The sequence below is a fragment of the Momordica charantia genome (assembly GCF_013281855.1).
Source record: "Momordica charantia cultivar OHB3-1 chromosome 2 unlocalized genomic scaffold, Mcharantia_2.0 BLBB01000002.1, whole genome shotgun sequence".
Classification (NCBI taxonomy): domain Eukaryota; kingdom Viridiplantae; phylum Streptophyta; class Magnoliopsida; order Cucurbitales; family Cucurbitaceae; genus Momordica; species Momordica charantia.
This window is the reverse complement of record NW_028275160.1, coordinates 18,911,846-18,983,934: the sequence shown is the minus strand read 5'-3', so window position 1 is coordinate 18,983,934 and position 72,089 is coordinate 18,911,846. Positions and strand designations below refer to the sequence as shown.

Below are 72,089 nucleotides of genomic sequence, written 5' to 3'. Positions count from 1 at the left end.
GCTCGCCAAGGTGTGGGTATCCTAAATCGAGCTTCGAACGAATGTCGGTCACCGCCAAACGTCCTAAACACTGTTGTAACGTACAAATCCCGTCGCTGGAGTTGTTGTTCGTCGGATCGTAGCAGCAAGTCGCCGCCGTTTTGCCGCTGTACCACCCATTCGCCGTGCGCCGCCGTAAGGAGGAGGCCGCGCTGGTTCATTGCAGACCGCCGGGACGCGCCGCCGTTGCTGCAGACCGTCAGAATGTCGGGGAGTCGCGTTGCCGGTCCGCCGCTGTAACAGTCAGCCGTGCGCCGCTGCGAGGAGGAGGTCGCGCCGCCGCTGGATCGGGACGTCGCTGCTGCTGTTCGAAGGAGCGTCGCAGCGCCGCTGCTCGATCCGAAGGGTACCGCCGCTGCTGCTGTTTGATCAGAAGAAGCGCCGCCGGAACGCCGCTGCACCTCGCCGGAAAACGCCCTTATGGCTGCCGAAGGTCTTTCAACAAGCAGGATGGGGTGGCTAGGGTAATAAGAAAGAAGAAGGAGAAAGAAGAGAACTTGGGCTAGGGTTTCCTTTTGTTTTCTTTTCTTTTTCTTTCCTTTCATTTTAAAACCAAATTAACCCAAATGGAGGCCCAACAGGTCCAAGCCCAAAAGATAAGAAATCCATCCCCTCTTAAACAAGACCCACCACACGGAGTCCGGTAAATATTTATTTAATTGGAGTTTAGAGCCCGATAAATATAGACAAATTTAATTAACAATCAATTTAAAATTAAATGAAAAAAAAATCTCCTGATTCGAGACTAACTAACCTGAGGGACTCGGGGCGTTACAATATATAACATATATACAGTATATATTTAATATACAACATATATATTTGATATACAGTGTATATATATACAGTATATATTCGATATACAAGTGGATAATGTTCTGTTAGTAACCTAAAAGATCTATAGTATATGGATAAGGTTGGTAACACTATGGATACGGCCCACTTTGTAATAGTTAGAAATGACTTGATCTATGTCATTTATGTGGAGACATGCAAGTGGGGGTATCCTATACAATGAGTTTGTATAAGACCGGACTGCGAAATAATTAATCTTTAGCTGTAACACCATGAGCTAATAAATAAATATTTCAATAGGATGACCAGGTACCTCGATCTCAATACTCAATGAGTTATGGGCTCCCGTCTGTTAGGTCTTATCCTTTGATTTGTATAGGTAAGAGTGGCTCGAGTCGCTAACTCAATATTTCTACCATTTTGAGGATAAGACCGAGTAGGGAGTTGAGAACATAACTTTACAAGATGGAATTCACTCCTCCCCGACTTTAGGGAAGTAGATGAGTGTTCTCTTACATGTTGACTCCGAGATTTGAACAAGGGGCCCCACCCTGTCACTGGCCCGAGAACGACTTTCAGTTATTAGTCCAACCATAACCAGGTTGTTCATTAGAGGATCAGCGGTATTTAAGGAGCAAGATGTAACTCAAGGGTGAAACGGTAATTTGACCCAGCTAGAGTTACGAGCACTCGTGAAGGATTGACTTGCCGTTAACGGTCGTACATCCGTGGACATGAAAATATTCTTTAGTGAGAAGAGTGCACTTGCGGGTCTTTAGTGGAGTGACCCGCAATTAACGAATTTTGATTTTCTCGGTTAATGAGTTTGATTGATTAATCTTGTATCGTTGGAGCTTCTGATATTTAGGTCCATTAGGTCCCCTTACTAGCTCACAATATGTAAAATGAAGATCAATATTTTGAGAGAATTTGAAATGTTCAAATTATATGTCAGGGAATGTATATAATGTATATTATGATACATTATATATATAATTTATTTTTTAATAAAGATTCAAATTAAACTATATGTTATGAAAGAAATATTTGAATAAGATTAAACTAATTAATATCAATTGGTTCATATCAAAACGATAGGTTATACAAGAGAGATGCATTTGAATATGATTCAAATATAAAGTTAAATAATTAATTGCAAATTATTTATTTAATTAATATTTGGATTTAAATTAATTAACTATTCATTAGATCAATAATTAATAATTAATTAAATTAATTAATGGTTAATTGATTTAATTAATTTGTTTATTATTAATTAAAAAGAAGAAAATATCCTGATGGTATTGGAATTTTTGCTAGATACAATGGAAGATATCTCATATCCAAAAGGATAAGACATCCTAATGGTCTTAGAATTTTCCCTCTCTTTAAATATAACAGTAAGCTGAACTCTAAGGAATGTCAAAAATCTTTAAATCTTTCAACTCTCTTACTTTCTCAATCCTTTGCAATTGGATGCCACAATCCGAATTCTCGATCTAGAGATATAGCAAGGAAGATCAAGTGGTGTTGTCTCATTGGAATCAAGCGAAGAAGAATCTTCAAAGGTAAAATCCAACATTCTTCCTTCTCTTATATTTCTCTGTGTTTTAAATTTCAAAAGAAATTCAAGAATGTGTTCTATTGCTTTCGCTCCAAGATTTACGTCCCCTTTAACCTAGTTGATGGCCAAACTCACAGCTCATATCAACCGGCATATAACGGAGAATAATTTCTCGAGGCCCAGTTCTTGATTAAAAAGTCAAATGACTCGACTTGGTGGGACAAAAGAAAGTCGATGGAGTAAACCACCTTTAAAAAGGAGTCTGACGGGACTCACCATGACTCTAAAGTAGATCTACCTCAAGGTACGGGAAATATACCATACGCGTATCCCAGTGCACCAGATACTAGCTCAGATCGATAGAACACTCGTTGGAAACCTACTTTAATGCTCGAAACGGTCTAGGAGTGACTCTACAAAAAAGATAAGAGCAAATATTGTAAATTCTACCGGGACCATGGATATGATACTACCGATTGCCGCGACCTCAAGGACCAAGTTGAGTCCCTGGTCCATAAGGCGTAGCTGACGGAGTTTGTGGGCGGGGGTTTAGAACTTAGTCGCCGCACTCTCAAGTACAACAACAACCGGTGCCAACAGAAACCAAAGTACACTAAAAATAACGAGCGGCCCCAAGCCATCCTCACAATCTACGGGGGCCCAACGGGGGGTTATTCCGGGAATAAACTAAAGGCTCTAGACCGAGAGGCCAGAAACGGCCAAGGAGTGCAAGAAGTTCTAACCGCTTGAACAACCGAGTCGGGTCCAGCCGCATAGCGATGCTTTCATAATCGTTGCAGACATCGATGCCGTGCCTACCACCGAATACTGGTAGATGGAGGAAGCTCAGCAAACATCCTCCCTATGAGGTGTTGTGAACACTCATATGGGACTCCACCAAGCTCAAAAGGTGTCCTTCTCCCCTAGTCGGTTTCTTGAGTGATAAAGTCTATCCCGAAGGCAGTATTGAGTTGTCGCTAACCTTGGACGAGGGGAAGAACACCGTCACGAAAGACCCTAGCTAGGTGTGATTAATGAGAGTTCGAAAGCATGTGCTATCAAGCGAAAGAAAGACATTCCATCAACAAAAGAGTTGGAGACTGTCGTAGTCCTAGGGCACGAGAAGGATATTAACATGGGCACAGGACAACGACAAGGAACTATTGGTCGGGTTCCTCATAAGGCATGCATATGAACTCTTAATTTAAAGGGAAACGAGGTGACCCTTGGCCTTCAGATCAAACATCCAGGTGTCGCTTCAGCAGGAGCACGTCGCCTCACATTCCAATGTAGATGAAACGACGTCCCGCACGGCCCAACGAAGGTACCTCGAGACGCACGCCGCGTAATGACAAAAATAATACTAAAGTAGTGGCGGTTATTGGAACACGACTCGAGGAAGATTTTCAGCGCCTCCGGAGAAATCAATTAGTACCCTAACATGTACGAAATTGTTACGGGGCGCCACGTCACTACCCGTCTGGTGAGAACACTCAAAGTTTCAAGGTTACTCCCGGGTCCGGATAACCCACGTGGCAACCACTCAGCCGCGTGCGAGCCTCTAGAGAACTGATGTTCCAAGGCATCTTCCCGAGTAACGAACCCGTCTAGCTCCTGAGTTCGGATAACCCACGTGGCAACCACTCAGCCGCGTGCGAGCCTCTAAAGAACTGATGTTCAACGCATCTTCTAGAGTAACGAACTCGTCTAGCTCGCCTACCCGGACGTTCCTTTGCCTTGCAAAAACACTTAAAGTTCCAAGGCAACCCCAAGTCCGGATAGCCCGCGAGGTAACCACCCAACCGCGTTCTAGCCACTGGAGAACTAATGTCCCAAGGCACCTTCCCGAATAGCAAACCTGGGTAAGGCTCATACCCTGACATTCCCCTGCTTTGGAGGGACACTCAAAGTTCCAAGGCTGCCACTGATTCCGAGTAGCCCATGTGCCAACCACTCGGCTACGTGCAAGCCTCTCGAGAACTGATGTTCCAAGGCATCCTCACGAGTAGCGGACATGGCTAAAGCTCATACTCTTACGTTTCCCAGCCTTGCAGGAACACTAAAAGTTCCGAGGCTACCCCGAAGTTTAGATAACCCCCGTGGCAACCATTCGGTGGCGTGCAAGTCTTTGGAGAACTGATGCTCCAGGGCATCCTCCTGAGTTGCAGACCCGGCTAGGGCTCTTACTCATGGGAGGCGCCTGGCGCCTGGGAGGCTACAGAAAAACTGTTTTTCTTCCAACTTTGCCCTTAATGAAACGCGTCTTCCAATGTGTTTTGGTGGTTCCAACCGATGCATACGTGTAGGAGAAGTGTTCCACTATCAGTTTGAGCACGATTTAGTCAGTCAAAGAAGTTGGAAATGGGTGATCCACCATCGTTTTAGGACCTACCTAACCTATTCTGCACAGCTATGAATTGCAGCAGCTTCCCCACCAAATTCATCAAGCCTTGCTTCCTTCTCTTGATCATTCTTAGTGTTTCTTTGTTGCTTTCTAAGTACTTTTGAGTTGCTTTCATTAGTTGCTTTTAGTTTTTAAATCCCGAGCACTTTACATTCCTTTATTGAGCTTTGTTTTGTTTCCGTTTGTACTTAGTTATTTTCTACTTATTCAAATATATAAAAATCCAGCACTTAGCTTATCTTTACTTTGCCTTTACTTTATTTTTAGTTAAGAGAATTGTGTTTTTGGAGGAAAGAGCACGTGACACTCCCCCTTGCTTGAAAGAGAAGGGCGAAGCTCTCAATCCCGAGCAAAACTCTCCGTTAGTTAACTTTTGTTTTTCACACATGCATTTCAATTTCAACCATTTTACTTGCTGTATTTTCTTCAATATGTCTTTCTAAATTCCCGTCTCTAGCCCGGTTATGGATAGTTAGCCTTTTATTTCTAAAAAAGGTTGCTAAGAAGTAGTGTTTTTGCTTTCCACTCATTGCTCAACATGTTTTCCCAAAAAGTTAGGATTTAGAGAAGGCCACTGTAAGTCTTAACAAGTCAATACTGAAAAGGTTGCTTATTTGCATTGTTGAGTGGATAAACGGAGGAGAGGAGCGCCTTAGACATAAGGGTTCCGGTTAAGTAGCCTAGACATAGGACCTTAACCCGAGGTTGCGACTATTTCCATCTTAAAACTAAGATATCTCTCATAATAGACATATTAGGGAATGTCTTAGGACTTTGAACATGCTTAGACATAAGTTAAGTGAAAAGCGTAGTCGTTGGTTCCTAAAGTAAAATGCATATCGTCCTTAGCGTATCCTTGATTCTTTGTTGGCTAACTTGAGGTAATTCGGGCTAGGTTTTACCATTATAAGACCAAATCTCAATCCAAAACCATTATTTGTGACCACTTCTCATTTTACAAGAATCACTCATTTCAACGTTCACTATTCATTAAAACTTTAGAGTTTGGAAATTATTTAGAAGTCCTTGAGGATCGATACTTGGAGACTCCATCCATTTTATATTACTCTGACAGTTGTGCGCTTGCATCTATAGAATTGTTACCACGCTTAGTGCGTGCGTTCAGCATAACGCCAGTCAGACACCTTTTCGAGTAGTGAACCCGGCTAGGGCTCTTACTCGGACATTTCCCTACCCTGCAATAACACTCAAACTCCAAGGCCGCCCTTGAAAATCTGGATAGCACAGAATAGTGGTTGATTTGGACTTATTCAAACACAAGTACCTCCTAAAGACAGATAAAATCTTGAGTAACGCCTCAAGGGAGTTAAGCAAGCTACAAGAATCTCTGAGGTTTAGCAGCAACTTCCCCATCGCAAAAACCAGCGGATAAGCCACTTGGGGGGGGGGGGGGGGGGGGGAAGTAACCAGATACAAAAAAGAAAGCAAAAGTTGGCCAAGCAAAATAGCAGCTGAAATCAGTTTGTGTGTATTGAAATAAGGGCGTCAAACATAAAGACCACATAAAAAGCCATACAAAAAACCGGTTAGGGCTCGGAGGTTGGGGGGTGAGGGAGGAGAAAAATGAGTAGTCATCTCATCTAAGGCATCATGGTAGCTACAGCCTTCAACGATGATAGGTTGAAGATGCTCCTTGGAGTCGCAACTGCCAAGAATAGACCAAAAGCATTCAAAGGCATCAATAACACACATCAATTATTTATCCGGGCACCGACCCTGCAGACGGATCCTCATGAAATTCATGCCTACTTGTTCAGGATCTTTCTCCAATGTGCGGAAGCCAACCGAGCTCCAGAAGTGGGACTCCAGGAGCTCAGGATCAGCCAAGATAGCCCTCGCCAACTACAACTCTTCTTGGGCATGAGCAAGAGAACACTCAGCAGTAGCCAAAGCAACCTCAGCTGACCGAGCGAACTCTCATGCCAGAGAGTCCAAAGTAATCTCCTCGACCTCTTTGAATTTCAACAAATCAAATTCGACCACAGTCCGCCCCTCTTCTGCCTTGATCAGCCTATCGCAAGAAGCGATCTTGCTATCACGAGAAGCGGCCTCTGCTTGAACCATCTTTAGGTCATCTACAACCTTCTTAGTGTCAGCTCTCCACCACCCATAGGCCCTATGGCCTAAGCGAGCTACCCCATGGCACATGCGCGTGTCATGGCATAGGCGAGTGTTGCAAGACCAAAGTCTTGGGCGTCTTCCTTCGAGAATGGAAATCTCAAGGACAGTGTCGAGCGGCACGGGTGTGCCTGCATTGCACCTCCTCCCATCGTGCCATGGGGTAGCTCCTTGGATTCCAACTCAATGATCGCACTATCACGAGAAGCGGCCTCTGCTCGAACCATCTATAGGTCATCTGCAACCTTCTTGGCACGACACTCCGATTTAGCCATTTGAGCCCAACGAGATCGTACCTCCCCCTCGAGCTCACTGACGCACACCTCAAGTGTAGTTGCTCGACGTTGAATGCAATCCAGTTCAATGCAGAGAAGGGCTACCCTTCCCTTCGCTTGTGAAGTATCCTCGTGGGTAAATCACCTCTCGGAATGAAACTGCTCGGCTTGATCATGAGTAATGGTTGATTGGCCAGCGGAGTTCCGCAATGCATGAAGACGTTGGAACTCGGCCTCATAATCCTATTCCTAGACCCTCGTGGCCGTCAACTCATCCTGCAAGGTCAGGGATAGTGCATGGAAGCAACAAGCCAGTTGGTAGAAATAACCCGAAGGAGGCATCAGACGAGGAACAGGGACAATAAAAAAGAAAGGAAAAGGATAAGTAGCTCACATTAACCGCCTTGAAGGCCCCATCACGACATTCCTCTCGAATACGGAAAGGAGGAAGGACCTGTCCGTGGTCGAATAGACAATGAACCATCTCCCAAGTTGACTCCTAGATATCCCCCAAGCGACGATAAGGATTCAAGGGAGAGGACCTATCAGAAAGGTCGCAGAAGGTGTGTGTGACGTCTTCTTTGGCCTGCGAAGAGGATGCGTCGGACTGGTGATTCTCGACGGCACGACCTTTAGGAACTGCAACCCTAGTAGGAACTTTATCTGCGACCCCGTCCTCCCCTTCTCCCAAATTTGACATAAAGGCCAAGGCAAGCACCACCCCTCGATAGTTGGCAGCAGGATGCGAAGAGACAACATCGCTCGAACTAGGCTCGACGATCTCAGTAATCTTGAAGACTGGTTCCTCAATAGGTGCCTTAGTTGAAGGGCGAGTCGCACCCTGCCTGGTACTCCCTTCACTGGTACTCGTCCCTAGGGCCAGGGAAATGATGGTCGCCGCATTGGTCGATTCGACACGCCCACTACTGTTGAAACCATTGGGAGAAGTTTACTTGATTCGTAAGAGAGGATGGACAACGAGCTCGCGCCCCGCTAGAGAAGCAGGCAGTGGTTTCACCAGGTCCGCACGAATGTTCAAATGTAAGGAGACAAACAACAAACTCGAATCCAACAACTGAAACACATTCTTACTTGGTGATGCGCCATCGGGGTTCACAGGATCATCATTACCCTTAGTAGGCCCATTGAAATCCCAAACAAGACGATAACGCGCTAGCCTCTCGTCTGTGGCAATGAACGTAAGGACCCTTTTGACCCAAGGGATCGCCATAATCTTCTGTAACACGTTCCCCGACTCCAATGAAGGGGGTAGCATCCTACTCAGAAACATTGCATAAAGATAAATTAAGACCTCAGAATCACAAAAGAGTGGGGGGGGGGATGGGCAAAATGGAATGCATGAGCACCTACCGTTATCCCAAAAGCGACTGGTCATGAACCCAATGAATGACCAACCACTGACCAACCACTGGCCACTTAAGAAAAACCAATGGTCCTTCTAGTGTTCGTTTGAAGTAAGGACATTGAGGGGCATTCCACGACGATAACCCAGGTTGTAGAATCCAAGGAACCCCGAGATTAACTTCATTCAGGCCAGGGTGGACAGTAGGGTCAGAGTCATCTTCTTGCAGCCGCTTAATTCCGACGAAAGGATGACCAATGCCATAAAAATCACCCATGCATTAGGGGCGAGTTGTGTCGGTGCCACACCGACAAGAGTCAATAAAAACTAGGCGAAAAAAGAGAGAAGAAGTCTAACTTCATTCCAGAACATCTGCGCTAGAAACTCACCCACTTGGGAGGGGGATTGTCAATCCTTTTATCCTCCGTCGGAAGACGCATCAAAACATAGTCCGAGATCCGGTACTCATAACGAAGTTTCGAGAGATCTTGCTCCGTCCCAAATGCACCGCCAGACGGTTAGCCATGGGAATACAAGAGGCGAGAGGCAATGAGAGACGCTGGTGGTACAAAGAGCGAAAAAGGTAATCAACCACCCGCTTGGGGCGAATTTAAAAGTCACTAAGGCGCTTCTCCGGATCCCAATGGCACTAAAAGTCGTGACCACTGACTCCGTCGCTTCACAAATCGGATGGACGCGACTGATTGCGAAACAGAGATGGACACGTGTCCTCCCATAAATACAATCGTATACACTGGCACCAGATTGTCATGATTGCTGCAATTCGTCGGCCCCGCTCTCCAATTCGAAACCTCCAAAGCTATGCATATGGGTCAGACACGTCGTGCCCCTACATCTGATTAGAACTACCCGACCCCGAAAGAGGGCTGACTGTTTAGGTTAAAATCGAGCAGGACACGTGTCTACCTTCGATGGAGGCGTAGCACCACGTACGTCTCCATACCATATGAGAATATAGCTGAGTAAGATGCGTGTCTTCCTTTAGAGGGATATGGGACCACATATGGTTACATACTATAGGAAGTGGTAGTAGGAGGCACACGTTTCTAGTACGGGTGGCGATCCACCCAACTGCATGTGGCAGCACCACTCGCAAGTTGTTGGGAACGTACACCCGCGATAGTCGTAGTACTGCGCGATGTGTCATAATCGCACTTTAACGGGACTCAGAAAGCGATTGTGCGGCACTTGCTTTCACCCTCTAGCAAGTCAGCCAATACGAAGTCGAATAGTCGGTGGCACAATGGCTACATGTCGCAACCTCCACCCCCGTTCTCGAGAAAACGGTTTTGGAAAAGGGTTAGAGAAAAAAGTTTTCGAAAATGTTTGAAAGCATTTTGGAAAGTTGTTGTAAGCTTGAATGCAGGAGAATAGATTAGCGGCAAGACAAGAATACAACGCAATGAAAGGAGGATGACTAGGTGTACCCCCTATAGTACATTCTAAGGCATATTTGCTATGGCTGGCATGGACATGCAAAGTGGCGAGGAGTCACTCGCCACCAAAAGTACAAGGAAAGAAAATAACAAGCAAAACTAAATACATGGCATAAAAGTATGTGGACAGAGGTTGTTATGGGCATGCGGCCACAGGCAACAGGCCCTGGACGAGCATGACCATGACATTCTCCCCCACTTAAATGGTTGACGTCCCCGTCAACCGTCGCTGCTTGAACTCTTCAATCACTGTTGCAGCTGTCTTCAGGTCTTCAGTACGCTCCCAACTGATCTCTTCATCTTGGAGCCCTTTCCACTTGACTAGGAACTGTTGTACGTCCCTTCGTGGTCTTTCTACTCGGTGTGTCCTTTCGGCGAAGATTGACTCAACTTCTTTGTCAACCTTGTTTGTCAACTTGACTGCTGGATGGGTTATCTCATTTCGTGTATGGTCGACGGTGTCTGGGTGATAAGACTTCACGTTGCTCACGTAGATCACTGAATGAATTTTCATCCACGAGGGTAGTTGTACCCTGTAGGATGTCTTGCCCACCTTCTGAAGGACGTTGACGTGTCTTTCATATTTCCGCACAAAATGCTGGTCTCAGCTTCACAAGGACTTGATCTCCTGCCTGAAATTCTAAAGGTCTTCGCTTTTTTTCTGCCCACTTTTCATGTGTTTAGACGCCTTCTCGCGATATGCCCAGGCCACTTTGGTGGACTGCCGCTATTCGTTGGTAAAGTTGTAAGCTTGAGGGCTCTTCCCCACATAAGGATGGTCGACCACATGAGGTAACACAGGTTGTCGCCAACACACGAATTCAGAAGGGGTACTTCCGGTGGTGGTGATCTTTTGACAATTGAAACAAAACTGAGCCACGTCGAGCGTCTGGATCCAGTTCTTTTGTCGGGCATCAATAAAATGGCAGAGCTACTGTTCTAGCATACTGTTGAAGCGTTCTGTCTGTCCGTTTGTCTGTGGGTAATAGCTCAAAGAGATGTTCAAATTTGACCCCAGCAGGTGAAAAAGTTATGTCCAGAATGTCCCTATGAAGCGTCCGTCTCTGTCACTCACAATGCTCTCAGGGACACCCTTACAACATTCTTGAAAAATAAGTGTTGAATTAGTTAGAAGTTAAGATTATGTGGACTTAGTTAGAAGTTCTTTTAAAGTTGTTAAGATTTTGTGTTTAAATTTAGCAAATAAATCTCCTTTTTTGTCAGTGAAGTTAGGAGGTTATTCCTAGATTTTGTTTCCTCTTGTAACTTATAAATAGTACCTCTATTCCTCATCTTTGATCAATCAATTTGAGAATTTATTTCTTCTCTCTTTTCTCGTGTATGTCTCTCTGGTGTCTCTATCCTTAGTTTTTATGGTATCAGAGCTAGGTTTAGATTGACACCAGAATGGTTAAAACAACCATGATGACTGATGTGCGCAAGGATGAGAGTTCCAACGGATCGAATACGACCTCAATTTCCCTCCCTAAAAGCACATCCACGACACCTCACATCTCTATCCCTGAAAAAACACTTCGCTCCAAATTACCTTTCCAAAACTCAACGGAAAAATTTTCTGCAATGGTCTCGATCGGCCCTCCTAGTTATTCGTGGCCGCAGTCGACTCGGGTACATCAATGGCACGATAGCAGAACCAGATGAAGCTGACCCTTCTTTTTCCGTGTGGGATGCACAAAACTCAATGGTCATGGCATGGCTCATTAACTCGATGGAGGAGGACATTAAAGAATCTTTCATCTTCTACTCAACAGCAAAGGATCTTTGGAATGCGCTCACTATGGCTTTTTCTGATTTTGATAACTCGGCTCAATTGTTTGAATTACACAATAAGGCACGTTCCTTACGACAAGGTGAATCCGATGTCACCCAATACTACAGCTCATTACGTAGGTTGTGGGCTGAACTTGATTTATGTCTCAATCTCGAATGGGAGAACTCGAAGGATGCTGAACGCTTCCGCAAACACGTCGAGAAGGAACGAATTTATGATTTTCTTGCAGGTCTTCGTCCGGAATTAGATGATGTGCGTGGCCGCTTACTTGCCACAAAGAAAATCCCAGCCATTGACGAAATCTTCGCAGAAGTTCGCTGGAAGTCAAGCCGTAAACGTGTGATGATGGGTGATACACACACAAAACCTCTGTCCCTCTCACTGGAATCATCAGCTCTGGCGGCACGAGGTCCACCACCACCTTCATGCCGATCTACTCGTCGGAACAACCTATGGTGTGATCATTGTAAGCGCACAAACCATACAAAAGATCGGTGTTGGGAACTCCATGGTCGTCCTCAACGGAAGAATTTATCAGGGGATTATCGGCCACCTCCACCTACAAATACTCCATCTTCTTGAACCAACTCCTCCGGCTATCAAGTGGGCCCTAGTGTGTCAAACTCCCAAGATTTGGCCATCTCTCTCCCTCCATTTTCGAAGGCACAACTTGAACAGCTCTACCGCCTCTTAACACCGCCGGTTGAGTCTACTCCTTCGTCAAGTTTTGTGGCACAACGAGGTATTTTTAGTGCAGCTTTAACAACTCAGCAGCATTCCGATCAGTGGATCTTAGATTCGGGTGCAACTGATCATATGACCGCTTTTCATGATATGTTTACCATGTACTCACCCAACCCGATTCAGACACATGTCAAGCTTGCAGATGGGTCATCGGCCATTATTAAGGGCTTTGGTTCTGTTATTCTTAGCCCAAACATTACATTGCACTCAGTGCTCCATGTGCCTAAATTATGTTGCAATCTAATTTCTGTTCAGAAGTTGACTCATGATTTAAAGTGTCAAGCCCTGTTCACTGACTCTAAGTGTTTGTTTCAGGACTTGATAACGGGAACGACGATTGGCAATGCTGATGGCTTTGAAGGGCTCTACTACTTCAGAGGACCAAGTCTAAGAAATAAACAAGTTCTCCAGGTTGGTAGTGAGTCGAATTCTAAGGAACAACAAATTCTACTTTTACATCGCCGTTTAGGGCACCCGAGTTTTCAGTATCTTAAACATTTGTACCCTTCACTTTCTCATAAAGATGACCTTTTTACTTGCGAAGTGTGTCAACTTGCAAAACACTCTCGTACATCTTATCCTTCTGTTGAGTATATACCATCCAGTCCATTCACAATGATTCATAGTGATTTATGGGGGCCGTCTCGCATCAAAACTATGTCCGGTAAACGTTGGTTCCTTACCTTCACTGATGACCACACTAGGGTTTGTTGGGTCTATTTACTTAAAGAAAAATCAGAAACTGCATCAATCTTTCAACAGTTTCATTCTCTCATTCATAATCAATTTAATACGAGAATCAAAATTCTTCGCACAGATAAGGGGACAGAATATTTTAATCAAATATTGGGAACTTTCCTGTCTCAAAATGGAATCATTCACCAAAGTTCCTGTGTCATTACCCCCCAACAAAATGGTATAGCTGAAAGGAAAAATAGGCATCTTTTAGAAACTGCTCGTGCTCTCATGCTCACCAATTCTGTTCCTAACTGTTTTTGGGGTGATGTTGTCCTTACTGCTTGTTATCTCACTAATCGGATGCCCTCTCGTGTTCTGAAATTTAACACTCCACTAGAAATCTTACTCACTATCTATCTGCAAATCTGATCTGTCCTCACAATTCCCCTAAAAATATTTGGATGTACTGCATTCACTCATGTTTATGATCATGAACGTCACAAATTGGAGCCAAAAGCCAGAAAGTGTGTCTTCCTTGGTTACTCTCCTACTAAAAAAGGCTATAAATGCTATTGTCCATTCACCAATAAATTTTACACTACCATGGATGTCACATTTTTTGAGTCTCAATCTTTTTTCTCCCTAAATTCCCCTCAGGGGGAGACTGAGCCTATTACAAGTAGTCTTGATGGAAATTTTTGGGAGATTGACGATCTAAATACCAGAATTGAGTCCCCTCAGTCAAAAATACCTGAGATTGATGGTCTAAATACCGAGTCACCTCAGCCAAAAATACCTATCCCGATCATCCCAATTACTCAGATAGAAGAGTCAGTTCCTATTATTTCCTGTAATAATGAAGATGATCAAGTCAACCCAAATCGAAATGACAAGCAACCTGAGACTCTTGTTTATTCTCGGCGACAAACGGTTCAAAGAGGAGTGGAGCCACCACAGCCTCAACCGCAAAGTCATGAATCCATCTCGTCCTTAGGTACTGAACAATCTACCCTTCTGCCTCAAGACAATACTAATGATCTTGATCTTCCTATTGCACTTAGGAAGGGTGTGAGATCGTGTACTCAACATCCAATTGCTCGATGTATTGGTTATAGTCATTTATCTTTAGCAGTTCAGACCTTGGCTCTCAATTTGGAAGCCAATGAGGTACCAAAATCCATTCAAGAGGCTATGAGCAATCCACAGTGGAAAAATGTGGTAGATGATGAAATGAAGGCTTTGAAGCTTAATGATACGTGGACAGTAGTTGATCGTCCTCAAGATAAACCAACGGTAGGATGCCGATGGATCTTTACTGTCAAATATAAGGCTGATGGGTCCATTGAAAGGTATAAAGCAAGATTGGTGGCCAAAGGATACTCTCAGACTTTTGGGGTAGACTATCAGGAGACATTTGCTTCCATTGCAAAATTAAACACAATTCGTGTCCTCTTGTCTCTTGCTGCAAATATGGATTGGAAACTACAACAACTGGATGTCAAGAATGCATTCCTCAATGGAGATTTGGAAGAAGAGGTGTACATGGACCTTCCTCCTGGATTTGACATTGATAAGTATGATGGAAAGGTGTGTAAGCTGAAGAAATCTCTCTATGGTTTAAAACAATCCCCACGTGCATGGTTCGGGCGATTTTCAAAGGCTGTTTGTAAACAAGGATATACCCAAGCTCAAATTGACCATACAATGTTCTATAGGCACTCTCAAGGTAAGATCACCATCCTCATTGTTTATGTCGATGATATTATTGTCACAGGTGACCATCATGAAGAAATAGAGAGACTAAAACAGGCACTTAGAAAGGAGTTCGAAATAAAGGACCTGGGAACACTTCGGTATTTTCTAGGGATGAAAGTTGCTAGGAGCAGAACTGGTATATCTGTGTGTCAAAGAAAATATGTACTAGACCTCTTGAAGGAAACCGGAATGCTTGGATGTAAACCATCTGATACTCCAATAAGTCCCAATCATAAGTTCGGAGAGAACCTAGATGAGGTACCCGTTGATAAAGGGAGATATCAGCGTCTTGTTGGAAGATTAATCTATTTATCCCACACTAGGCCGAATATTGCATTTGCAGTGAGTGTTGTAAGTCAATACATGCATGCTCCTACTGAAGAACACATGGAAGCCGTGTATCATATTCTTAGATATCTTAAAGGAACTCCAGGGCTTGGATTATTTTTCGGAAAGGATGATGACAGAAAGATTAAGGTGTTTACAGATGCTGATTGGGCAGGTTCTATTCAAGATAGGAGATCTACGACAGAATATTGTACCTTCGTATGGGGTAATCTTGTTACATGGAGGAGTATGAAACAATCAGTTTTTGCAAGAAGTAGTGTTGAGGCTGAATTCAGGGCATTATCTCATGGTATTTGTGAGATAATGTGGCTGAAACTCCCCCTCCAAGAACTCAAGATCAGGTTTGATAGTTCAATGGAAGTCTATTGTGACAACAAGGCTGCAATTGCTATTGCACACAATCCAGTGCATCATGATCGTACTAAACATGTTGAGGTTGACAGGCATTTTATCAAGGAGAAGATTGAAGAGAAAATTATAAATCTGATGTATGTTCCATCATCAGATCAAGTTGCAGATTTCCTAATAAAAGGACTCTTGAGACCCGTATTTGAAAGGTTGTTGATCAAGCTGAAACTGTTCAATCTGTATAGTCCAGCTTGAGGGGGAGTGTTGAATTAGTTAGAAGTTAAGATTATGTGGACTTAGTTACAAGTTGTTTTAAAGTTGTTTAGGTTTTGTGTTTAAATTTAGCAAATAAATCTTCTTTTTTGTTAGGGAAGTTAGGAGGTTATTCTTAGATTTTGTTTCCTCTTGTAACCTATAAATAGTGCCTCTATTCCTCATCTTTGATCAATCAATATGAGAATTTATTTCTTCTCTCTTTTCTCGTGTATGTCTCTTTGGTGTCTCTATCCTTAGTTTTTAATAAGTGTGCAGTCATTTCGACTGAGCACATCTTCGAGATTGGAATAAAGGTAGCATACTTAGATAACCGATCAATTATCACGAGGATCGCTTCTGTCTCCCCGACTTTTGGTAGGTGGGTGATGAAATCGAGAGACACACTTTCCCATGGTCTTGATAGAACTGGTAGGGGTTCCAGCAAACCTACAATTTTTTTTCGCTTGACCTTGTCATGTTAGCAGATGAGACATGTTTTGGTATACTGCATCACGTCGTCTCTTAGATTTGGCCAGTAGTAGCCTTTCTTTAGCAGGGCGTAAGTTCTCTGCCATCCAGCATGGCCTGCCCACATCGTGTCGTGACATTCTCCAAGTAGGTGGTCGTTCTCCACCCAAAACTGTCGAGTCTTCCCTTCGTTAGCCAACAGAATTATCGTTTGGGTAGCTGGGTCATTCCGTAAGTTCTCTTTGATGGCTTCACGAATGGATCCCGTCAGCTTGCTCGCTTTTTGGTGAGCTAACATGCACAGGGCCGCATGTTCGCTCTTTCTACTAAGGGCATCTGCTGCTTGGTTTGCTCGACATGACTTATGCTCGAACTGAAAATCAAATTCGACAAGGTATTCTTGCCATCTAGCTTGCTTTGATGATAACTTTGGTTGATTGAATAAGTGACAGACTAAACTATTGTCGGTCTTGACAACGAATTTGGCCCCTAGGAGATATTGCCTCAAGGCCCTCAAGCAGTGGACTACTGCTAACATCTCTTTCTCGGAAGCAGCATACCTCCTTTCAGCATCATTAAACTTCCGACTCCCATACGTAATGGGGTGACTGTCTTGGATCAGCACTTCTCCCAGGGCAAAGTCGGACGCATCTGTCTCGACTTCGAACGGTCGTGTAACGTCTGCAATCCCCAACACCGGCCCCTCCATCATTGCCTTTTTCAAACTCTCAAAGGCGACTTGACACTTTGAGGTCCAGTTACACTTTTGATTCTTCTTTAGTAGTTCCGTCAAGGGCCCTATCTTTTTCGAGAATCCTTCCATGAATCGTCTATAGTAGTTGGCTAGTCCGAGAAATGAACGTAGTTCTGTGATGGATGTCGGAACTTTCCATTCTTGAATGGCCTTGACCTTTCCATCTTTCATGCCTATTTGACCACATTCTATGACATGGCCTAAGAAACTGATGCGTTGTTGAGCAAAAGAACACTTTTCCCTCTTGACATACAACTGGTTTTGCTTGAGCTTCTTGAAAACAAGCTATAAGTGTACCTGGTGTTCTTCCTAGGTCTTCATCTGCTCTTGCGGTGCATTGTTGCTAAGATCGAATAGTCGTTTGGTTGTGGCATAAGCGGTAGCGATATCTTGCACTTTCTGTTCATACAGCTTAGCACGGGCCCATAGTTTCAAGCCCTCCACAAAGGCAAAGACCTTGTCTTTCTCGGACATATCACGGATGTCCAACATCAATCCTAAAAAGTGCTTTACATAGTCTCGAATATTTCCTATGTGTCGTAGTTCGCACAATTTACGGCGGGCGAGTATCTCTACATTTTCAGGGAAAAATTGTGATCTAAGTTCCTACTTTAGTTTTTCCCATGTGTCAATGGTACATCTGCCTTCTTGTACATGTACATATCTCGCTCTCCACCACAACTTCGCTTGGTCAGTAAGATGCATTGTGGCTAGTGTGACTTTCGATTCTTCTGTCACAGTACTTGTCACCTTGAAGTACTACTCAAGGTCGAAGATGAAGTTCTCAAGAGCTTTAGCATCTAGCGCCCCATAGAAGGGCTTGGGTTCGGGAACTTTCACCTTGTTGAACTGAATAGGTCCCCCAGCTGGGGCTTGATTTCCCACTGCTCTCATGGTGAGATTTACTTTGGTGCCTAATTCGACAGTCTCCGCCCTCATGTCTGTTGGGTGTGTTGCCCTAAACTCGTAGTTTGTATTTGTGTAAAAACAAATGAATATTCAATAAATTTGTTGTTGAATTCATAGCATTGCATTGTCCAAAATCCAATAAACTAAACATCTGAGGTTATTTTAGTGTAACCGGGACAGTATATGTACTGGGTATATATTTGATATACTGGGTATATATTTGATATACCCCTGATATACGAGGTATATATTTGATATACCCTGATATACAAGTGGATAATGTCCCGTGAATAACCTAAAGGGTCTATAGTATATGGATAAGACTGGGTACCTTATCCTGGCAACACTATGGATACGGCCCACTCTGTAAAGGTTACAGACGACTCGATCCAAGTCGTTCCTGTGGAGACATGCGAGTGGGGCTATCCTATACAATGTGTTTGTATAAGACCGGACCACGAAATAGCCAATATTTAGATGTAACACCGTTAACTAATAGATTGTTGTTTCTTAGGATGACCAGGTAACTCATTCTCAATCCTGAGTGAGTTATGGACTCCTGCCCATGAGGGCTCGTCCTTTGATCTGTATGGGTGAGAGTGGACCGAGTTGCCGACTCAATATTCCTACCATTTTGGGGATGAGACCGAGTGGGGAGCTGGGAACATAACTTCACAAGATGGAATTCACTCATTTCCGACTTTGGGGGAGTAGATGAGTGTTCCCTAAAATGCTGACTCCGGGACTTGAACAAGGGTCCTCACCCTCTCATTGGCCCGAGAGGGACTTCCGGTTATTGGTCGGACCATAATCGAGTTGTTCATTAGAGGAGCAGTGGTATTTAAGATGTACATTAAATCTATAGGTTATACAAGAGAGAATATGGTTTAATTAAATATGAGATATTTAATTAAATGTTAAATAATTAATTGTTAATTATTTAATATTACATTTAATTAATTAATTATTAATTTGATTACTAATTATTTAATATATTAATTATATTAATATTAATTAATTATTAACTCCCCTGCATTATTGCAGGGGAGTGGACAGTTAAGTGACGTGGGTTAACTCCCCACGTCACTGTTTTTCTGGGAAATATTGCAGAAATGTTCTGCAAAAACAGAAGAACAGGATAGGAAAAACTGAGAACTCCCATCTCTCTCAAGCTCTCTCAATACTTCCTCTCATTCCAAACGAGGTGCTCCCACAAGCACGATTTCAAGACCCAAGAGGATAGTGAGGAAGATACGGTGGTGGTGTTTGGGTGGAAACCATTGAAGAAACGTTCTTCAAAGGTAATGGTTTCCCCTATGTATTTTGGTCTCAACCCTTAGATTTTGATTTTCCCAAATATCACAAACAACGGTCCGCTTCCGCTCCGGGATTCACATCCTTTCAATATCGTCAATGGCAGCTTTGAAGTCGTCGGTCAGCTAACTGACCATATGAACAATTGTCTTTTGGGAGATGTCTATTTCTTCGACACGCTCCTCCATGTGGGCGATTGAGCTCGATGAGCTTTCGCCACGCTCAAGGTTATCAGTTCGCTTAACCTTGTCTTTAAGGGTCTCAACCCGATGCAGTAACTCACATATAGCAAGCCCATCTATGCGGGCATTTACGACATCAATTCCGTCAGCTTTGGTGGAGATCTCATCCAGCCGAGATTCCACATATCTATGGTTTTCAGGGATTTCCCTAAAAAACAACAGCTGTTCTTCGATCTCGACGAGTCTGTCGACGTGGGACTTGCCCAACTGTTTTGTCGCGGACATGGTTACTGTTTTCCAACTTGAGGAGCCAACTAGGCTCTGATACCAACTGTCACAATCGCACTTTAACGGGACTCGAAAGCGATTGTGTGGCACTTGATTTCACCCTCTAGCAAGTCAGCCAATACGAAGTCGAATAGCCGGTGGCACAATGGCTATAAGTCGCAACCTCCACCCCCGTTCTCGAGAAACAATTTTGGAAAACGGGGTTAGAGAAAAAGGTTTTGGGAAACGTTTGAAAGAATTTTGGAAAGTTGTTGTAAGCTTGAATGCAAGAGAATAGATTAGCGGATTCTAAGGCATATTTGCTATGGTAGGTATGAACATGCAAAGTGGCGATGAGTCACTAGCCACCAAAAGTACAAGGAAAAGAAAATAACAAGCAAAACTAAATACATGACATAAAAGTATGTGGAAAGAGGTTGTTATGGGCATGCGGCCACAGGCAACAGACCCTGGACGAGCATGACCATGACACGGTGCGTCCCTGCCACCCGCAACCGTCATCCTTTCTAGTCAGCCACCCGAGTCTATATAAGGAAGGACCCTCACTCTCACCAAGTAAATGAAGAACCTGTCACTCACACTTAAGGTGTTTTTTTTCCTGTTTTCTACTCTGATTATTAATTTGACCGTCGGTGTGTTTTAGGTGGGACACCGCATTGACGTCGAGATCTTTGTTGCAAGTCTTCCTGTTCTCAGGCAAAGCTACTCGTTCGAAGGACACGTGGCCTCCTTCCGGAACTCGCCGTCAATAGCCTTCACAACGTATGACAAAATATTCTCTAATTTTGCTTTGACTTAAATAATGGATTAGACTTTGAATGGAAGATATAATAATGCATATGCATGTTGAAGCTACATGGATGCAACATGTGTGCACAATTTAACTATTGTATGGAAGTGATTTTTTTGGAAGATGAAAGTAGTGATGCAAATAACGTAGATATATGATTTGTAAAAAATAAAACACATATGAATGTTCATTCAGCTTCAAGTATTAAGCCTTTTTTGTGCTAGTGAAGAAATGTCGCCATTATGAATTTTATGGCTTCATGTAATGACAAAATATGCAACGTGTCCGTTAAAACTTGTTGGAGTAAATGTTAGATCATGACGTGCACCATCTAATTTCTTATGCATATGCAAGCTAAAGGACTGCTCATCGGTGTGATAATTGCTTTTAAGAAAAGCTATGCTTACCAGCATTTTTTTTAGCAAATCATGTTGACACTTTATATTTTTTCTAAAAAAAGATTTTAATGATATATGCCACACAAACAATTACTTTTTGCATTGGAATTCGCCAGAATACCTTGCATGAAAAATACTTTGAATAACATTTATTCATGATTAATGCAAAAGATGAATTGCTTGTGATTCATAGAAATACTTATGATTCATGATAATTTATGCACCATAAATTAGATATGACTAAACTAACGAATTTGAATTAAATGCTTCTATTGGTGCTAGCAATAGTGCATATGTATGTTAAAGATCATGCTAGTCTATGAATGCACAAATGGTAAATGTAATTTATGCATGAGACTCATGATGCATATTAGTTATGACTAAATGAACTTGAGCCAACTACTTCGGTACAATTTTCAGCAATAATGCATATGTATGATAGGAAAAAGCTAATCTACTGATGCAATATGGTAAATATGATTTTTGCATAAGACTCATGATGCATGTTAAATTAAAATAATTTTAACAACGATTTCTAAAATCACAATGTTGCTTTTGCAAAATTCTTTTTATTTTTATGAAATTAAATTAACTCTTACCAAAATGCGTAAATAGTATTATGCACAAAAAAATTATTTGAGTAAAAATTTATTAATGCTTAATGCAAAATTCAAGGCTTACACAAAAATGAGTAAACAACTTTTGTATGTTTAACCAACCATTTTTTTGTCTTTTCATAACTTTTTTTTATGGAGAATGTAACATGATGACCATCCAGTTTACTTTGAGTTTTCTCGTTAATCAAGATCTATCAATAAAGTAATGAGAAACAAAAGTTTATGCTTGTAGCAAGAGATGGGCATTTTTTTTCTCTTCTTTTTTTCTATTTTTTTTTCTAATGCCCTCGTTTGATGGGAAATTCTTTAGAGGTATTGAGATATGTGCACCTATAATTTAGGTTGGTGGGATCATTTGAAAGAGATCCTTGGATTTATACAATAATGATCTAAAATGTCACATTGGTGAGCTTAATTGGAGAGTTTTTAGATCGATGCAAGAATAATCAATTTAGTGAGCTCGCGTTTGAAGGAAATTATGGATAGATATGCAAGGATCATCAAGATCGGTAAGCTCAATTCAAAAGGATTCTGAGGTTTAAATTAGTGAGTTCTCATGCATACTGGTGAGCTCATATCGGGGAATTTTGAGGGCTATACAAAATATCGTATCCATATAAGATTGGTGAGCTCATTTGGAAGAGATCTTGGGATACATGCAAGGATAATCAAGGCCTGGTGTGTTCATTTAAAAGAAATTTGGAGCACGCACAAAGATTTTCTTCACCAATTAGTTTTGGTAGGCAATTTTTTGAAAATACGAAAGGTATATATCCCACATAATACTTTAGACAACTAAAAAAAGTAATTCAAAGTATTGACTTCTTAAGTTAAATTGCCTCATAAACTCAATCATGTAATGAACAAGAATATCATTAGATATAGGCAAACAAATTGATATTTAGGATTTTGTGTAAGAATGAGAGTTCACAACCAAGAGAGCGAAAATACGACTTACAAATGCTCTTTCTATATCTTCAAAGGAGGAGAAATACACACAAAAGATAGATCTCTTGAACAATAAGAGATTGATTTTTTTTTGGACATTTATAGGTAAGAAATTAGGATATGAATGAAATAGAATGATCAAATTGTCATTTGTGGATAACTTTTTTTAAGAAACGACAATTTCTTCTCAAGATTTCATCTCATATATCTCATCGTTTCTCTAAGTTGGCTGAAAACCTTCAACGAAAAGATTTTAGTGATCTAGTCTTCAATTCAAAATTATTGTGACTCCATTTATTTTATTTGTTGTGTTGGATGTGCAATACTTCATTGACTCCCAATTATTTATGTTGTCTTGATGCTGACGAGTTGTGGTTAGGGGTGAAATGTCACTCGAACCTAGAGCTAGCTAGTTCTCCCTAAAATGTTTTGAGGTGCAGTAGTTGACTAGACATCTAGCGGTAAATCACTATTTTGGTGCGTGCCGCAAGAGCAATACCAAATCGAGGCAAACTTTGGATACTAGATATGATCTCAAAATAACAGGGGTCAGGGTCGGCCTGTGAAACGATAGGGGATAAGGTTCATCGTCGAGAGAGAAACAATTCGGATCACAAGCTAAGGCCCCTAAATAACCGCTTAGTGATAAAAGAGGTAAGAGTCAGAGACAGTCAGGAGGTTTACCGAGAAGCAGTAGCTATGAAAAAGTACGCAATAGCTCACTAATTGAGTGCTCTTGTGCCACAGATGAAAAGATGAAGTTTTGAATTCTCGACTTCAGTGATTGGCCCAATTTGTGGGATCTTTTGTACAAAATGAAATGGCAATTGCAACTTTCTCATAGCTTGAGGATATTTGCTCAAAACAGCTTTGCCCTAATTTGATGAACCTTTTACATAAAAGTGGGTTACGACAAGACAACTTTCAACTTAATGAATCTTTCGTGAACTCAACGATTTTACCCTAGTAATTTGATGAATCTTTGTGAGCATGATAACTTTACCCAATGATTTGATGAATCTTCTGCAAGCATGAGACCAATCTTTTGCAAGTTTTGTTTGTCCAAAAAATCTCAGCATCTGAGAAAGGTAGTGATCAATTCACTTACATTTATTGATTGAACTTAATGAATCTTTTGTGAGGTCAATGATTTTGCCATAGTAACTTGATGAATCTTTTGTGAGCATGATAACTTTACCCAAGGATTTGATGAATCTTCTGAAAGCATGAGACCAATCGATCCATTCCTAAGGAAAAGGTAAAAAGAAAGGAAAAGATGATTGAAAGGATAAGTTCAGGGCATGAAAGAGTGACGTGAACATGCTTTTAAACACGAGAGAGTCTAGACAGCGAATGATGCAAATACAAGGTATTGAATCATTTAGTAGTAAAGCTTATAAAGTTCAATATCATTTCATTACTTTCAAAAATTTCTAAGTAATATGAGGTGAAAATTTTCGAGTGCATGACCCCAAAATGGAAGGATTAGAAAAACAATTTCTTTTGCCCGAATATAATGACTCATTCATCGATTGGTAGTAGCCAACTAAATTGAAGTAGACTGACCATTGAAATATCAAGGTCTGCTGAATAATGAAATATGGTTGACTGACTTAAATAATTCATATCTTTGACGACATACCTATTACTTCCACTTTTTTTGCTTTTTTTTTTTTTGTGCTCATTTTCTTCATACATGGATTTACCCTATTTGATTTGAATTTTTGTTATAATCTAGATTAATTAAAATGATGAGAGTAAATGAGATGACTTGGGTAAAAATATTATTTTATCTTATCTCTTTTTTGCACATGACTTCTCCAAAATCTTGTTTAAGTCCACATTTGTGATTTTAAGAAAATATGGACCTTCTTCCAAAACTTTGTGATTTTGTCTCTGTTTTGCACATGACTTCTCCAAAATGAGGGAAAAAAAGTTTCCTCCTAGTATGAAAGTTTTGATAAATATGCAAAAATCTCACATAAAAAAAACAAATTTTGAATTTGTTTTAAAAAAATGTAGGAAAAAAATTATTTTCTTCGATGCATGTAATTTGTTTGAGAGAGAGGAAAAAAATCCTAAATAATTAAGGTAATTAATCAAAATTCATGATAATACAATGCAAGTCTTATATGACTCATGATACAAAAATGCATGATTCTATGTCTGTATTCACATTATTTACACTTAGAAATGTTGATGCATGACACGTGGACGCGGATTAATTTTCAAAGCTTTTGTATTTTTTAGATTTTTCCCATGTAAATGCTTAATAAATGACAAATTGATGATATAGTGATGTATGGATGGTAAAAAGATGGGTTTCAATGCAAGACATTAATGCAATTATTGACTTTGAACGACTTTGTATTTTTAAGGTTTTTTCTTATTTTCTTAAATTCAAATGATGTTATTAAATATAAATGAGAAATTGATAACACGAGGAAAACAAGTTTGATCAATGACACACAAATGTAATATTTATTTATATTCTTTAAAAGAAATGTGTTTTATTTTCCCCTTATCAATGATATCAATAATGTATGAGATGATAAAATATGTGGAAAAAATGTATGACATGAATACAATACAATTGTGAATCTAATTTTTTTAGGAAATATCTTTCATTAATTAACTTGAATGTTTATAAGATGCTAATAAAAAGTATGATGATATTGGTATGAGAATTATTAAAATGATAAATCATATGCCATAAACCAATTATTGATCAAATTTACTTTTTAAATTTTTTGAAAATATGAAAAAGTAATTTTTTAACACTTCAAATAGACTTTTAAATTTTTCAAAAGATTAAAAGATCAACAATTTAAAATTGGAAATTTTCACAAATTGATGAATCCAACCATCCATTTAGGTGTACACATACTAAATTGTGAATTTCGAATACAAAATAAATACTTGAAAAAAGTGAGCAAAACAAATAATTAAAAATGGTTTTGACACACAATTTTTTATAATTAACTGTAGTTGTCTTTTAATGTTGTGTGGGTAATTCTACATTCTAGTGGATGAGGTCCCCAAATAATCCCAATACTATGAAAATAACAATTAATTTGAGCAAGATTTTTTCATGCACTTGGAGGTTAGAACTCTTCCATGGTTGACACTACTATACCGTCAATTGTAATTGTATAAGGTATAGTTCAGGCATAAAGCTGTAGTTGCATGTGAATTATATGAATTACCTTAACTAAATAAATGATATTATTAATAAAGAGGTATTTTTCAATTAACCGCAAGAAATGTTACGGTGTTGGCAATTTTAACCCCTAGTTGGATAAGGTTTTCAAATAATCCAAATGTTATGAAAATAACAAAAGAATTAATTTGAGCGAATTAAATAAAGTGAACTAATAAATAAAATGAAATGAAATAATTAATAAACAAACATTGTTTAAAAAAATGATATGGTGTTGGCAATTAATTTAATCTCTAAATGGCAAATGTCCTCAAATAATCTCAATGTTACAAAAATAACAAAAGAATTGATTTGAGTGAGGATTTTTCATGTTCCAACATGGGGACCAGAACCCCTCAAAGGCCAACACTACGACATACTCTATTCTAATCCCATGTGGTATTAGCCCGGGTAGAGGACTTGTGAGTGTGCAAAATGCGTGATGACATGTAAACTAAAATTGCACAAATGAACTTAAAAGTATAAATAAGATTTACAACAAATAAAACAAAATGGACCAACAAATTACAAAGGATAATAAAAAGATACCATATAGTAGGGGTGAAAATCTGGTGGTTCGGTTTGGTTTTTGATCAGGGAAAAAGAACCGAAATCGATTCGGTTAAATAGAGGCAACAACTGAACCGAATCGATAAAAACCGGTTCGGTTCAGATCCGAACTAATTTTTTTTTTCTTCCTTCCTTCTTTCCTTCATTCTCTCCCTTCCTTCCTAAATGTAAATTTTAAATTATGTTCTAACAAACCTAACATTACATTTTTATTAAAATACGTGATCAAGTATATAACATCTACTTTTGAAGTTTAAAAGGTAGTGTCTAGAAGTTGAAAGAAACAAGATTCTAAATATCTTTTTAAGTAAACAAATATTTCAATAATGAGATTTACAAAATTCTAATAAAAACTACAAAATGTAACAAGTTCAATCTCAATTTCTGTCATGACTCCAATTCCATCTCTAGACTTCAGAACTCTACAAAAGAAACAAGAATTGTTAGTTAATATATAGTATAAAATAAATTATTAATGAAATAGAGATAAACAATATTTGAGAGTAGAAGTTAAACCCGTAGGATCGAATTTCATGGTTTCGAATGCAACTTCCATCTCCTTACGTATGATTGAGTATTCTAAATAAGAAAGAAAAACAACTAGTTTATAAAAATTCATGAAATAGAATAAACAAAATTTTCAAACAAATATTATAATGACATGACTAGTTACCTTCATCAATTTCTTCTGCTCCATCGATTTCTTCACACATGTCATCAAGAGGTTTAGATTGAAGCCAATTTTGAGCACAAATCAGTGCCTATGCAGTTTGAGGAGTTAATGAACCCCTAAAAGAATCCAACACCTGTCCTCCAGTACTAAAAGCTGACTCAGATGGAACAGTAGATATAGAAATGCTGTAGATATCCCTAGCTACTTGGCTAATAACCTTAAATCGACTAGAATTCACCTTCCACCAGTTTAATAAATCAAAATTTTCATCTTCAGCAGAAGTCTCATCTAGATAACGAGTGACTTCTGTTTTTCCATCATATGAATCTTTTTTCTTACTCTGTTTATATCTATCATGAACAGCAGCACTTACCTTATAAATTCCAATTCCACCAGATGCACTAGAAGAAATAGATGGTATTTCACCTTGACCACTTGATGTTTTTACGGGTGTCGATTGTGTTTGGGAGTGATATTCCTTTGGCATTGACAGTCTTGTATACTAGTTATCACACAATCGACGTAGTGTTGCTTCAACCTTATTTGTCCACAAATTTGCACTTTCTTCCTCTAGAAATTCATGAAAGCAATAACTCATATAATTTAACTTATATCTAGGGTCAAGAACTACTGCAACATATAACAATAAGTTGATCTTCTCACTTGTAGTTACACCCCAATACTTGTTAAATTTTGTTTGCATGTTTAATGTCATTTTACTCAACAAGTCATTTTTATACAAAGAGTATTCATGAATTGTTTCCTGAACCAAACACGCTTCGTGGAAGAATATATTGAAGTCACGGACATGGATGCTGAAAATTTTAGAGTAACATCTGAAAATATTTTCAAGAACCCTACGAATAGTCTAACATTATCCCAATCTTCATTAGTTGGTCTGTCACCTTCTGCAATATAATTTCGGTCATGATCCTCTAATCTTTCAAACGTCTTTTGGAACTTAATTGCTCCATCCGACATAGTGAAGGATGAATTCCATCGTGTTGGGACATCCATAGTCAGACAACTCTTTGTTGAAATGCTATCTTCTTTAGCAAAATCTTTAAATATTTGTAATCTTGTAGGAGATGACCTAACATACTTTACAGCATTTCTAATTCGAAGGATAGATAAATGCAAATTCTTTAAAGCATCACCAACAATCAAATTTAAGATATGAGCACAACATCGAACATGGAGAAATTCACCATCTAACACCAACATGTTTCTCTCATTAAGCTTTCTAGTCAAATATGTCATTGCTCCATCATTTGAGCTAGCATTATCAACCGTCACAGTAAAAATTTTGTCAATGTCCCAACTTTGCAAGCATTTTTCAATTGCTCTTCCTATGGTATCTCCTTTGTGATTAGCTATTTGACAAAAGTTTAAAATTCTTTTGTGTATGTTTCAATCACCATCAATGAAATGAGCTGTTATAACCATATAATTAATATTTTGGACTGAAGTCGAAGTATCAGTCGTCAAACAAACTCGTTGACCACTTCGACTTAAAGCACTTTTTAACTTCTTTTTCTCAACCATGTACAATTGAAAACAATCCTTTGCAACAGTGTTTCGTGATGGAATTATAAACTTAGGATTCAATGTCTTGCAAAATTTATGAAATCCTTCACTTTCGACAAACTTAAATGGCAATTCATCCAATATGACCATACAAGCAAGCATCGTTCTACAATTCTCTTGAGCAAACGATGTAGCTAACAAATTTGTTTCAGAATTCCCCGTTCCTTCAACACAATCCTCAGTGTACTTCTTACATTTCTCTAAGTGTTTTTTCAAATTTGTCGTCTCATTCCTTTTAGAATTACATGCATATGTAGTTCCACAATATTTACAAGTAGCCCTAGGAAATTCAATATCACATCCTTCTACTCTAACAAAATGTTCCCATACATCTGAACCACCTTTAGAGCGTTTTCTTTTACCAATCAATCTTACTTTACTACTAGCAACAAGGTTAATTAGTATTATCAAAGTCACCCAATGGAAGAGTTTGACTAGAATGACTTATTTTAGAAAACTCAGATGAAGTCATCGTGTGAATTAATAAGATAAAATTAAACCTCCTAAATAAAAACAAACAAAAGAGACTCAACCCATTCACACCAACAAGAATAATGGAAATAGAGTAAAGCTAACACCATTACAAGAGCCTTCAAACTTAGTTTTCAGAAGGAAAATTATGAAGTTTCAAAAAATATCAATTGACACTTCAACCCACCTCTGCTCCAATCTAAACTAGAATATAGAGAACAAATTATTCACCTTAATATGCAGCCAATTGCAAAAATGGCAAAAAGGAAAACTTTAGTGCAGTTTGTAAAAGCATATAAATAATTTCATAAACCCAAGAACAAAGAAACAAGGTTATAGTTATACAGTATAGCTTGGACAGGACTTCTAAACTGGCACTATATCAAAGCATTACAAGCTACCCAAGCGTTAACTCATCGTCTCAGACAGTCAGCTTATACATGACCATTTTAAATTTTTGATAGGAAGAACAGTGAAACTTTAATTAACTGAGAAAAAGGATCTGCTAGAGCACAGAAATTGTGATTCACACAGTTATATATAGCCCTTTGAGAAAAAAACCCTATGAATTTCACATATGATCATGACCAGACTTGGGCCGTACCTGGGACTGTGGCAGTGTAGGTATTTCCCACTAACCCAGCTAGCATCTGGGAACATTTTTCGCAGCACTGCACCAGCAGTCTTTTTCCCATTCACAGGAATAGTGCAGCAAGATAAATAAGACAGCAATTGCCATTCATTATGATATCAAATCCAAACAACTTATCCACCACAATATGTAATGCAATGCATCCAAAAAGCAAGAATCCTTCCAATATAACACCAAATGATCTTTTCAATTCCACTCTTAGCTTCACAAAATCAAATTAGAGTCCACAGAAAAGACAGTACACAGCTTTCAACTCTTATTTTATCTATCTACTACTCTATTCAATCACATTATCAAGACAATACCATTCTAATTTTCATATAAACTTCAGACAATGTGCACATTTGTTAAGTCTAATATCTTCTCAGGTTGGGTATTCAAAAGTCCCCTTAATCTCAAAAAATCATTTCTGTTTTGGTTTTGGTGACTATCTCAAAAAGGAATTGACCCAACACCCATAAGCCTCAATGAACCAAGAATAATGAAGACACAAATTGGGTACCAAAAAGAAATTACCCATAAGCCTCGAATCATTAAGAACAGTGATAACAATATAACACGAATTGGGTATAAAACAAATCATAAAACTAAATAGGAAACAATCGACTCTAACCTTGCAGGTCGTTCAAGAGCACCACGTCCTCGTTCAAGAGTACACTGAAAATATCGTTCGTTCAAGAGCACCACGTTGTTGGTTGTGATTTGTTGTCGTCACCGACGTCGGTCAGGATGGTCGCAGTTGCTGGTCGGGATGGTCGCAGTCGCCAGTGGGGATGGTCGCCGTCGCAGGTGGGGATGGTCGCCGTCACACTTTTCAGTTTTCACAGAGAGAGAGGTGGGGTGGGTTACGGCCTTACGGGGGGTTGAGGGTGAGGGATTGATTAAGAGGCACACTTAATTTTTTAGGTTAAATCAAAATCGAACGAACCGAATCGAAAATTTTCAGTTTGGGTCGGTTTCGATTTGGTTCAAATTTTATCTTAACCGAACCGACCCGAACCGGTTCGGTTCGGATCGATTTTTCGGTTCGATTTGATCTGTTACACTTCTACCATATAGTGGGTTGGCTCTGTTAAGGTGGTACCTAGTTGAGTCGCCAAGTTATGGCAATGTGATTGCGAACCGAGCGACCAACATCCTCTTTTATGGGTCTCTTAAAATAAAAGATGTTAGAGTCGCCACAAATCATGTTGCGGGTGTGATTGGTCACCCAATTTGAAGAAAGGTAAATTGGTCTACGGAAATTAGATTGAGTTCGGGAGTCATGTATGTCTAGGGGAAGTGTTAGCATCCTACAATACCCGTCTAAACAACTACTAGTATTTTAGTTTTTATTATCCAATTTATAAATGAATAGAGATCCAGAAAAAAAAAATTTATTTTAATTTTTTAAATGTCTCATGTTTATTAATTTACATTTTAGAAGTAAAACATGGATTAATTATTATGGGTGACATAAATGTTATTCAAAATATTGAAATTTATTTTTAAGAAAAATTGAATGTATTTAAGGAATTTAATAAATTCCAAAAAGATAATACTAAATCTCTCTTTTGTTTTTTAGAAAAATGGTTAGTCGGTTTTGAAATTTATTTTAATTGTTTTTAATTATTAAAATTAATTTTAATGGAAAAATTCATGTATTTATGCAATTTATAAAATCCACAGAGAACACTACCTTTTCTAAAATTATGGAAATTGACACTTTATTTATATCAGAATTTTCATGTATTTATGAATTTTAAGAAAATTCACAAAGAAAGCACTACTAATTCTCAATTTTGATATTTTATTGTTTGTAAAGTAATTGACTTTTTAAATTTTTATATTGATGAAGGATTTCATGTATTTATGGAATTTTAACAAAAACCATAAAACAAAACACTACTCAACCTCCAAAATTAAATATTTATTGTTTCCATTTTTTTTTCAAATTTAAGAAGCTAATATGGAATAAAAAGAAAAATATTTACATATCTAAAAGTTAGTTTCTCCATATCATTTGCCATTTTTAAAATAAAAAATAAACTAAATTCAAATTAATAATATCTGCAAAATGAAAAGAGGTCATGTATTCAAAATTCAAACACAAGTAACAAATATGTGAAATTAAAATGGAAAGCAAATCAAAATCAAAATCAATAATAACTAATACCAATATTATAGAGAAGCAGGTTACAGTGCATAACGAAAATCAAATACAAACAACCATGTTCTATACAATAATATAAAATCAAATTTAATCCCCTTATTTAACATTTTGAAATAATAGCATGCATTTGTTGGATCACAATGACAACCCTTGAGGGGTGAGTAGGGTTTAATGAAACTTTATAAATTTCTTGATACGGTGGACCCAATTTAAATAAATAAATAAACTTTCTATAAACATGTAAACCACAAAATTAATCAATAAATTAAAGATAACATTTCAAGCACCCAAATTCATTTCAATTTGAATATTACAAGTAAGACATAAACAACAAATTCTAACAATTAATTTCATGCAATTTATAATAAAGAAAATTAATTGCAAAAATTAAATAGAGGATAGTTAAAGAAAATAACACCAGAAATTTTATAGTGGTTCGGCAACATCGGCCTACTCCACTTCCCAAGCTCTTGTTGGGTGTTCAAATGAAGAATTCGACTCTTTCCACGACTTAGAGTCCAACCGGTACAATGTTCTTTTTCGTGAGCAAGAATAAATTTGATCCTTTTCACGGTTCAGGATCAAATGGTTACAAATGCTCTTTTTCGAGCTCAAGAGCAACCCTTGCAAAGATTTGAGATTTTGAATGCACAAGCTTACTAAAACTATCCGTAAATAGTGTTTGTTATCATCAAAACCTTTGGTGTGATTAAGTTCGTAAAGCTAATAATCTCACCCTTTTTTATGATCACAAACTACTTGAATGGCTTTTTAACAAGGAAAGTAGACAATGAAAATGGTTACAATTGTTTTTTAAAATAGTGAGGGGGAACTTGAATATGACCTTTTATGGGCTAAACAAATGATGCTATTGTTGGAATTTTTTGAATAAAATTATTTTTGTTAAAATTGAAGAATCACAACTTTTCATGAACTGGTATGTGTTTTGTAAAGGTTATGTCCTTTTATCAAAAGACATAACTTTACATAAAAAGATATGACTATTTGAATGGCTACAAATAGTCTATAAATACATGATTCTTTTCAGTTTTGTAATAAAGAAAACTATCCCTCAAAATTCTCTCATTTCTCCTATGTACGAGTACTTAAATACTTTTAGTTCATTGAGTCGTGTATGTGGAGTGCTGCATTCACAGGTTGGTATATTTGTCCTATCCTGGGAGATAATTGTTCATAAAACCTCGAGCACCGTAGAGGGAACAAAATTGTCTTAAGGAAACAACGCTACGTTGGGTTCAGATTATTTTATTTCATGTTTCCCTAAGTTTTCTATGCATATTTCTCCAACAATCTTAAGACAATTTTGATAAGGTTTTTCTTTTTTTTGTTTACGCATCTCTCTAACGGATTTTGTTTAGTCCATAGCCCTGATCATTGCATATTATTGGGATTTTTTCCTTATGGTTTTATGGATACTATAATTGTTGATTCCGTATTGGTTACTATGTTCCAATTTTCTTGATGGTTTTCATAAGTTTATCAAGGATCGATGATGCTTATTTTCTTAATTAAGTTATTTTGTTAAGAAAACTTGAGTGGATATTATATTCTTTTGAGTCAATGTTGAAATTGGGTATTTTGACATGTATGTATTAACCTTGTTATTTACATGGTCAATTCTTTACATAGAATTTACTTTGTTTCGTTATGCTCCATGCTGCATAATTTAATAGCACCTTTATAGTTAATTATCGTTGGATAAAATTGTTTGGTGGTGTTATTTGTTTATTATGTTTATCAAATTTTGAGAAAGTATTTTTTTGTGATGAATTCAGAAAAATATGATTGATGATTGGTCCATACCACATGGTGGTAGAAATCAAAAGGTAAAGGCCTGAGTAGTCTAATGGTAATGAGTTCAAACGATAACAACAAAAGATGTTGTTCTATCTCAAAACTTTGAGTTTGACACAATTTCTCAAGGAGGATGCTCCTGTTATGGTTGAAGGTGATGAGTTTCTATAATCAAGAAATAGATAATTGTAAGTCAGTGTAAGCTCCGCTAATAAATAAAGGAAATCAGTTTTGAGCAAACATAAGATTATGTGATATAAATACTTTCAGAACTCATCAGGGCATAGAATCAATAAATATAGTAAATGCATCAAAACATATAACCTTCATTTCAAATCAAAATAAAAATTGCAATAAAGCAATGATCATCAATTTTACAAAGAAAATTCAATATAAATAGAAAAATAATAGTATCACTCCCCTAAACCTATGGATTATATAGAGTTTGGACAAGTAAAAACTCCCCCTAAATGCATGAGACATTAATTTCATATATAAAAGATAAAGACACACAAATGATTTAGAACCAATAACTTTATCAGAAAATAACATCAGGAAATAAGTTATAATATAGAGTAAACATGAGTCAACAATTAAGATTATAAAACTTTACAATTTCGTGGGGCAATTAATAAATAGGTCATAATTCAATTACAATTTCATGGGGCAATTAAAAAATAAGTCATAATTCAAAAATGATTTGCATCACAAATTCTCATTTTAAAACGGTATTGCTCGCTCTATAAGTAAGCATACTCCAAAAAATATTATCAATAAATTTCAAGGAATTACATGGTTAAACTCAAACACACGACTTAAATAATTTAAAACTTTCTCAATAACTCAATTAACCATAATAAATAATGCATAAGACAAAATATTCCAACATAATAAATAACTTATTAATCATGGAATTTACAAGTTTTAATTTTCTCACAAGCAATTTCAAATAAAAATTCAAACTTTGAAACATTGAGAGATAATACCAATTAAAATTATAGCATTTATAAACTTTTAAACACTTTAACAACAAACAATTTCATAACTTATAGTCATATACCTATTGATGAGACTTAATTTAAAAATAGGCTAAATATTGAATTACATATAAATATATATCCATCACAAGAATAAAACTCAAGGAATTTAGACATGATACCAAAGTTATTGCAAGCAAGTATATATTGATCACAAATACAATCAAATTTAAATAATTTAGGTACAATATCAAATTTTATGCAAAAAAAGAGATGATAATTCCATGCAAGATATATCACATCAAATGTTTGAATAAAATACCAATATGAGAGATTAAAAAAATATATCAATAATAAATACAATCAAATATATATCTACACTATGTTAGAATGGGAGGATCTTTGAAAAATTTTTTTTGACATTCTTGTCACTTCTTAATTTATTAATTTAAAAATTATGCCATTAATAATTCATTATAAATATTAAATAAATTATTAATAATTAAATATCAAATAATAATAAATATATATGATCTAAATAAGGTTAGAATGCAAAAACTTAGAATACAAAATGTTTTCTACACCATGAAATTATTTTTTTTCTTTAGCAACAATTCATATTAGAATTTCAAAAGTTTTGTAACATTTTATCTCCTACCACTATAAAAACATACTTTCTTTCACTATTTTTTTCACAACACTTATTTCTCTCCAAACATTGCTCTCAAATATTATTCAATCTGAAAAAAATCTCAAAATCATGTTGGTGGCATATTCATCAAGTTGTAGAGGGTACCTGTGTAAAATCTATATCTTGAATCCAAGATTTCGTTATCGTTCCATAATTTATGAGGTTAAATAATAGTGATGGTGAAGTATCAGCATATTTTAGATTAGTGTATAGCTAAAGTTTGATTTTTTTGTTGTTGTTACGATTGTTTTTTATTGTTCTTGTATAACTAGTGTTTCATGTATTCAAAATGTTTTTTTTAGAAAATAATAATAATGTATTGTTTTATTACGAGCTCATGTTGATTTTGCCGGAAAAAAAAATCGTGTAAGGATATCAAAAAGTTTTTAATTAATTGTAAATAGTAAATTAATAAATTAATTATCAACAATAATTTGTATGAAATCTAAAAAGTTTGAATATATAACTTTTTGTCTCTTCCTTTTCCAATAATATAATTTCAAATTCTTTTAAATAATTTTAATAATTTTAATAATATTATGAAGTTGGATGGAAAATACTCCGTGGTATCGAACTAGTCTTAATAAAAGATAAAAGATTTATTAAATTACACAATGAATAGAGATTCAAACAAAATAAAAAAATATTCATGCACTCCCACTGTCAAAGAGATTAACTATCAATATCAAATATTATACAAATTTTAAGAGAAATCATGATCAAAACATGTAAAGTAAGTTTTAAAAGCGTTTATAAAAACTCAAAATCATTTCTTTCAAGGAGTTCATGACAAAAAAAACAATTTCAAACTAAAAATACTTAATACCAAATGTAGGAGTGAAGCTCAAACAATAAAGTAAGCTTAGAACATATTTAATGAAATTCATTTTTTAGCAAAGAATTAACCAAGGTCGAGAAAAAAATTTTAATTTTCTTAAGAAAACTTCTTTCCCAATTTAAGGGATTATTACAAAATAATTTTAAAGATCATATTAAGTAATCACAAAAATTTCAAAAACATCATACAAAAATAATTTTTATAACAATTAAATCACAAATAAATAATAATTATATTTGTTCTTATGAGGAAGGTCAAAAGAAAAAAATTAACACTTTAATTATTCCACAAATCCATAGTAGTAATGATGATAAAATAAAGTCTATCCATCAAACAATTCAATAAAATAAGATTCAATCATGTCTTAAAAAAAACATATCGACTATCCATTAAAGCATTAATAACTAATCATAAATTTTCAATTGACACACTATCATAATATAAGCATTTCAAATTCAATTACAAACGTAATATCATCAAATGTATCAAAATCAATTCAATATTGAAATTAAAATAATAAAGTTAGCTTTTCCCAAAAAATAATAAAGTTATCAAATAAAAGTTTTTTCTTATGAAGCACCAAGGAGGTATAATGTTGCTTTTATGATCCATTTCTTTATGAACCAAGCAACCATCAAAATTTGAATTTTGGAGCCAACCTACAAATGACTTTCAAGAAGGCTTTCTTGGGTTCATTTAGGTTAGTACTATTAATTTTTGGAACCCATTTCTTTTTAATTACAATATTCATACTATTCATATCATTCAATTTAGACAAGTAACATGAATATGCTTTATGACCAAATTTTCCGCAAGAGAAGAAAGAAATATTATGCTTGAATCTTTCTTCAGAAAATGTCTATGCATATTATTTTTCATATAAATGTTCTACTTTTAAGAGTATTTTGAAAATTTTCACATAAATGTTCATTTTAAGAGTATTTTGAAATTTTGCTTTATAAGAAACATTTATCTTAGGAAATCTATTTTGATAATTTCTTAATTTAAAGCAATTTGGTCTAACGTCATAATAATGACATATTGGCACAAAACTAGCATTATGCATAAGTTTTGTCTGAGAGCGAAAATGATTAGGCACAAATTTAGGTACAACATATTTATGCATATCACATGTTGGTACAACATAAGGCAAAACATCATTATGCATAGTAGAAGAAGCTTTAATAAAAATAGTTTTAAAACTAGATGGGGTGATACTCTCATCAACATAACCAAGTCCTCTTTTGTCATTTAACGATTTGCACATGTCAATAATTTTATCTAATTGTTGTGCTCCTATTGTCAGTTTCTTAATAGACTCTTTAGCACAATTAAGTTTGTTTAAAAGATTCGACTTTTTTTTTTAAGAACTTTAGTAAGTTCATTTAACTCAAAGATATCATGCTCAATAAATTTAATCTTATCTAACAAAATGCATGTTTCTTCATCACATGAATTTTCAATAACATCATACTTTACAATATTATTGATAATACTTTTCAAGTATGAATTTTCACCAACCAAGGATTTATTTTCAACCATTAAATCATTGAAGTCATTTTTCAATTCTAAGGACGATGAGTTAATTTTCTCATTTTCTTCCTTCGTATTTTCTAGCTCATTTAATAAGTTATTGTTCTCACAAGCTAGCCTATTATTTTTCTTTTGAAGAGACATGTATTTACAACCTAATTTTTTAAATTTATCTTTAATATTATTGTTGACACGACCCGTCCCAAAATACCTACTAGCCCTAGAATGAGTCTCGCTGACTGTTGAACGAATTTGTATCCCTTATGTGCAAGTATAAACGTTCGTTGTAACAAGTAAAAAAAAAGTTCGAATCCACAGGAAATGCTTGCTAAACACTTCAATAGTTGCTTAAGATAGATAAAACTTAAATGCAATATGTTAAACAACAAAAACAATGAGGGTAATACATAAAATAAATGCGGCGGCGCTCAGTAAATACAATAAATCTGAACCTAAATTGAAGTCGAGTAGCTTTTTAACAAGGAAAGTAGACAATGAAAATGGTTACAATTGCCTTTTTAAAAGAGTGAGGGGGAACTTGAGTATGACCTTTTATGGGCTAAAGAAATGATGCTATTGTTGGAATATTTTGAATAAAATTATTTTTGTTAAAATTGAAGAATCACAACTTTTCATGAACTGGTATGTCTTTTGTAAAGGTTATGTCCTTTTATCAAAAGACATAACTTTACATGAAAAGATATGACTATTTGAATGGCTACAAATAGTCTATAAATACGTGATTCTTTTCAGTTTTGTAATAAAGAAAACTATCCCTCAAAATTCTCTCATTTCTCCTATGTACGAGTACTTAAATACTTTTAGTTCGTTGAGTCCTGTATGTGGAGTGTTGCATTCACAGGTTGGTATATCCGTCCTATCCTGGGAGACAATTGTTCATAAAACCTCGAGCACCGTAGAGGGAACAAAATTGTCTTAAGGAAACAACCCTACGTTGGGTTCGGATTATTTTATTTCATGTTTCCCTAAGTTTTCTATGCATATTTCTCCAACAATCTTAATACAATTTTGATAAGGTTTTTCTTTTTTTTGTTTACGCATCTCTCTAACGGATTTTGTTTAGTCCATAGCCCTGATCATTGCATATTATTGGGATTTTTTCCTTACGGTTTTATGGATACTATAATTGTTGATTCCGTATTGGTCACTATGTTCCAATTTCCTTGATGGTTTCATAAGTTTTTCAAGGATCGATGATGCTTATTTTCTTAATTAAGTTATTTTGTTAAGAAAACTTGAGTGGATATTATATTCTTTTGAGTCAATGTTGAAATTGGGTATCTTGACATGTATCTATTAACCTTGTTATTTACATGGTCAATTCTTTACATAGAATTTACTTTGTTTAGTTATGCTCCATGCTGCATAATTTAATAACACCTTTATAGTTAATTATCGTTGGATAAAATTGTTTGGTGGTGTTATTTGTTTATTATGTTTATCAAATTTTGAGAAAGTATTTTTTGTGATGAATTCAGAAAAATATGATCAGCAGTAGCAACGTGATTCTGGCATTACCCTCCCCCTGCGCATTGATTTGAGGTGTTCCAACGGTTTGGTTCCACTGCGGTGTCTCCGTACAGGTCCGGCGAGATCCCAGTGGTGGCGTGCGACTCCTCCACGACAATCCACAGCTGCTGGGGTGTTCTCCAACCTACAGGAGCTATGACCATCATGGGCTGGCTCTGATCTAGCGACCCTGAACCTTGATCTACGATGCTCAGCCCAATTTCATGATGATTCGTTCATTCCAGCGACATTCAACATTGACCCATACAATAACGAAGCCCGATTTATGATGCCCACCCTTGTACAAAGTCGAGTTGCGATACCCACCCTTTTCAGCATTGATTCGACGTTGACCCACCTCTATTCGGACCTCAAGTTGCGATACGCACCCGCTTCGATCGACGTCAATCCAGAAAAGATCCAATCGTTTCAGTAAAGTTCAATCGGTAACGACCTCCTTGAACATTCTTTTAGAATTTTTTATTGTGATCGGAATTGGATTTTAACATGCGGTTTTATTTTTGTTGCCTAGGGGTCGAACCAATATAAGAGCTAGGAGCTGATAGGCATGTTTGTAAGTAGTACTTGGGGCAGGTGTGTGCAGTGTGGTGTGCTCTTGGAATGGTTTATTGCTGCATTCTAATATAATCGTGCATCGTTTGTATTTATAATTGTTGGTCATGCTTTGAGAATTTCTGATTGATATTGTTGGATTTGCATCTTGCTGTGCTCCTGCAAATTACCTACCTGTGTTGTATTTCTTGGCTCTACTTTGCTTACCTTTGTTGGTTTTCTTACCTTTCTCACATGAACTTATTGGTTCCACTTTCTCGTTGATTTTGGTGTAGGCACAAATGCAGTAACAAGTGTAGTTGCATCAGTTCCTTCATCTGGAATTGTGGGTCCGTCATAACTAAATTCACTTATCGTTGTTACTGCCTTACATTACTCTTTACCTTCTCGTTCTCGCTTAGGATTCTCTGTGTGTCCTGACAACGTACCTTGAGGTCTTAACCTCAATCCATTTGTTATCTGTCCCATTTGCATCTCCAAATTTCTCATGGCAACATAAATCATTGTCATGTATTCTTTCATCATGGTCTCAAAACTTCCATTATTACCTTCTTACTGAGTATTGTTCTACACTCTTTGTTGGTTGTATTGTTGTGATGGTGCGTGAATGCTTGTGCTTTAATTTTGTTTTAGAAAAACAATAAAGAAAAGACAAAAACAACGCAAAGAAGGAGATGTAAAGGAACCTACCTTTGAAGACCATTCTTCTCCGTAGTTCAACGACACCACCAACAAGTCTTCTCCGCTATTCTCTAGGCAAAGATCGGTTTGTGGGAATCGTCTTTTGAATGGAGAGGGAGTACTTGACATAAAGCTTTTTGAGAGAATTTGATCTAACCCCACCAAAATGCAACCTTTTGCATTTTATAGAGAGGGAGAGAAGTGGGGAGGAACCAGAGGAAGCAACATCCCCACCCACCAACTTCCCACTTCCTTACAAAATGCAAAGAAGCGGGTTGTTTAATAAAATTAAAATTAATCCAATTTTAATTTAATTAGTTAATTAATCAATTATTAATCTAATTAGTTAATAATAATAATTAAATATCCTATATTTAATTAAAGCTTTACTTGAATCATATTCAAATGTATATCTCTCTTATAACCTATAGTTTTAATGCGAATCTCATTCACGTTAATTTTAACGTATAGTTTTAATATGAATCTAATTCATATTAATTATTATTAGAATATGTTGTACTAAAAAAAATTATTATTTGAATCTTATTCAAACATAACTCTCATGATGTATAGTTTAATTATGAATGTCATTCATAATTAACTTTATATTATAATTAATGTATCTATATACATTATGTTAATTATATCTTATAAAATTAACCTACAATCCCTCATTTAAATTGAAAAACTCAAATTCTTTAAAAAAAAAGCTTTGATTCTTGTTTTACCCGTTCTGCGCTAGCGGAGGTCTAATGGACCTATACATCAAAAGCTCCAACGTTACAAGATTAATTGGTTAAACTCATTAACCACCTTAATCAACATATGTTAACTGCGGGTTACTCCACTAAAAATCCGTAGTTGCACTCTTCTCACTATAGAATATTTATGTGTCCACAGATATCGACCATTAACAACAAGTCAATCCTTTACGAGTCCTTGTAACTCTAGCTAGGTCAAATTACCATTTTACCCTTGAGTTACATCTTGTTCCGTAAATACCACTGCTCATTTAATAAACAACCCGGTTATGGTCCGACCAATAACTGAAAATCCCTCTCGGGCCAGTGAGAGGGTGGGACCCCTTGTTCAAGTCCCAGAGTCAGCACTTAAGGGAACACGCATCTACTCCCCCAAAGTCAGGAAGGAATGAATTCCATCTTGTGTAGTTATGTTTCCAGCTCCCCACTTGGTCTCGTCTCTAAAATGGTAGGAATGTTGAGTTGGCGACTCGGGTCACTCTCATTTACACAAATCAAAGGACAAGCCCTTATGGGCAGGAGTCATAACTCACTCAGGATTGAAAATGAGTTACCTGATCATCCTATGAAATAGCAATCTATTAGCCAACAGCATTACATCTAAAGAGTTGGCTATTTCCGGTCCGATATTATACAAACTCATTATATAGGATACCCCCACTCGCATGTCTCCACACGAACGACTTGGATCGGGTCGTTTGTAACATTTACAAAGTGTGTCGTATCCGTAGTGTTGCCAGGATAAAGTACCAAACCTTATCCATATACTACAGACCCTTTAGGTTATTCTCGGGACATTATCCATTTATATATCGAGGGTATATCAAATATATACCCAGTATATATATTGTCGCGACCACATGAAAATAACCTTGGATGTTTAGTTTATTGGATTTGGAAAATATAATGTTGTAAACTCGTCAACAATTTGATTGAATAAGAAAACATAACTTTATTGAATATAAATTTGTTTTTACAAAATTACAAACTACGAGTTCAGGGCAACACATTCAACACCTCCAACCTGGGTTGTATGTGTTTTAACACAAGTTAAAATTATGTTGGGCACATTGACCTACATAATAAACAGATGCTGAATTTGCCTAAAAGTTTTCATATAAGTGGTTATCACGACAATAAACACAAAATATATTAGAAATTTGCAAAACAGGAGAAGGTTCAGGAATCGTCGCTAAAGTAGCAGTTTTGTTGGCCTACTCCATTGCCAACACCTTTAACATTTGATTCATGGCCGCCATTTGAGCTTGAATTGAAGCTGCGGTGTCTAACTCGAAAATTCCCACTGATGCTTGCTTCTTTGGCAATGACCTTCCTAATTCTCCTTGATCATTAATGTCTGTCATCCTGTTCAAAATATCTACTATCTCGTTATCTAACTTTTCTAACAATGAACCATTGACTGCAATGTTCAACACCATTCTAGAAGGACGATCTAATCCTCTGTAGAATTGCTCAATTTGTACACATGCGAGCAATCCATGGCTTGAGCATGTCCTAAGTAATTCTTTGAACTGTTCCCAAGCTTCTTGAACTGCTTCATTCTTCTTTTGTCGTGTCTTCTCGAAGATTTTCGTTCATTGTCAAAGTATGATACTTTGCCAAAAAATTCTCCGTCAGTCCCGCCGAAGTTGTGATAGAATCTGGTTCTAGCACATCCAGCCATGTCCTTGCTTTGTCCCTGAGAGAAAAATGAAATAATTTAAGCCTTAATGCATCTTTAGAAACATTTGGAATTTGAAATACATTAGTAATCTCAATAAAAGATTTGAGATGGGAGTAGGGATCTTCATTAGTCAATCCTCCAAATTGTCTCATTGTCTACAACATCTGAAACATGACCGGCTTAAGCTCGAACTGTGCGGCTTGGGGTAAGGGGTTACTTATCCCTGAGTGTAAGTTATTGAAGCATGAGTAACATAATCATACTTGGCTACATCTCGGTTATTGGCTAAAAGTATTGGTTTAGGAACTTCTCCTACTCGGTTTGCTCCTTCACCAGCCATATCTCCATTCACATGTGGATCTTGTGGAGGTGTATGATCTCGCATTAGAGGATTTCGTGGATTAGGATTCATCTCGATGGTCTCATCAACTTCTTTCTTTTTTTTTTCTTTTTGTATTCTCAATCTCTTATCCTGTTTTCTCCTTTTAAGGGTCCTTCCAATTTATGGATCAAAGTTCAACCAACTAAATCCTATACTCATACAGAACTCCCTTAAAAATTAGATATAACAATTAAGTCTCAAAACAAAGGTATGAAACAATCACAGTATGAAACAATTCACTTGAAAAGAAAATGATTTTGAAAAATAAGTCCCTAGCAACGGTGCCAAAAACTTGTTGGGATTTTCTCTACCTTAAAATATGTGAGATAGGTGCAAATGTACATGGTCCCAAGTAATACTCATAAGTAATTCCAAGGTCAAATCTTGAGGAACTTTTACTTTCTAAATGAACTTATGAAGTGAAGTGCTTAAAAAATGCAATTTTGGGTTATGGGAAGAATGATGACAAAAGTTGTTGTTTGGGGTTGCAAATATCAAGCTTTTTATAAAACATAACCTGCTGCTTCATGCCTTAGTTCTGATAGAAAATATGGAAGATACACAGTTTAGGGGAAAAGCACCAACCACTGGTGGAAATTTGAGTTCTACTCTTTCACTAACCTCTTTGGGTTGCTGCATAGAATAGGGTAACCTATAAGTATATTTCTATCTATGATTACAATCCTAGAGTGTATTAATCAACTAATTTGTATTTATGGGAGAGAGTGCCTATTTTTAGAACCATAGTTTAGGCATTTAAGTCTAAGTCAAATCCAATATTGGTTTCCTATTATTTTACCTAACCTAACCTTTTCAGTGTTGGGGTTTGGTGATCAGTTTCCCAGTGGCAAAACGAAAAAAGACGTAAAAAAATTTTTAGAAACTGACCCAAGAATGCGTCAGGCACTTTTTGGGCGTTTTCTCGATCATGTTAAAATTAAATCATTTTTGGCTAAGACATTCCACAGAGTGGTTGAAAACTAAATTAGTGCATGATTAAAGGAAAGAAATTGCATTAAACATAAAAGAAATAATTTGCATTGGATGAAATTAAATAATAATGATGTACAAAGAGTTCTAGCTTAACCTTCTTTTTTTTCAAGCTTGAACGGAGTTTAAACTCGCTTAAAATCTTTAAATGAATAAAATAAACGAAGAACAAAGGAAAAAACTTGAATTAAAATAACAAAGAAGCTTTCGAAAATACAAGTAAATAACTACAACGATCTCTAACTTAAAAAACGAAAACTACAGCTGAGAGTAAATGAAATTAAGGCTGGTTTGGTGAGGGGAGGCTCCCTTTAAATAGGACTTCAAATTGGTTGAAATCCCAACCAAAATAGGAGAAAATGTGTTGAGATCTTCCAAACAACCTCAAATTGACTTGGGTCGGGCGGTTTACGATCTACCTAACCACCTGTGAATTGACTCTCATACCCTACATAAGTGAAACACTCATTTTGGGAAAAACTGCAAAAAAAAGCGCCATACACATGGGAAAACTATGAGTTTCTTCCATCTTTGACCACATTTTTCTTCCATTTTTTTCAAAATACTTTATATTTCAAATTATCCAGAATATATAATGACGCATAGGGGTGTATAGATGTAGATGAGAAACGGATCCGACCAATCAAACCGAAAACGGCTGATCAATTTTTACTCATAATTGGCGGTCAGTCGGTTTTGTATTTACAAAACCGACTAGTTGGTCAATTGGTTACTATAAATCTACCTTAAACGACTAACTGACAGATATATGTGTAAAAAAAAAAAACTAGTGGATTACTATAAATTTGCCCAAAACGACTGACCGACCAATATTTATGTAAAAAAAAAAAAAACTTTTAGAGCAAGTATCACTCTTTTCTACTTTTGTAATTAATTTCTCATACATTTCTCTCTCTCTCTTTTTTCCCTCCCTTCCATTTTTTACTTTAATTATTCCTTCATTCAGGTGGTTTCATCTCTTCCCCATCTTCTCACTCACATCTCCCCTGCCCTCCCACAACCCTCTCCCTTCCGTTTTTCCACCGCCAACCACTCGCCGTCCTGCCCCACTTCGCCGCACCCAGCCCTCTGCCTTCGATTTTCACAGTGATGTAGCCCTCTACCACTCAACACCTTTAAGCCCCACCCACTGCCATCGTAACCCAACCCTACCTCTACAACTCTCATTGTTTGTGTAAAACAAAAAAAAGGCCGTTTGTTGAAAACTGTCTGACCAAACCGACAAAAACTCAACTGACGGAGGCTTTATCTATTCAATCGGTCGGTTTCCAAACCCTATGTCTATCGATGGAAGTTTTGGCCTAAAAATTGACTTGACGAACCAATTTACACTCGTGGTGACGAAGATAGAGTTGCTACAGCTATCGAGAAGTTTCTTATCTCATTTGATTAGCTACATAGCAGAGCAGTTAGGTGATTGATAGTGGTGTGTCAATTCATGCTACATCCATAAGGGATTTCTTTGCATCCTATACATGTGGTGATTTTAGTAGTGTTAGGATGGGTAATGATGGAAAAGCTAAAGTTAGCTGTATTTGTGATGTGCACTTAGAGACCAAAAATGGTACTATGCAACAATGTTAACTATATCCATGATATTTGCATGAATGTAATATCCACATATAAATTTGACGATGAAGGTTTCTGTAATACCTTCTACAATTGTAAATGTAAGCTTACTAGAGGCTCAATAATTATAGCTAAGGGAGAGAAGTGTTCCACGCCATATTTGATGCAAGCAAAGGTTATTGATTCTACAATAAATATAGTGGATGATGAAGAAGGTTTTGAACTTTGGCATAAGAGACTCTGTCATATTAGTGAGAAGGGATCGATGATTTTGATAAAAAAGAGTCATATTTTTGGTATAAAGAATACACTTTTAAAAGGATGTGCTATTTGTTTAGTAGGGAAATAAAAAACAGTTTCTTTTAATGCATCTCAGCACTCAAGGAAACCAAATATTACTTGACTTGGTATATTATTCTATATATGGTCCTATGAAGACAAAAACACTTGGAGGTTCCTCATATTTTGTGACATTTATAGACGATCATTCGAAGAAAACATGAGTCTACACATTGAAGACTAAAGATCAGGTATTGCAAGTGTTTATACAGTTTCATGCCCTTGTTGAAAAAGAAACTAGTAAGAAGTTGAAGTGCATTAGTACTGATAATGGGAGGTGAGTATTAGACCTTTTGATGAGTATTAAAGAAGCCTTGATATTAGACATCAAGAGACACCTCCTAAGACTCATCAATTAAATGGGCTAGCTAAGAGAATAAACATAATACTAGTTGAGCGGGTGAGATGTTTTCTTTCACAGTCACAGGTGTCAAGATCGTTTTAGGTGAAACATTAAGCATAGTTGTGTATGTTTTGAATCTCATGCCATGTGTTTCTTTGACTTTTGAAGTTTTGAATAGAATTTAGTATGATAAAGAGTTATATACTGTAATCACCCGCGTGTCTTTGGGTGTAAAGCTTTCGTACATGTTCCTAAAGATGAGAGATTGAAGCATGATACAAAGACAAGACCATGTGTGTTCCTTGGCTATGGTCAAGATGAGTTCAGTTATAAATTGTATGATTTAGTACAAAAGAAGCACATATAAGTCGGAATGTTGTATTTGTTGAGGATCAAACCATACAAGATATTGAGAAGACAGAGATAAAACAGAGTTTTTAGCACACTGATGATTTGGTTGACTTATATTTTGTTCCTTCCACACTACTTTCTATCCATACTAAGGATGAGGTTTAGAATGATCAATTTCATGATACAGATGAGGTAGATGACGATGTTCATGAACAAAAATGAACAGATGAGCAGAGTTTCATATGCTTTAATAGTTTGGAGTTTGGTGTACGTTAGAGTATGCACTAGATCAGATATTATCCATGTTGTTGGTGTTGTTGGTTGTTTTATGTCCAATTCGAAAAAAAGGGCATTGGGAGGTAGTAAAGTGAATCATGAGATATTTGCAGAGTACTTCCAGTTTGAAGCTCACTTTTGGAACTAGAAAGCTTGTGATAGTTGGTTACACTGATTCACATATGATAGGAGATTTAGATAACCCAAAGTCTACTTATGACTATTTTATGATATTTGCAGGTGGTGCAGTGTCATGGCAGTCAAGATTACTAAAGTGTGTTGCACTTTCTACGACTGAAGCAGAGTATATTGCAGTAACAGAGACATGCAAGGAGAGTTGTGGATGTGGTAAGAATTCAACATTTCATTTGTTAACGAAACATATAGATGTGAGGTATTACTAGATGAGAGATGCTCTCAATGATGGATTAAAAGAGTTAGAAAAGAAAAAGATTCGTACATAATCGCTTTCAACCCGATCAAAGGTTGATTCGTGGTCCGATCGAGGTGAAATCTTGACAGCATGTTTACAACATGAAAGTCTTCAAGTTGGATGGTGGAGCTTTCTTTTCGAGCTGCCTACAGTCAAATATAGTGGTAGTTGGATGCCACTTTTAAGTGAGATCGTTCTACTTTGCTTTTAATTTCACCCGAAAAGGCGTCATACTAATGGAGACAATTATCCTCATCTATATATCATAGATCTGCCCTTGTCTAGCCAATGTGGGACTCTGTTTGCATTCTCCTCTCAAGTAGTCAACCATTTGTTCACACTCGTCGCTCTGATACCACTTGTTAAGGACAAGTGTGCCATTGTACCCAGTTATCTTCACAATGGTATGATATTGTCCAAATTTGAACATAATCCTCACGATTTTGCTTTTGATTTCACCCAAAAGACCTTATACCAATAAAGATAATTGTCCTCATCTATATACCATGGATCATTCTCTTGGTTAGCCAATATGGAATTTTAATTTATCTACATTTCCCTTACAAACTCAACAATATATATTTCAGTTGTATTATATTTTTTAAAATAAAGTTGTGATTTAATATCCAGCCATGCTTTCCCTGTATATACAACCATATAGCAGTGGTAGCCACAAGAGACAGTGGAGCACATATTCCTAACATCAACCATAGCAAGGCTTTATATAATTGCAGTCGTTTTCGTGCAACAATATTTTTAGATGCCGCTAATAAAACTAATTAACCATCAAACTAATCAAAATACAAAGGAATTAACTAATCGAATTTAAAATATTTTTCATTGTTAATATTATAGTTTCTAAATTTTCTAGAATTAAACTATAAGTTTTTTTTTCTTTTTTTTTTTTTTTATATCGAGTTAAACTATAAGCTCTAGTTACAATAACTTTGTAAATAGTGTGATTGCTTAACATGTTTCGTTAATGCTAAATTATCCAATGTAGCTATTGACTTTATCATTTAACGTTTTAAATTAATATTTTAATTTTACTCCTAATCACCTAATTTTTGTTTAAAAAAACATTTCATAAGAAAGTTTGATTAAAATCTTTTCCATTTTTTTAATATAAATGCTTGACAGAATTAACAAAATAAAAAAAAACTCAACATGCTGGAAACAAATTAAAATCAGAGAGTTTGACATATATAACTCAACCAACGGAGTTTTAACAATAGATTTTTTTAATTTACAACAATTTGGATACTTTGACATATAATGTGTCTCAATTCATGCTTTCAATATATTTAGTTGAAAGAAAACTTCTGCCATTTGCTTAAATAATTCTATACGATTAACAAAAATTTTCAGACATTGAGGAAACTTGAATATATGGATAATAGACATGACAAAATTCTCTATATATATAGTTTGCTAAGAAGCTGAACCATATGATGTATATTATGATATTGAGAAAAAAGAATGTCAAAAAGTATGGAACATTTTTGCGGATCAAAATTTCCCATGTCACACTTGGGGAAAGTAGATCACATATTGAGCGTAAAATGCAAAAGCTGGGACACATATTACAGTACTACGAGAATTAGTTGTCTTCGAAAACCATATCCTTTCGGATTGATATGACAAATTGATGAAAAATAACATGGGACGGAGACTGACTTGGAATTGAGCTTCAAATCTTCCTTGATAACCTTCAATTACGCAATGTCCTCCCTGAAATACATCACCCAACAAACTCCTTTGAAATGTTCTATTGAATTTGACATTTAACTTTAAAGTTTAACTTATATTTTGATTAGATTGCTAAACCTTTGTGCTTATTTTATTTTAAACTATAAACTTTCAAATGTTGTATTATAATCTATTAAATTTAAAATATTTTGTTTTAATTGTTAAACTAAATTACATGAAATTATTTTGAAACTCGACACCTTCCCTTTGGAATCTAATTTTAAACACTTATCCATGCAATATTTGTTGGATCAAATAAATGAATCAAAGATAGGTGTGTCCATATCTGATCTCTATTACATAAATAAATTTAAAAAGTCTAAAGTCAATTACTAAAATAGTCAAAGCATAATGTCTTATAATTTATTATTTATAAACCAAAAAAATAAAAGAAACATTAAATTTAAAAAATCAAACTAAGATTGAAACCTAACTTGTCTTTTTTTGAACTTATCGTAACCCGCTTAAATAAAATGAAAAAAATTAAAAAAAGGCAAAAAGAAAAAAAAAAAGAGTCCAATATTGTGATATTTGGTGACGGGGACAATACCTCTTTGGTAAGAACAATCTCTCTATCTGCAATATAGAATCTGACTTGTGAATCCGTGAGAGTAGCGTGAACTGTGATAGACGACGATCAAAAGTTATGAAAAAACAAATACAAATTTGTTTAAAAGTAAATAATAAAGAAGAAAGAAGAGATTTGGTTACTTGGACGATGAAAATATATAGCCAGTTCTCTTATAATGCGTCTGAAGTCCGTGGAGTGAATGGAGAAGAACTTTTCTTGATCAACGAGTCCCAAATCTTGCACTTGCGAAGACGAGAGCGTGAGTTGACGCTTCAAGTACGTTTCGTAACCTGCAGGTGAGATTAGTAAGTAAGGAAGAGTGGGAAATATTCTTGGGGAATCTTGAAGAATCAAGAAGGCTTACTCGGGGACTCGAATCGGAGGATCATGAGGGCGGCGTTGCCCTGGAAATGCATGGTCATGGAAGGGAAGAAGCGGCCCTCGAGCATGGCGCCGCGGAAGGAGGGGATGAACATCCGGAGGCAGAGATTGCGGTCGACGGAGTAGTGGGAGAAGAAGGGCTGCGACATTTGGAGCGTGGCGAAGAAGCGAGGGGAAGGGTTGAAGGTGATTATGGAGAAGGAGTCGCGGGAGAAGTTGGCGTCCGCTGTGTTCGAAACTTGAGCCAGTATGGAGGTTGCGTTCAACACTGTGTCAATGTGCAAAAGCCTGATGAAGAACATATTCCTAATCTCAAAAGGGCGCCCAAGGAAGGATCAATTTAATTCGCCTTTTTTATACTACACCACCCCTCCCTTGCCCACCATTGTTTTTTTTATTTTAGTTTTTAATTTTCCATATCATTTGGTTTTTGAACTCTTAAAAGGTCTATTTTAGTCCTAGAAGTTTGTTTTTGTCATCGTTCTTGTTCGACTTTAAATGTCTTGTCTATAAGGTGTTGATGTTGTCGATGCTTATCATCTTTATTTGTATTGATTTGTCTTTGCTAGAGATAAGCTAGGTTAGCACACTAAACAAATAATTGTATTTATAATATGTAAATATAGCATAATGGATAATTAAGCTATAAAAAGAAAAACATGGAAAACAAATTTTAGGCCCCTAAATAAAAAAAATTTAAATCCCTTATTTACTTTCCCCAGTAGAAATGCGGGCTTTAGTGACAGTTAAAAACTGTCATAGACTTCATTTATGACAGTTTAATAATTGTCATCTTTTAAGACATGAAGAAAAGTGATATCATGACAGTTTGAAAAAATTGTCATAAATACAATTACAAGGATTATTATAGTTTGTCATAAATGAATCATTCATCACAGTTAACAACTGTCACAAATAACATATTTGATGACAATTTATATTTGTCATGAAATAGAGCAAAAAAATCGTATCTTAGTCGAATAAGACGTTTTCACGACAGTTTTTAATTGTCAAGAAAACCCTTTTAACAACATTTTTTAAGTGTCACGACAAATCGCATAATGACAATTTAACAAATGTCATGAAATATTTAATAACGACATTTTATTCATTGTCATGAAAATTTATATAACGACAACTAGTAACAGTCATAGTATATGTAATAACATGTTTTAAGAATCACAAAAAATTATTTTGTGACAATTTAAATCTTTTTTGTTGACGTTTACAACTATCATAAAACCTTTAACCATGACAATAATTGACTTTGGACATTGTCAAAAGAAGTTTAACAATGACAATTTACATCTCTTTTGTTGACATTTATTGCACTTTTTTAACTGTCATAACTATGAAATTGATAACAATTTTCATATAACTGAATAAAACATATGATAACAGGTTTTTTAAAGTTATTTTCCACAACAATAGCTAGTACCTGTCCATTATGACATATTTCAGATACAAAATCGTATATAGTTTTACATCAACCCCGTGCATTATTAAACTATATTCAAATGTAGATGAACCAAGTATATAAATATTCATATGTAGTAAGATAATATATTGAAAGTTCGAAATTCTCTATACCTGTAAATTCCAAAATGTAACAAAGTTGCATATAATAAGGTCAAAGTCTTCATATACATATACAAACTAAATATGATCAAATTTGTACATTATACTTGTTTGTTTGTACATGATCATATACATATACCCAGGACACATGGAGGACCCTTATTGGTGTTTGAAGAAATTGAATAGAAGGGATTGCCTAGGTCCACCTCGGCCCTGCCGAGGAGACTGGGTTCGCCCATTATAAAAGGCTAAGTATAGGCGTCAAGGTTCGACCTGGCTGGGACTCGACCTGCTTGGAACCCGACAGGTTCGACATGAGAAAAGACATATAACCGCCGGTCGTGAGTACTGTCGGATTCGCCACCTATAAATAGAGGGACTCATTTCACACTCAGGTATCGAATCTCACCCGAACTAAATACAGAGTCCGATCTATACTGACTTGAGCGTCGGAGTGCTTACCCTCTTGTGTAGGTCCACTCTAGTGTTCAGGTCGGAACCGGGGACCGGGTTTGAGCTTGATTCGTGAAGAACCGTTGTGCAAACTCTTGCATAAACATTTGACGCCGTCTGTGGGAAAGGCGAGTACATCTTAAGTCATCCCGATCTAGAAAATATACGCAAAGATGGTGCAGCCAACGAATTCTACTAATACGACAGAACGGAGGGGCTTGAATGCTGACAACGGCAGTCAGCGAGACCTCGACGCGAGAATAGTCGAGGACCAGGTTCGAGCAGGGCAAGAGGGAGATCTTCCACGAAGATCAGCCCGCCATACGAACCAGGAGTTACCCCTTGCTCACCCTAAACCCTCAAAAGCCAACCGAGGCCGAGATGGATCTTCGAGAAAGGCCTCCCGAAGGGCCAACCCGGCAGCAGACCCTGATGCTTTGTCTACTCTCCAGCGCGAGTTGGATGATATGCGTCATCGGTTGCGTACAATGGAAGAAATGTACGCCGAGGCGACGCGGGCTAACCAGACAGCGTCCCCCTCCAGGGTCCCAAGCGCACCTGGAGAAAAGGAAGGTCGGGTTCCATCTCTCCATCTTGGCGACCGCGAGCCCATTCCCAACAATGAGGGGTGGATTATAGCTTGCGGGATAATGATCTTAGAAAGCACCTCACTGATAAGAAGAAGAAAGCATCTTGGGAGCCGGAAGACTCTCCGTCCTACTTCCGAGAGTTCTCCAACTCTGATCTCAAGGCTCAATCAAAGTATAAGCCTGTAACACCAGAAGTCGTGATCACCAGGGAAGAGTTCGACCTGATGAAGCACAGGTTCGACGAGCAGGTCGAGGCGCTCAAGGCCAGGTGCGAGAAGAAAGAGTGCTCGTTTGACGATGGCGACCTGGGAGAATCGCCATTCACCTCGGACATCTTGGAGGCTCCAATCCCTCAGAAGTTCAAAACTCCCACCATGAAACCTTATGATGGGTCTAAGGACCCAAAGGACTATGTTGAGGTCTTTGAGGGCCTCATGGACTTTCAAGCGGCAACAGATGCGATCAAGTGCCGCGCCTTCCAGATCGCGCTCACCGGCAGCGCGCGCCTGTGGTACCGGAGACTGCCGGCTAGGTCGATATCGACCTATTCTCAGCTGAGAAAAGAATTCATTAGTCAATTCTCTTCTCGGCATTATGATAGAAAGACAGCGACTCACCTCGCCACCATTTGACAGAAGGAAGGTGAGACGCTGAGAGAGTATGTCACGAGGTTCCAGGAGGAACAGTTGAAGGTCGCGCACTGCTCCGATGATTCGGCCATGTGATACTTCCTCACCGGCCTGGCAGATGAGACCCTCACCGTGAAGCTCGGAGAGGAGGCTCCAGCAACCTTCGCTGAAGTTCTGCAAAACGCAAAGAAAGTCATCGATGGACAAGAACTCCTCCGAACCAAGACTGACCGACCTGAGAAGCAGATCGACCAGAAGAGGCTAAGCCAAAAGAAGAGGAAGGATGATTCTAAGTCTAAGGACAAGGGATCGTCCTCTTCTGGCAGCCGAACCGAGTATCGTAGGTCGGAGAGCGGCCCTAGCCGGAGCCGACCTTATGAACGGTATACCCCAACCACCATCCCCATCTCTGAGATACTCACAAACATCGAGGAAAGCGGGATGGAAAAGCTCCTCAAGCGACCTGAGAAGCTCCGAGGAGACCCAGAAAAGCGCAACAAAGATAAATATTGTTGTTTTCATCGCGATCACGGCCATAATACGACAAGTTGCTGGGAGCTGAAGCGCCAGATTGAAGACCTCATTCAAGATAGCTACTTCAAAAAGTTCGTGGGTAAACCGAGGTCTAACTCGGTCGAAAAGAAAGAAGAGAGGAAGCGTTCAAGGACGCCGCCTCGACGAGAGGACCGACCTGCGGTCATCAACACTATTTTCGGAGGTCCAAGTGGGGGCCAGTTCGAGAACAAAAGGAAAGAGTTAGCTTGCGAGGCCAGGCGCAAGGTATCCATTATCAGGGAGCAGAAACCTACTTGCTCCATTACCTTCAAGGATACCGATCTGGAGGGAGTTCACTTGCCTCATAATGATGCACTTGTGATCGCTCCCCTTATCGATCATGTCTTGGTCAGAAGAGTGTTGGTAGATGGAGGCGCGTCTGCCAATATTTTGTCCCTCCCGACATATCTGGCCTTGCGGGGGACCAGATCTCAATTGAAGAAAAGTCCAACACCCTTGGTTGGATTCTCTGCAGAATCGGTCTCTCCTGAAGGGTGTATTGACTTGCCGGTTACGATTGGGCAAGATAGTACACAGGTAACTCAAATGGCTGAGTTCGTGGTGATTGACGGCAGATTGGCCTACAATGCCATCTTCGAGAGACCCATCATCCACTCATTCCAGGCCGTCCCCTCCATATTGCATCAAGTCCTGAAGTACTCAACCCCGAATGGAGTGGGCACGGTCCGAGGTGAGCAAAAGACTTCAAGGGAGTGTTATGCATCCGCACTTAAAAGGTCATCAGTGTGTGCCCTGGAAGAGCAAACCAGTCAAGACGACCTTCCGAGGGAAGCAAAAGGCAGTTCTCCCCACCAACAGAGGAGCTCGAGCTTGTTCCCTTGCTTAGCCCTAAAAAACAAGTAAGCATAGGAACCAAGCTGGGGGCCACTGACAGGGAAGAACTGATCAACTTCCTCAGGTCCAACTCGGACGTCTTCGCGTGGTCTCACGAGGACATGCCTGACATCGACCCAAAGATCATGGTGCATCGCCTGAACATAGACCCATCATTCCGACCTGTAAAGCAAAAAAGAAGACCTGTAAATAAGTAGAGGAGTGATGTAATTGTTGAGGAAGTAAACAAACTTTTAAAAGCTGAATATATACGAGAAATTTTGTACCCTGAGTGGCTCTCTAATGTTGTATTAGTTAAAATGTCCAACGAGAAGTAGAGAATGTGCGTGGACTTCACGAATTTAAATAAGGCATGCCCAAAAGACTGCTTCCCCCTGCCAAGGATCGACCAGCTCGTAGATGCAACAGCCGGGCACGAGCTGCTCACCTTCATGGATGCCTACTCCGGATACAACCAAATTAAAAAATGCACTTGCCACACCAAGATCATACCGCATTCATAACAGACCAAGGTCTGTACTGCTACAAGGTGATGCCTTTTGACCTAAAAAATGCTGGTGCGACCTACCAAAGGATGGTGAACAAAATGTTCGCCGAGCAGATCGGTCGGAATATGGAAGTGTATGTGGACGACATGCTTGTCAAGAGCTAGCAGTCAAAGTCGCATCTTGCCGATCTGACCGAAGCCTTTGGAGTACTGCGCAAGTACCAAATGAAGCTCAATCCGACCAAGTGTGCCTTTAGAGTCTCCTCGGGAAAGTTCCTTGGTTTTATGGTAAACAACCGTGGGATCGAAGCTAACCCAGAGAAGATAAAGGCCGTGCTCGAGATGGAGGCACCCAAGACTCTAAAGCAGCTCCAGTGCCTCAATGGCAGGATTGCAGCCTTGAATAGGTTCGTGTCAAGATCGACGGACAAGTGCCTTCCTTTTTTCAAGGTTCTTAGGATGAAGGGACTGTTCGAATGGACGGTAGAGTGTGAGCAAGCACTAGAGCAGTTGAAAAACTATCTCTGCTCGGCACCTCTACTCGCAAAACCATTGCCAGGAGAGAAGCTCCACTTGTACCTGGCAATGGCTGATAGTGCCGTCAGCTCGGCCCTAACCAAGCAGGAGGGTGCGTGCCAAAGTCCTGTTTATTACACCAGTAAGGCCATGACTGAGGCCGAGACCAGATATCCCCAAATGGAGAAGCTGGCCCTCGCTTTAGTCACCTCGGCCCGAAGACTTAGGCCGTACTTCCAAGCGCACACTGTTATAGTACTTACAAACTTACCCCTGAAGAATATCTTCCTTAAGCCTGAAACGTCAGGGCGTCTGATGAAGTCGGCATTGGAATTGAGCGAGTACGACATCCAGTTCAGGCCTAGAACCGCGTTAAAAGGCCGAGTAGTAGCAGACTTCATCGCGGAGCTTACCCCACCGTCCCAGTCGATCGAGTCCGACCTCTCGTGGACGATCTACGTTGATGGATCTTCCAATGAGAGCGGGTGCGGGGCAGGAATTCTCTTGCTCGCACCAGGTGGTGAGCGATTTGAGTATGCTCTGCGATTCAACTTCCCGACTTCAAATAATGAGGCCGAGTATGAAGCACTTCTAGTAGGCCTGCGCGTTGCCAGAGGACTGGGGGCCGTGCACATCAAGGTCTTTAGTGACTCCCAATTAATCGTAAATCAAATTAAGGAGTACCAAACGAAGGACCACCGAATGGAAAAGTATCTAAGCAAGGTCAGATCGCACCTCGCCCAGTTCGGGACTTACGAGGTGAATCAAGTTCCAAGATTTGAAAAATCCAATGCTGATGCCTTAGCCAAATTGGCATCAGCATATGAGACCGACCTGGCTCGATCGGTCCCGGTCGAGATCTTGGACAGACCTTCAATCTTGGAGCCAGATCTGATGGAGATTGATACTCCATCACCCTTTTGGATGGACCCAATCGTGGAGTTCATCAAAGGGAATCCACCGCAAGATCCTAAAGAGCTAAAGAAGATGGCACGGAGAGCAGCTTGGTTCACACTCCGAGAAGGAACGTTGTACCGACGTGGCTTCTCCCTGCCTCTGCTTAAGTGTGTGACTCCCGAAGAAGGCCTTTACGTTCTTAGAGAAATCCATGAAGGAGTGTGTGGAAACCACTCTGGCGTCAGTCGTTGTCGGCCAAGGTGGTTCGACAAGGGTACTATTGGCCCACTGTCGAGCGGGATGCAAAGCAATTTGTGAAAGCTTGTGACAACTGCCAGCGTTTCGCAAACATTATCCATCAACCTCCTGAACTGCTTACCCCCATCTTGGCCCCATGGCCATTTGCGCAATGGGGGGAAGATATCATAGGGCTTTTTCCTGGGAAAAAGGCAAACCAAGTTTGCCGTTGTCGCTGTGGACTACTTCACCAAGTGGGCCGAGGCCGAGGCGTTATCCCACATCACGGAGTCCAGAGTCACATCTTTTATATGGTCAAATATCGTATGCCGATTCGGTATACCGAATGCCATTGTGACAGACAATGGAAAGCAATTTGACAACGCAAAGTTCAAGGACTTTTGTAGAAAGATGGGCATAAGCCACCTCAGCTCGTCCCCTACGCATCCAAAAGCAAATGGGCAGGTTGAAGCAGTTAACAAATTATAAAACGAGGGCTCAAGCTGAGACTGGACTCCAGAAAGGGAAGATGGGCCGAGGAGCTACCCGAAGTGTTATGGTCATATCGAACCACCCCAAGAGAGTCAACTGGCGAAACTCCGTTCTCGCTAGCCTTTGGCTCCGAAGCTGTTGTACCAGTAGAGATCGGCATGCCAACAAACAGGGTAGAGCAGTACGAGCCAACAAGAAACGAGGAAGAATTACTCCTTAACCTGGACTTACTGGAAGAAGAAAGGGAAATAGCTCAACTGCGCTTAGCAGAGTATCAGAACAGAATGGCCAAACATTACAATGCCCGAGTTCGACCTCGAAGCTTCCAAGTTGGACATTTGGTCTTAAGGAAAATTCAGAGCCATGTGAGCACCCTTGACCCAAGCTGGGAGGGACCGTTCGAAGTTAAGGGCATAGTCCGGCCCGGAACGTATATGCTAGCCGATCTGGAAGGAAGAGTGCTTGCGCATCCATGGAATGCGGAGCACTTGAAGCGCTATTACCCTTGAAATGTCAAAATAGTCCTAAAATGGACTTGTAAAAATTTTCAAGGGACGGAACTTTTAATAAACGGAGTTATTTAATTTCGTGATTCCGAGTTCGATCAGAAATTAAATGGGGGCCACGGACTCCCATAAGACTTAAAATCGGCAAGCGGCAAGGTAAAGGCAAAAATTGATCAAATTCAATCCTCAAAACCCACGGGTTCGAGGTGCGATGTCAAAATCAATCACGAACCAAAATTCAATCCTTTGAACGCTTAAGTTAAAGGTGCGATGTTGAAGGTTCAAGAAATTCAATCCTCTAAACCCATGAGTTCGAGGTGCGATGTGAATGTTAAACTTGAACTCGAAATTCAAACCTTTGAACGCTTAAGTTAAAGGTGAGATGTAGAAAGTTCAAGATTGCTTAATATTATCTTTTGGACTTCCGAGTTCGAGGAGAAAGATTAAAGATCAATAAAAGAAACTCTCAAATTCAAACCTTGGATAAGAGGTGCGATGTGAAAAGAGTTATCCCACACTCAATCCTTTAAACTTACGAGTTAGAGGTGCGAGATGAAGTTATTCATACATGTGTTCCGACTTACAAAAGCAAGTTTAAAAAGCTTAAAGAGAAAGTAGTAAAAGAACAAACAGAAGTGGAGAAATGGAAATTTCATTGATCAAAAAGACAGAGCCAAGGCTTGTATACCTTGCAGCTCTGCCCTGAAGCTTACAAAAAAATAATAATAAAATAAAAAAAAGGGGAGAGAAGGAAAGAGAGCCTCAGCTACTTCCGAGGTGGGAGGCCAGCTCGCCCTGGGAGCCGAGAAGGTTGACCTCCTGGGATCCACCCTGCTGTGAAGAAACCTCTTCTTGCGTTGTGTCGACCTCATTAGGCTCTTGGCTAGGAGCATCCTCTTCCTCCACGTCGGAGTAGTCAGAGTCCAGCTCCCTGACGTACTTGTCCACCAGAGATTGGGGGCCAAGAGTATCATTAGGCCCAGAAGCCCACTTTTCAGAGTACTTCTTCTTGAGATCGCTGAGATCGATATGAAGATGAGGCATGTCGGCAGCAATGCCCTTTCATCAGGAACTTGAAGCCGGCATCGCTGAAGTCATTGGCAAACCCATCGAAGTCTGGGTGTTGCTTGAAGGCTTCCTCCAACAGAACTCCATTGGTGAGGCGTTCCTTCGTGTCTTTCAGCTCGATGGTAAGGCGCCCAATCAAGGCATCCTTCTCCTCAAGAGCTTGAGCAAGGTCGTCCTTCTCCTTCAGGAGCTGGAATTTCTCCTTCTCTAGCCCTTTGGTGATAGCATGGGCTGCTCTGAGATGGGCCTTGTGCCTCTCACCCTCTTTCTTTAGAAGCTCAGCCTTGGCGTCCACCTCGGCCTTCAGGATATCCACTTCAGCACGAGCCTTTAGTAGCTCGCCCTTCATGGTGGTAGAAGCCTCTAAGGCAGCATAAAAGTTTTCCTTCTCCTTTGCTGCTAAAGCCTCCCTCCCATCCAGCTCAGCTTTGATCATAATCGTTGAGTGAATGGAAGCGACAAACGCCTGCGAAAGTCAAAGAACATGACGGTTAGATCGAGCTATAAATTGAGAAAATAAATAACAAGAACAGATACAAAAGCAGGTCTTACCTCGACAGCGTTGTCGATTGTCCTCTGCAGTATGGACCCAGGATCACTTACGAACTTGGATGCTCTCCTTAGACAGCGGTCCAAGCACGTGGCCGAGATACGGGACACCTGGTCCTTCACCCCGGAGCTTGACGATTCCATCCTGAACCGCATTCTCACGTCATATGTTCCCCCCATCCGAGCTTCGGGGTCATCCACCAAATCAGCATGGCTCGTAGGCAGAGTCCCACGAGCTCCAGCTTCCGAGGAGGAGGAAGTCTTCTTCTTCATTCTTCTTCTTCTCAAAGGAGATTCTCCCCTCACCTCGTTCAGGGGAGATATGTCAAGCGCCTCGGACTCCTCCCTTGGGTGCTTCTCTCCAGATCGATCCCCAGATAAGTCTAGCTCGATCACGGGGGTGGGGACTGCAGAAGATGGCCCAGAGTAACCATGGGCCTCAGTCCGCGGCACGATAGGCGTCGCCGGTTCCATACCCACCACGGTCTTGAGGGCGTGAGCACGGCCCTTGGACTTGCGCTTCACGTTGCCAGTGAATCCGCACACCATTGCTGCAAAACAAACAAAAAGTTAGAGACCAAAGGAAAAGTTAAAATTGAAGATTGAGAACGAGCACGGCTTACCGAGCTTGGAGTTTGGCCTCGAAGCTTCAATTGGATGAACTAAAGAGTTGTAGTCCAGCAGCCCCGACTCTAGGAGCAGCTTGTCAGTGACCAAGGTTCCGATCTTCCGGCCCCTTGGGAAGTGGTCCTTGTAGTGTTTGAGGGTGTCGAAGGTGGCTTGAGAGAGCTCGGGAATCGGCTTGATTGATACTGCACAAAACAAACAAAGGTTCGAGTTAGATGTGAAAGGCAAGAAATTAAAAGGAAAGGAAACAAGAAAGACTCCATACCTAAGTTCCCAAACCTAGTGGGAATATCAAAGAAGGCACGACCAGACTCGTCATTTCCTTTGCCAGCCACTCACCTGAGGCAAAGAACCACTTCCCTACCCATCCTTTGATGGAGGTCGGCCCCTTGGCGCCTTTCCTTGCGTACATGTAGTACCGACCAGGCTTCTTAGCTATCCTCTTGGCTTCGAAGCATCCAAGAAGTTGCTCTACACTTAGTAGCTCGGCCTCGTCCTCATCCCGAGCTCGCAACCAAAAAAGAATGGCTAAAGCAAAAATGACACCCCACCCATTGGGGGCCACTTGAGCAGGAGCCAGTCCAGTTCGGTTTAAGAACTCCTGGGCAAAAGGATGAAGGGGAAGTCTGAGGCCGTACTCAAACATCTTTAAATAAAGAGTGACTCATCCCTCTGGAGGATTGTCAGCTCTTTCCCCTTCATCCGGAATCCTAAGAAGGATATCATGAAATTTTAAACCCCCTACGGAGGGGTCCAAGATAGTGTTCGGGCATCTTTGAAGGATACTCCAAACCCTGGCCCGAGGTGGAGGTATCACTATCCTCTCCATCATTTGAGAACCTAAAGTTCTCTATTTCTTCCAGCTCGGATTCTAACCTACGAGCTAAGACCTCCCCATAATCGCTTGGTTTAGGGGGCGAACTACTTATGGTCCGACCCGCACTACCTATGCTATCACTACTGGACGGGGAGGACAAGAAAACTACCATGTTTGAAGAAGAATAACAAGGAAAAGTGACTGACCTAAAGAAAGGGTTCGAGCTAGTTTCAGATCGAACTCCGGAAATTCAGGAAACGTAAGGTTTGACCTGAAGTGTCAGGACTATTTATAGTTCATCAGAAAAACCTCTGCACTGTACACGTGTAATCAACCAGCGGCTGGGATCATCTCGAGATCTGTAACGACGGAACTTGAGTGCTCCGACAACCTGGCAGATCGAAACGTCTTCCGCAACGGTCATATTTCCTCTACAGATGAAAAGTCGCCACGTGTCCAGAATGGAATCGGATGAACTTCTCTGCCAGGTCGATATCGAACCTGACAGAGAGAGGGCCAATGTTTGGGGGTAAACATACCCAGGACACGTAGAGGACCCTTATTGGTGTTTGAAGAAATTGAATAGAAGGGATTGCCTAGGTCCACCTCGGCCCTGCCGAGGAGACCGGGTTCGCCCATTATAAAAGGCTAAGTATAGGCGTCAAGGTTCGACCTGGCTGGGGCCCGACCTGCTTGGAACTCGACAGGTTCGACATGAGAAAAGACATATAACCGCCGGTCGTGAGTACTGTCGGATCCGCCACCTATAAATAAAGGGACTCATTTCACGCTCAGGTATCGAATCTCACCTCGAACTACATACAGAGTCCGATCTATACTGACTTGAGCGTCGGAGTGCTTACCCTCTTGTGCAGGTCCACTCTAGTGTTCAGGTCGGAATCGGGGACCGGGTTTGAGCTTGATTCGTGAAGAACCGTTGTGCAAACTCTTGCATAAACAATATTCTATACAAATATCTATAACTACAATAAGAGAAAGAAACCTATATTTCATACACTAACCCAACAAACTATATTACATTACATCAACATTGTACATGTTGCAGCTACGCCAAAATTATTCCCCAAAAATTATCCTTTCTCAAAATGATGCTCCCACCAACCTACTATTTCAACAAAATAAAAATGAACGATTAAGAAAATATCTAATATCAACTCTCACATTTCTTTCTAACTCCAACTCTCACATTTCTTTCTAACTCCAACATGCATTACATTTGAGTAATAGATAATCACACAACTTCCTTAACAATCATTATGATGATTCAATGATATAGATAAAAAGAACAACAATTGCATATACATACGAATCTTAAATACTCATTACAACAAATATCAATCTTATACAAATATCTAAATCAGCCCACAATATATAAATTTGAAGGGGTCAAATGTCAGCATCTAACTAACATATATATGTTTCACACACTAACCTAACAAACTCCATAAATCAATTAGTTGCAATCATGGTTTTTAACATTTTTAAGTTCGTGCAATATGTAAAGAAGAAAACAATATCAAGTTAGCTAAATGAATAATAGAAAAATATATATTATGTGAAAATGAACTCATATGTAAACTCAAACTAACCTGATCATTAACTCTTAACATCAAACCACACATATATAAAGGTAGAGCTGAAATTTCAAGTAAAAAAGAAAGATAAAGGCAGTAAACCAACCTGGGCATGGTGAAGGTCCAACTTTATATGCTTTCTAAACAAGGGATGTGATGTAACCTAACTCACATCTAATGGTAGTTCTTTGTGTCGTGCCGAAAAGTTCCTCTAGCTCCAACTTTTCCTTTCAAGCAGTTGCTTCAAACTTTTCCTTTTAAGTAGTTGCTTCAAGCTCCTGAAGAATGCCCACAAGCTTAAGGGAGCAAATAGAATAACAAGAAAAAACTTAGTCCCTTTAACATTTTTTTGGATTTTACGACTTTCAAATGATGAGCTTTCTACCAAATGCAGAGATACAAAAACAAAAGAAAAAGTTCACTAAAGAAGAAAACTTGCAAGAATTATCTCTTACAAGCTGGAAGAACTGAAACTCAATAGAATGCATACTAATCCACAGCTAAAAAAACTCAATTCTATTTAAGTTTGATCAAACATATTACTCATAAAAATAAGTTTTGATTCCATGTTTCAACAAAAAGATCTTGACCTTGTCAACAAGCATAATGTTTTACTAACGAAAATATAATAAGAGAGAATGCGCCTTTACGATAAAAAAAATTTCATCCCCGCTGCCATGGATTAAGCCCCTAGTTTTTGTAATATATAAAGAGGAAGAATGAAATGTTACAGAAGCAAAGAAATAATAACCTGCTAATTGCAATCATTCAAGACATTACATCCAAATACTAAAGATCAGCCACTAGCTAAACTTAGATATTCTAGAAGTATAAATAAGCAATATCAAAACTCATCATAAAAAGCAGCCAAGGAAACAAAGTTTTATGTTTATTGAGAAGAATAAATAGTTCCAAATCATTATAAGTACAAGATCCGTGTGGTACAACAATCACACAACAACACAAGAATAAGCCACCACAACAATCATTCGATACACCTCATGGTAATTACCAATACAATAGGCCGAGAAAGCTATTTCATGTATCACAAACCTTCAATTACCAAACAAAAACTAACTTTTCCAATTAAAATCAATTTTAAAACGTTCATGTTACCTAGTGAGATACAAATAATTTATAACTTGAATGCATATTTAGTGTCGATGCATATTGGAAAAAAGTACCTTTAGGAGATCATCGCCAAGTGAAAGGAGCGAATCTAGCATTCCAAATTGGAGATTAGGAATATTGAACTAACCACAAAAAGAATATATATATATATATATATCATAAACATAAAAAAGGTAAATGAGTGGAATCAAGGAGTAGAATAGGAGCAAAAACATAAAACTTTGCTTCGCTTACATAAAACAAAAGAAAACAACACCACCAAATTCTTCTTCCCAATCATAAAACAATATTGACATAGAAAATCTATCCTGCAAAGAAGTATGAAAAAATGACTTAATAAAGCATTAACAACAAAAGTAGTTATTTAACATGAAAATATAAAAACTCTTTCAAAATCTACGAAAAAGCCGGCTCACTAAATAATGAAACCTTACAAAATGAACACAAATAGAAACTTTTGTGACTATTTCTCATGTACTGTTGGACTTTGTTTGTTTTAAAAGAGTTTGCATTTAATTGACAAGAAAAAGTTTCACAATAACGCAATACGGACATGAATGGCCATGGTTTTCAAATCAGAAAACAGAAACAATGGACCTTGGATGCAATTGCACCACTAATACTCCTCAAGTTCACTCTGAATTTTTAACTATGAAACAGTGGAAATGAAGGCAGCTTGCTAAGAGAATAATGCTCCACTATGGCAAATTCTGATGTTGTTTTCAAATTACCCAGTAGGACTCTCGTTAAAAGAGGCATCATACAACCAATAATCTGAAATTCCCTTGAATAGGGATGGTAGTAGTAGTTCTGGTTGCAGAGAACTACTACTATACTACTACAAGAAACTAACAACTCAAAGAAAAAAAGAAAGTAAAGAACAAATTCTTTGGTTCTATAATTTTAATCCATATGCTATTTCAATCGAGTAGCAAAATACTCCATCTATTCCAATAGTGGTGAAAAGGGAGATAGAAACTAAAGCATATTGATTCTAAGAAGGGAGGATTACAATCTCCCTCTTCTATTTTCCCTCTTCTCCCAGCGGCCTTTTCACATCACCTCTCATTCATCTTCTCCTTCCTGATCGACAATCTGCCTCTCACTAGTTGAAGACCTAATTTCTTCTCTCGTTCGCTATGCTTCCCCCAGTGTGTTTCTCCCTCTAGCAATGGATCTCCCTCTTGTCAGTCGAAGACCTAATTTCTCCTCTCGTCCTCATTCTCCCTCCCTGGGCTTTTTCGGAATCGTCTCCGTCTCACCTCTGCATACTACTGCAGTACTGTCGATGCTCTCATCGTCTACGATATCAGCCGCCGCTCCACTTTCGACAGTGTTGGTCGATGGCTTGACGAGCTCAAGAGTGAGTCCCAATCAGATATTGAGCTTCAGGGATTCAATTAGCAGGGATAGAAAGTACAATACAATGAGAATCAGGTGTCTTGAAAAATGATATCGTATTTGCTTGACGTGACAATTAATTGAAAAATAAACTGGGTTTAAGAATTCATTCTCCTCTTTGCAAAACGTCGACAAATAACTCCTTTTCTCGTGAATAAATTAAAGTCAATCACTAAATTAATTATTCATGGGAAGATCAATGACAACTCAGAGTTAGAACCAGAAATAAAATTAGCAAAACAAGATAAAAACCCAAACTAATATTTAAACCCAACTTTAAAAAACAGAGAATAATATTTTTGACTAATGGTTTTTTTGTTCCCATAATGTAATTTAGATTGGTCTAAAAATACTTAAAACAGTAGTTGAATTTAAATTGAGATGAAATAATTATAATACTTAAAATGTATGATAATTTAGTTTTAGACAATATCTCTCACATAAGTGTAATATCCTGTCCAGGGGTGTAGAACATGACACGTAAATTCCTTAGACTAATATGAACTGTGACATAGACCAGACGTTAGAAACAAATATACTACGTTCTTTAATTTTAAGTAATCTATGAAATAGTAATATATTACTTGTTCCATGATCGGGCATAAATAGGCCTAATGTAGTAATCCTTCCGAAATTTTCTGAACTGATGGTGAAAGATTTTGATAATTGACCACTCCTAATTCTTCCCCTTCTGGATAAAAAAGTTGCAATTGACTACGGAATTGTGACAAATAACCTATATGAAAACGAAACATTAATGAAGATTTTGTTCTTGAAATGTTAATGATTCAAAAAAATATTTTCTTGTATCCTAAATAAAAAAATTATAAAAAGAATGAAGATTAAAATCACAAATTACTTGGATTATCGAATGCCATCTTCATTCTTCGTGGCCTTCAAGTAGATCGATTTTCACGAAAGGATAAATTCTACCAGCCGCCAACATAGCATTGTTGAAGGATGGGCATCATGGAACTTTGATTTCGTTCAACATAATAGTCGTTGAAGGATTCATATGATATTTCGAGTTTTGCAGTGAAGCCATAGTAACGGTTTCAGGTAATTATCCAGAACGTCCCTGTCAAGATTCTCATGTCGGCCTTGTTGGAACATTGAGTAAGGATGGACGTTCAAAATATGATGAACATGCTCAAGCCTTAATCTAAACATGGTGGATTAATTTGAAAGTGAAAATGGTCGAGAACTATTCTATTTTTCTAGCATTAATTTTTCTAATATTTTAATGATTTATTTATTCACATGTTATTGCATAATACCAATCAAACAAATATGATCCATAAAAAAGATACAATCAAAATTTGTCTTCATCTAAATAAAGATTCAATATAAAATTCACATTGGTCCACAAAAAATTGATAAACTAATAAATTTCTATCAATTTGGAAAGTGATACAGAATATAAAATTTATAAGTTTATAAAGCACACAATATGTTGTTATCAGGAATCTAAAAATAACAAAACTAATGCTAGGTCTGATAATCTGTAGAGTTGGAGCAGGAAACACTCCTACTCTCGGGATCCAAAAAGATGCCTCACACTTTGATGTACATAAGAGTCAATCTACCTATAAGCTTTAATGAATAGCTAGAAAAATATACCATTGCTCTGGTAGAGGCTTATGCAGATACGTATAGTGCTATTTGGCATAGTGCTATTTGGCATCAATAAGTCTCTAGTAAAGACAAATGAATACAAACAAAGATGATAAGATTTGTGGCCCACAGGATAATACATTGATTGACTTTCTTATCTTTTTGGAGTCTGCTTTATGACTTTGATCCTACTTTATGAAAAGTAAAAATAAGGTTGTCCCATAAGTGTGGTCGATTAGGAATCTCATCTTTGAAAAAGTAGAAAAGATAAAAAGCAAAAGATAACCAAGCTAAACATGTGGAAATAATTATAAACTGACAAACAACTTTACAAAAGCAATCTTAAATATAAATCTATACTATCGTCGAGCATCTTCCGTTGTCTTGTCGTTAAGACCGTTTGATGACGTCACCCAACTTCTTCATTCTACGTTCGCATAGTAGCGTTTGCCTAAGCAGTCGCTCGATCCGACCTTGTGGAATAGGGATAAAGATAAGTGCGGACTTACAACACGGAATCCTCGCCTACAATTGCCGCCATGCATCCCTCGCCATCCTTCGGTCTATTGAGCAACATCTTCCCAGGGTCATTACCGAAGTAAGCGACACACTACGCCTGTGTTACCAATGCGAACAACTGCGGTCTTGGTCAGAAATCGCCCTGACTGAAGCTATCTCCATCATGCCCCCATCTTATCGAAGATTTTCCAAATCTGCGATGTAATATAGTCAATTTTAGAAGAAAGAAAAAATATTATTGTTTTTCTTACTTGAAGAAAATAAAACCCTAGACACCTTATAAATAAAGGTGAGAAACTTGCCTTAACAAGGAAACTAAAACATGAACTCCTAATTACATAAAATATAGGAAACTATGAATTCCTATATAAAAAAGGAAAAACTAAATATTACAATAATTATCTAAAATATATAAAACCAACACTCCCCCTCAAGCTGGTTTGAAGGTGTCTTCCATTGCCAGCTTGTCAATTAACTTGTCGAATTGCATTTTCGGAAGACCTTTAGTTAATACATCAGCGATTTGTTCTGTAGTTGGCAAGTAGGTGGTACATATTACTCCTGCTATGATCTTCTCTTTTATAAAGTGTTTGTCGACTTCAATATGTTTTGTCCTGTCATGTAGAACTGAATTGTGAGCTATGGAGACGGCAGTCTTGTTGTCACAATAAATACGAATAGGTTCTTTCTGAGTAAACTTCAATTCCTCTAGTAGCCTTTTGATCCATATACCCTCACAAATACATGAGATAAAGCTCTAAACTCTGCTTCAGCGCTACTTCTTGCTACTACATTTTGTTTTTTGCTTCGCCAGGTAACTAAGTTACCTCCAACAAATGAACAGTAACCCGATGTAGAGCGTCTGTCTGTATCACTACCAGCCCAGTCGGTGTCGGTATAAACTTCAACTTGCAAATGGTCATGTTTTCTGAATAATATACCTTTGCCCGGAGTTCCTTTCAGATATCTTAGGATCCTGTAAACTGCTTGAAAATGAACTGAACAAGAGAGTGCATAAATTGACTCACTACACTTACAGCAAAGGCAATATCAGGACGTGTGTGAGACAAATAAATAAGTCAACCCACAAGTCTTTGATATTTCTCCTTATCTTTAACTTCATCATATTTTGCAATTTGTAACTTTAAATTAGGTTCAATAGAAGTTTCAGCAATCCTGTAGCCAAGTAAACCTGTTTCTTTAAGTAAGTCAATGATGTATTTTCTTTGATTAACAAAGATCCCTTGTTTTGATCTAGCGAATTCCATCCCTAGGAAATATTTTAAAGTACCCAAATCTTTAATTTTGAATTCACTAGCAAGCTTTTTCTTAAGAGAGTTCAATCCATCTTCATCATTGCCTGTGAGGATAATGTCATCAACATATACAATCAAAACAACCATTTTGCCGTTTTCATTGTGTTTATAAAAAATAGTGTGATCCGCTTGGCTTTGAAGCAAACCATAGCTAGTGATTGCTTTCTCAAAACGTTCAAACCATGCTATAGGATATTGTTTAAGGCCATAGAGAGATTTCTTCAATTTGCATACTTTGTTATCTCCAATATCCATTTCAAAACTTGGAGCTAAATCCATAAATACTTCTTCTTCCAGATATCCATTGAGAAAGACATTTTTGACATCTAATTGGTGAAGAGGCCAATCTAAATTAACAGCTATAGATAAAAGAACTCTAATAGAGTTAATCTTAGCAACAGGGGCAAATGTTTCTTGATAATCTATCCCATAAGTTTGAGTGAAGCCTTTGGCTACCAACCGAGCTCTGTATCTTTCAATACTACCATCAGCATTGCATTTTATAGTGAAAACCCATTTGCATCCCACTGTTTTCTTTTCTTTAGGTAGATCCACAATGTCTCATGTGCAGTTCTGTTTTAAAGCATTTATCTCTTCCACAACTGCTAATTTCCAATTTAAATCATTTAGGGCCTCCTGTATGTTCTTTGGAATAATCAAGTTATTTATTGTAGAAGTGAAGGCTTTATGACTATCTGACAGTTTCTTATATGAAAGGTAATTTGCAATAGGATATTTAGTACAAGTACAGACACCTTTCCTAAGGACAATAGGAACATCAAGATCAGATATATCAAGTGAGATTTTTTGAATGGATGATTGATCGGGAACAGGAGATTGATTACCTGGATTTTCAATATCATTCCTCGGGGTAGTAGATTGGGGTGACAAGTCAGCTCCTTGATCTTCATTTCTTTGATTGAAACGTCTCCTAGTATAAACTTGAAGCTCGAGATCTTTATCAGTAGGGTCATTTTGTGGTGGTTTTTCTCCCCTGGATGAAAATCTTCCACACGTGGTACTAAAGAATCAGGAATATCAGGACAAATGATATTCGAGAGAGAAGTAGAGATGTCCCAAAAATTATCTTTAGAACTCGATTCCTCCCCCTGAAGGGAATTTTTGGAAAAAAAAGATTGATTTTCCCAAAAAGTTACATCCATGCTGACATAAATTTTCTTTGTTATAAGATCAAAACATTTATAAAATTTTTGTGTCGAGGCATAGCCTATAAAAATGCATTTGATAGCCCGGTGATCAAGTTTAGATCGAAAAAGATTAGGGATGTGAACATAAGTAGTACATCCAAAAACTTTTTTTGGTAGGTCAGAGAAAAGACGAACAGTAGGAAATAATTCTTTTAGATAATCAAGGGGAGTTTTGAAGTTTAAAACTTTAGAAGGCATACGATTTATTAAATTAGCAGCTGTGAGAACAGCTTCTCCCCATAAATACTTTGGAACATGCATAGAAAACATAATGGCACGAGAAAATTCTAGTAAATGTCTATTTTTTCTTTCCGCAATGCCATTTTGTTGAGGGGTGTCACGCCATGTAGATTGATGAAAAATGCCGTTGCTTTTAAAGAATTCCCCCAAGTAATCATTGAAATATTCAGTCCCATTATCTGGGTGAAAAATACTTACTTTGGTTTGAAATTGAGTTTCAATCATTTTATAAAAATGCATAAAAAGGTCTTTCACTTCAGATTTTTTTGTCATTAAATAAACCCAAGTTAAACGAGTGTGATCATCTATGAAAGTTACAAACCATCGTTTCCCACTATAAGTTGAAATTTTGGAAGGCCCTCATACATCACTATGAATTAAATAAAAAGATTTTGAAGCCTTATAAGGTTGAGAGGGGTATGTATAACGATGATTTTTAGCAAAAATGCAACTCTCACATTGAAAATTTTGAACAATCAATGTCTTTAAATAAGGTTGGAAACAAAAATTTTAAGTAGAAAAAACTAGGATGTCCTAGCTTAAGATGCCAAAGCATTATTTTTTCATTAACAACAGGAGAAACGACGCTATTTAGAGCTTGTTTATTACTAGTTGGAAGTTCTTCAAAGAAATAGAGACCATCGAGCATCCTAGCACGTCCAATCGTCTTCCCCGAGTCTTGATCCTGAAAGGGACAATGAGTTTCAAAGAAAGTGACACGACAGTTAAAATCTTTAGAGATTTTACTGATAGATAAAAGGTTGCATGCTAGTTTTGGAACATGAAGGATAGTTTTTAATGTTATATTTTCTGTTAATGGAATAGTTCCTTTTCCTGCAATGGAAGAGAAACTATCGTCTGCTATTTGAATTTTTTCATTGCAATATGTAGGAGAGTAAGACTGGAAAAGTTTAGAAGAGCTAGTCATATGATCAGAGGCCCCAGAATCTATAATCCATGGAGATGAATTTAGACAAGATAAGACATGAGGATAAATACCTGATTGTGCCAAAGAACCACTAGGATTACCAGATGATGAATTAGTCTTTAGTAGCTTTAGAAGTTGATCAATTTGCTATTCATTGAACTGGTAAGAATCAACAGTATTTGCATTGGAAGAACTAGATGTCTGGTTGCCACTGCTCTTCTCACCTGGTTTATTACTCTTCCAATTTGCCGGTTTTCCATGAAGTTTCCAGCAAGTTTCACGGGTATGTCGAGGTTTATTACAATAGTCACACCAAACACGAGATTTCTCATTCCCTTTATTATGATGATTTGAAGCTTTATTAGCAACTGCCTCATTCACCAATGCAAAACCTTCGATAGTGTTGTTTGTAGTTTTCTTGCCGAGCATAACATTCCTACGACTTTCTTCACGTCGTACTTCAAAAAAAACTTCATTAATGTTTGGAAGTGGTTTTCTACCAATTATTCTGCCTCTGACTTCATCAAATTCTACATTTAGACCGGCAAGGAAGGTGTAAATTCGATCATTTTCTATTGTTTTTTGATGATGTTTATAGTCCTCCGAAGATTTCCACTCATGAGTATCAAAATGGTCTAGGTCTTGCCAAATTCTCTTTAAAGAATTAAAATATTTTGTAACTGTATCGGTTCCTTGTCGTATTTCTCTGTGTTTTAGTGTCAATTCAAATGCCTGTGATTGATTTTCTAAGTCGGAATACATCTCATTTACGTTTTTCCATAATTCACTTGCCGTATAATAACACATATAGTTAGCACTGATCTCCTCGTCCATAGAGTTAACTAACCAGGTCATTACCATAGAA

At 38.0% G+C, this 72,089-nt stretch overlaps 1 protein-coding gene, 1 long non-coding RNA gene and 2 pseudogenes across 5 annotated transcripts; all 4 read right to left on the bottom strand.

Moving 5' to 3' along the window:
- Nucleotides 1-27,068: 27,068 nt before the first annotated feature.
- Nucleotides 27,069-43,423, bottom strand: LOC148212982 (zinc finger BED domain-containing protein RICESLEEPER 2-like; annotated as a pseudogene).
- A 5,791-nt stretch (nt 43,424-49,214) lies between these two features.
- LOC111022279 (uncharacterized) lies at nt 49,215-50,319 on the bottom strand. Its single transcript, XR_015789196.1, has 3 exons — nt 50,176-50,319; nt 50,015-50,085; nt 49,215-49,446 (listed from the first exon to the last, which is right to left on the bottom strand). It is a non-coding gene; the product is annotated as an uncharacterized LOC111022279 (long non-coding RNA).
- Nucleotides 50,320-58,847: 8,528 nt separating this feature from the next.
- LOC111022277 (uncharacterized) lies at nt 58,848-66,584 on the bottom strand. 4 transcript variants are annotated; one of them, XM_088121260.1, is made up of 6 exons: nt 66,259-66,584; nt 65,984-66,135; nt 60,721-65,384; nt 60,452-60,640; nt 59,832-60,379; nt 58,848-59,745 (listed from the first exon to the last, which is right to left on the bottom strand). In XM_088121260.1, exons 5-6 carry the CDS (start codon nt 60,375-60,377, stop codon nt 59,206-59,208), a joined length of 1,086 nt encoding a protein of 361 aa, XP_087977386.1. In that variant the 5' UTR covers nt 60,378-60,379; nt 60,452-60,640; nt 60,721-65,384; nt 65,984-66,135; nt 66,259-66,584; the 3' UTR covers nt 58,848-59,205. The 4 variants fall into 4 exon arrangements, with proteins under 4 accessions (XP_087977386.1, XP_087977387.1, XP_087977385.1 ...); XM_088121261.1 differs by lacking the exons at nt 65,984-66,135; nt 66,259-66,584 and having other exon boundaries at nt 60,721-63,145; nt 64,052-65,694; XM_088121259.1 differs by lacking the exons at nt 65,984-66,135; nt 66,259-66,584 and having other exon boundaries at nt 60,721-65,694.
- Nucleotides 66,585-71,371: 4,787 nt separating this feature from the next.
- Nucleotides 71,372-72,089, bottom strand: part of LOC148212981 (uncharacterized) — a 941-nt pseudogene continuing 223 nt past the window's right edge.

What these genes read in the sequence shown, in the direction of transcription:
- LOC111022277 (XM_088121260.1), bottom strand. Translation starts at nt 60,377, where the DNA reads ATGGTGTGCGGATTCACTGGCAACGTGAAGCGCAAGTCCAAGGGCCGT. An exon ending in CAATCGACAACGCTGTCGAG is followed by an intron (nt 59,746 to 59,831) that starts GTAAGACCTGCT and finishes TGACTTTCGCAG; the next exon opens with GCGTTTGTCGCTTCCATTCA.